Here is a 72089-nt window from a genome sequence, read left to right as displayed (position 1 = left end):
GGAAGACCTCTCTCTCTGTATTTCTCTCTCTCTATCTGCAACTATGCCTCTCAAGTAAATAAATAAATCTTTACAAAGAAAAATGTACTTACAGGAACACAGTGTACATGATGGATATTTCTTAAAGATGTAGCAAATTTTAAATCATGGATGCTATAAACTATCAATTAATATTATATGACAAATAGGAAGGATGCATTATATGCAAATATAAATATATTACTTTAGCAAATTTTTTTATTAGTCCTTCCTTTTAGCTCCTCTGCCTTATCTGCTAAATTAACTGCATGATGGATCACTGGATTTTAAAATTCCTGACATCTTTTACATAATATGAAATAGTTTTCTAGTTTATTCTCAGGTATTTTCAGCATGTGCCCTAATTTCCTCTATTTAATGAACTAGAAGATGATTGCTACACAATTTAAAATAAAAATGTCAAATTATGATAAGTGTCACTTTAGCTTCTTGAGGGTCTCCAAACCACGTCAATTATAATAAGAGTCACTCACAGGAGACTGACAACTGATTGAGTTTAATTGTTTTTAGTAACTGATGTATCATTAAAATACAGCAATTAAAACATAATTTACAGGATATTGAGCATTCTAACTATAAAATAGAATGATTTTTGGAGAGACTTCTGGCATGACAATGAATAGCTCTATAGATCTCCATTCTATTGAAAATTACTTTAAAACAAAATATAAAGCCAACCATGTAATGCTGTGTAAATGGTCTCGAGGACATTCAACAATGAAAAAACATTAGTGAAGACAATTTACTAAGCTTCAGTAAGAACTGAAGATTCAGTGGTATTTTAATGCAAACCTGCTCTCCCACCCATTTCCTATCTCAGTGAATTGGAAACTTCAGACATGTGCAGTCAAGACCATGGGTTCTGTCTCCTGCCAGTTGGCTGGCTAATATTCTGGATGTCACAATGAAAGAGATGAGGATGTGAGGAGTTACACAGGCTTATAACATATTATTAGTTGGAAGGCTGTTATGCCTATTTGGAAGGCACTTAGGCCAATTAACTGCACTTAGCTTTACCAAAGCTAGACAAGATAGTAATACCCACCTTCTGATATAGCTGTTATTTTGACCCTCCCCTGATTGGTTAAGTCTGGGTCAGATTTTCAGAAAGAGGCCAATCGGAGAGAGCCACTTCATGTTTATAAAGGGAAGACACTGGTAAGCTTCTTTGGCATCTCCTCCCTTGGAGCCCGCCCCTTGACTGCTGAGGCAGGAGGTGCTGGCTATCAATAAATCTCACTTTGCTCACTGTCCCTGTTTGCATACAAATTCTTTGACATGAGATGAGAGCTGAGATAACCCTTGTCCTCATTCCCCCACAATACCTTGATGTCATGACTCAGGTTTAACTCAAATCCAACTCTGATCAGCCTCACATCATCGCACCAGATGGATGAGCAAGTGACTGCTTATGCCTCTGTTTTTCACAGAGCTTCACTGTCCCTCATAGCAACCCTCTCTCTCTTAAGAACACCAGTTCCCTGTCAGCCAGTTAAAATCAGTTAGTGCAGCTGCCAGTCTTAAGACTCAGGGGCCAGGCTTGCTGACTAAGGCTGTATTAATTGCTTAGAGCTGAGACTGCTCTAATCTCTACTATGTGGATCTGTCCTTTGTGAGGGACTAGGAAATGACTTGAAATGACTGATGGATCCTGGCAAAAGACACCCAGATGACCAGAACTCATTCTAGTATGGAACACAGAAGACCAATGAGACTTCACTCAGCCTAAATGAGCTCTACTTGAGGCCCCTGACCTAAGTGTTTCAATTGGTTAAAAAAAGGATGGCTTTAGGAGTATTGACTCAAATTAGAGAACCAGCTCAACAATCTGTGGGATATCTTAGTGAGGAGCTTGATCTAGTGGCCAAGGGATTACCGACCTGCCTCTCAGCAGTGGCTACAATCACCCTCCTGACTCCTAAAGCCATGAAACTTACCCTGGCTCAGGACTTAATAGAATATATGCCCCATAATGTAACTGGATTGCTGACCTCAAAAGGAAGCTTCTGGTTAACAGATAACCATCTCGGAGCCAGCACTGTGGTGTAGCAGGTAAAAATCATCATTTTCAGTGCCAGCATCCCATATGGGCACTGGTCCAAGTCTTGGCTGCTCCACTTTCTGTCCAGCTCTCTGCTATGGAAAACAGTATAAGATGGCCCAAGTCCTTGGGCTACTGCACCCACATGAAAGGCCTGGAGGAAACTCCTGGCTCCTGGCCTTGGATTGGCTCAGTTCCAGCTGTTGCAGCCAACTGAGGAGTGAACCAGCAGATGGAAGACCTCTCTCTCTCTCTCTGCATCTCTGTAACACTGCCTTTCAAATAAAATAAACAAATCTTTAAAAAAGCAGATAACTCTTGAAATACCAGACATTATTACTAGAGGGTCCTGCAGTTTGGATCAAGACATGCTCCTCTCTTAATCCTGCCACTTTTCTTTGAGAGGTAATGAAAGTCCCAGGCAAGTTTGTGAACAGGTAGTCTTGCAGACATAGGCAGCCAGAGATCTTAAGGAAACTTCCCTAGAAAATCCAGACTAGGTCCTCTTCTCAGATGGGAGTTCCTTTATGGAACATGGAACCTGCTGACTAGTAAAGGGCTCAGGCCATGATACTAGGGACTTCTAGATTGACCCTCAGAGGACTGATCTCCTGTTATTCCCCAATGACGTCCCCTTTCAGCATGAAGCAGCCAGAACGGTCATCACCCCACACTACTTTCATCAGTTAGGTCCCATTTTTCTGAGGAGGGAAGGAAAGAGATGAGGATGTGAGGAGCTGGATGGGCTAATTGGCAGTTAGGCCGCTTGGAAGGAAGTTAGGTCAGTTATCTATGATTAGTTTTTTTTTTTTTTTTTGACAGGCAGAGTGGACAGTGAGAAAGAGAGACAGAGAGAAAGGTCTTCCTTTGCTGTTGGTTAACCCTCCAATGGCCGCCACAGCTGGCGTGCTGCGGCCGGTGCACCACGCTGATCCAAAGCCAGGAGCCAGGTGCTTCTCCTGGTCTCCCATGGGGTGCAGGGCCCAAGCACTTGGGCCATCCTCCACTGCACTCCTGGGCCACAGCAGAGAGCTGGCCTGGAAGAGGGACAACTGGGACAGAATCTGGCGCTCTGACCAGGACTAGAACCCGGTGTGCCGGCGCTGCAGGTGGAGGATTAGCCTATTGGCCCATGGTGCCAGCCTGTGATTAGTTTTTTAGGATTTATTTATTTATTTGAAAGTCAGTGCTACTCAGAGAGAAAGAGAGAAAAAGAGAGAGAGAAAGAGAGAGAGAGAGAGAGAAAGAGAGAGAGAGGTCTTCCATCCGATGGTTCACTTCCCAGTTGGCTGCAATGGCTGGAGCTGTGTCAATCTGAACTCAGGAGGCAGGAGCTTCTTCTGGGTCTCCCACATGGGTGCAGGGGCTCAAGGACTTGGGCCATCTTCCACTGTTTTCCCAGGCCATAGCAGAGAGCTGGATTGGAAGTAGAACAGCTGGATCTCAAATCAGCATCCATATGGGATGTCGGCACTTCAGGCCGGGGTGTTAAGCCGCTGTGCCACAGGACTGGCCCCCTGCAATTAGTTTTTATCAAAGTTAGGATTGTAATCCCCACCTTCTGATTAGTTGTTATTCTGCTCCTCCTCAATTGCATTTGATTTTCAGAAATCTGGATTTGATTTTCAGAAAGGGGCCAATCAGAGAGAGCCACTTCATGTTTAAAAAGGGCAGACACTGACAAGCTTCTTTGGCAACTTCTCCCTTAGAGGCTCCCTCCTGACTGCTGAGGCAGGAGGTTTCTCACCTTCAACAAATCTCACTTTGCTCATTGTCCCTGTCTGCAGTGGAAAGTCTTCAATGTGAAACAGGAACTGAGATCACCCTGTTCCTCATGCTGCCACAACAGTAATACAGCCCCATTTCTCCTCCTTTCCCTGTTATCTGTCACTAGTCCTATGCTCTGGTGAATACACCTCAAAGGTGGGTCTCAGACCCCTTTTGTGGATGTAGGCACTACACTGGGCATGAACACTTTCATTTCATCATCTGTCACATTCAACACCCACAGCTGGAAAATCAACCATAATAATGATTATGGGCTAGGACTATGGTGAATACTTATTTAAAAACATTTTATTGTAATAAAATACATAAACATTGGACAGTCTAAATGTACATTTTAATAGCATTAATATTTTTTGCATTAATGTTCAGCTATCAATGCTATCCATCTGTAGAGTTTTCTTTTCTTTCTCAGGTGAAACTTTGTGTTCATCAAATGCCATTCCCTTTGGAAATGGAGTAGGATTAGATAAAGTCACCAGAGTAGGTCCCTCATGATTGGATACTGATGACTTATACAGATTTAGAGAGACCAAGAGTCATGTATGTTCCCTGTCTCTTGCTATGTGATGGCCCCTGCTGCCTCTGGACTGTGCCAATGATAAGACCATCATCAAATGCAGTCCTTCACCCTTCAATAAGAACTGTGAGCCAAAACAAACCTACTCTTTTTATAACTTTCCAAGTCTGTGAAATTATATTATTTGTAGCAGAAAAGAAACTAACACATTTGTATACACCACACATTGTTTTTATCTTCATCCTTCTGTGAAAGCTGGGGTTGCTTTCTCCTTTTTCCTTTTTTTTTTAGCTTTTATTTAATGAATATAAATTTCCAAAGTACAGCTTATGGATTACAATGGCTTCCCCCCCCATAACTTCCCTCCCACCTGCAATCCTCCCCCTTCCCTCTCCCTCCCCCCTTCCATTCACATCAAGATTCATTTTCAATTCTCTTTATATACAGATCAGTTTAGCATATATTAAGTGAATATTTCAACAGTTTGCACCCAAATAGAAACACAAAGTGAAAAATACTGTTTGAGTACTGGTTATAGCATTAAATCACAATGTACAGCACATTAAGGACAGAGATCCCACATGAGGAGTAAGTGCACAGTGACTCCTGTTGTTGACTTAACAAATTGACACTCTTGTTTATGGCATCAGCAATCACCCTAGGCTCTTGTCATGAATCACCAAGGCTATGGAAGCCTTTTGAGTTCACCGACTCTGATCATATTTAGACAAGGTCGTAGTCAAAGTGGAAGTTCTCTCCTCCCTTCAGAGAAAGGTACCTCCTTCTTTGATAACCTGTCTTTTTCTTTTTTTTTTTTTATTTTTTGACAGGTGCTGAAATGTTTTGCTAGTATGAGCTGAGCCAACATCAATTTTTTTTTTATTTTTTGACAGGCAGAGTGGACAGTGAGAGAGAGAGACAGAGAGAAAGGTCTTCCTTTGCCATTGGTTCACCCTCCAATGGCTGCTGCGGCCAGCGTGCTGTGGCCGGCGCACCGCGCTGATCCGATGGCAGGAGCCAGGAGCCAGGTGCTTTTCCTGGTCTCCCATGGGGTGCAGGGCCCAAGCACCTGGGCCATCCTCCACTGCACTCCCTGGCCACAGCAGAGAGCTGGCCTGGAAGAGGGGCAACCGGGACAGAATCCGGTGCCCCAACCAGGACTAGAACCCGGTGTGCTGGCGCTGCTAGGTGGAGGATTAGCCTAGTGAGCCGCGGCGCCGGCCGATAACCTGTCTTTTTCACTGGGATCTCATTCGCAGAGATCTTTCATGTAGGGTTTTTTGTTTGTTTGTTTGTTTGTTTGTTTTGTTTTTTTGCCAGAGATCCTTCATGTAGGATATTTTTGCCACAGTGTCTTTGCTTTCCATGCCTGCATTGCTCTCATGGGCTTTCCAGCCACACCCAAATGCCTTAAGGGCTGACTCTGAGGTCAGAGTGGTGAAAATGAAATTTGGACTCTCTCTCTCTCTCTCTCCCCCTTCCAAATAAAGAAATACAATGTTTTAAAAAAATGCAATTTGATGTACATGGTTTCAATTTGATGTACTTGCTTTGTATATTTTTCTTTGATTGATTATACATCAATATTTATAAAATGAATGATTGCCAACCCCAATGTCTCAAAAATTTTTCCCTATATTTTTTCTTAACATTTTAAATTCAAAGTTAAACTTTGAGATCACAACAGAGAATTTGAGGTGATCATTATTTATCTCAAGACAGATAGTCAACTTTAGCATGGTTCCAGTTAGGTGCTATCCTTTCCCCTAGTGAATTTTATAGCATTCCAAATATGTCAAATTGTGTTGGACTAATTGCTAATGTCAGCCCACATTCAAAGTACATTAGTTGCTACCTCACAGGTGAAATAGGGAAAAATTTGGCCACCACTTATCTACCACAAACATCATTGTCATGATACATTTTGTTCAGCACAAATTCCAATTTAATCGTGTAATTTCTTTTTTTTAATTTTTAAAAGATTTTATTCATTTATTTGAAATCAGAGTTACACAAAGAGAGAAGAATAGTTAGAGAGAGAGAGAGGGAGAAAGAGAGAGGTCTTCCATCTGCTAGTTCATTCCCCAATTGGCCGCAATGGCTGGAGCTGCACCGATCTGAAGCCAGGAGCTTCCTCTGGGTCTTCTAAGTGGATATAGGGGCCCAAGGACTTTGGCCATCTTCTAATACTTTCCCAAGCTATAGCAGACAGCGGGGAGCTGCAATGGAAGTGGAGCAGCTGGGACTCAAACTGGCACCTATATGGGATGCTGGCACTGCATGCAGTGGTTTTACCCACTCTGACACAGCGCTGGCCTCTAACCTTGTAATTTCTTCCATCACTCGCAGATTAGTATAATACTTGAATTTTAGTATTGGAAGAATCTTCTCTTCTTTCTTATTGACTTATAACTTAATTTCATTGCACTCACTAGTAAAATTTTAAGCTTTTATGCTTGATGCTTAATTTTTGGTTAAGTATATATACTATCTTGCTGAGGGTTCCAAAGAGTGCTCTATAATATTAGCTTAATCAATACATTGTAATTAATGTTTAGATTTGACTGAGTTTTTACTCATTTCATCAATTCCTAAAGGAGTATTAATTGTCTAATATTAAGTGTTGATGACTTTTAAAAATATTTATTTAAAAATATTTATAGGTAGAGGAGGGAAGAGAGAGAGAGAGAGAGAAAGAGAGAGAGAGAGAGATATCTTTCATTTAGTGGTTCATCATTCCCCAGATAGGCACAATGGCTGAGGCAGGCCAACATATAGCCAGGAACCAGAAGCTTTATCCAGGTATCCCATGTGGGTGTAGAGGCCCAAGCCATTGGACTATTTTCTGTTGCTTTTCCCAGGCCATTATCAGGGAGTTGGATTGAAAATGGAGAAGCTGGGATACAAACTGGTGTCCACATAAGATGCTAGCATCACAAGTGGCAGCTTTACCCACCATCCAAAATGCTGGCCCCGTGGATTACTTTTTCCTTATTTACTTATATGGATTTTGTTTCATGTCATTTAAGGCTTCATTTTTAGGTACAGTAACATCTATAATTGTTTTGTCATCCTGATATATGATACATTTATTAATATAAATTCTCTTTTAACATACTTGATGTATTTCACATTGAAGTTTTTTCTCTTACTAAGATATCCATTTGAGTTTTTATGATCAGAATTTGCATAGTGTATCCTTCTAAAATTTGTATTTATTTGAGAACATAGAGAGAATACACAGAGAGGAAGAGACCCCATCCATTGGTTTATTTCCCAAATACCCACAATGGCTAAGAGTGGGCTGATTCCAAGTGAGGAGCAAGAAATTCAATCCAGGTCTCCTACATGGGTGTCAGGCAAGTTTTCTACAAATATTTCACTAGATAGGCCTTCTAATCCATTCTCTAGTTCCACACCTTCAGAAATTCCTAAGACCCATATGCCTGGTCATTTGATAGTATCCCATAAATCTCCAATGTTGTTAATTTTTCTCATTTCCTCTTTTTTTCCCCTTTGGTCTGACTGAAAAATTGTCAAAGGTTTGTCTTCCAGCTCAGATATTCTTTCTGCTGCATCACAAAATCTACTGGTAAGACTTTTCACTATAATTTTATTTGATCTATTGAATTCTTCATTTTTAATATCTCATTTTGATTTCTTCCAAAAATCCCAATTTCATGGGATAAAATTTTCATTCATGTCATGTGTAATTTTCTTTAATTTGTGGATTTGCTTCTGACTGGTGCTGAGTAATCCTATGATTAATCTTTTGAATTCCATTTCAGGCATTTCATCAATTTTATCTTCAAATTCACATTTTTTTTGACAGGCAGAGTAGACAGAGAGAGACAGAGAGAAAAGTCTTCCTTTTTTCCATTGGTTCACCCCCTAATGGCCACTGCAGCTGGCACACTGTGGCCGGCACACCACACTGATCTGAAGCCAGGAGCCAGGTGCTTCCTCCCAGTCTCCATGTGGGTGCAGGGCCCAAGGACTTGGGCCATTCTCCACTGCACTCCTGGGCCACAGCAGAGAGCTGGACTGGAAGAGGAGCAACTGAGACAGAATCTGGCACCCCAACGGGGACTAGAACCCAGGGTGCCAGCACCACAGGCAGAGGATTAGCCTATTGAACTGTGGCGCTGGCCAAATTCACATTCTAATATTGAAGTGTTGCTGTGTTCCTTTGGGAGAAGAGTCATGTTGTCTTCCTTAATGTTGTTTCTTGAGTTTCTGCATTTACTTTTAGGCATTTGTGGAGATACTTGTTTTGTTTTTTTTTTTTTGTTTGTTTGTTTGTTTTTCATTTTATGGATCTTGTCTTTGAACTATGCTTCTGTGGCTTAGTGGAATATCTGCTATTTTATACCCAGGAAGTGTGTGCTGGGTGTGGCCAGGGAGCCAACAGGCAACATTGAGTGTGACACCCAAGTTGGGCATTAGATCTCTTTTTTTTTTTTTAATTTGGGATTTTTTTAAAAAAGAGTTTATTTGTTTACTTGAAAGTCAGAGTTACAGAGAGGCAAATGCAGAGAGAGAAATAAATCTTTCCATTTGCTGGTTCATTCTCCTGATGGCCACAACAGCTGGAGCTGTGCCAATCTAAAGCCATGAGCTTCTTCCAGGTCTCCCACATTGGTGCAGGGACCCAAGGACTTGGGCCATCCTCTACTGCTTTCCCAGGCCATAACAGAGAGCTGGATCAGGAGTAGAGTAGATGGGACTCTAACTGGCACCCATATAGAATGCTGGCATTGCAGGTGGCAGCTTTACCCACTACACCACAGTGCTGGCCATGATAGATCTCTTGTTATCAGAAGGGGGGCTAGGGTCACCTCTGTTCATTAGATCACACCCTCACTTCCTCTCTTCCCAGAGAGTTAGTGCCCAGGTATTAGCCCTCAGTGGTTGTTTTACTCACCTGTGATTCCACATGGACTATACAAAGGATCTGTGCAGTTCTCAGTGTGAGCCCAAATCCTGCTGCAGTGACCCATCCCAGGCAATCAGGGAGCTCTGAGCATGTGGAGCTGCTCACAATGATTGCCCCAATACCCAGCTACACTCTGTGCCCTCTCATGCAGTCATGTGTTTTCACAGTCTCAGCACTCAGGGCTCCCACAGTCATGAGGTGTCAAAAGTCCACTCTGCACCACTAGCCTGCCCAATCCTCAGAGTGTCTAAGAGTTTCCCAGAGCCTGCTGCCTGTGGATGCTCTGCCTAGGCAGATTGAGCCCAGTAGCCTGGTGCTTGTGATTTCTTGAGAGGTTAAGGGCACTTCACAGTTTGTGACAGCCCCCTGTCAATCCTCCCAGCCAGACTCATAATCAGTGGGGAATGAAGATTTTTTTCCCCCTGGTAAAATCTCTTGATCTCATGTATGCACAGTACCTGCTGGCTGCAACCCTACTCATTTCTCAATCATACTGGGTGTATACAAGAGTCTGCAGGTGGTACTAATGCCAGAATGGCTCCTTTTCCAAGCCCATTGCCAGGAGGGTGCAGCAGAGCTGCTGATGATTACTCTGCTAACAAAATGGAAACTATCTCCACCAGTTGCTGATTGTGCACACAAGTCCTGCGGCAGTTGCTACCTACTTCTGTGCAAAATGGTTCCCACCCTCTCACAGCCATTTGTTAGGTGCCATTTGTGGCAGGGGATAGGGAGAGAGACATGTCCCATTTCTTTTTCTCTGGGTGAGCAAGCTCCCTGTTCCCTTTGGGGCTCTCTGCCTACTCAAAGACAGAGTAGTTCACTAGACTCTCCCTCCAGCTATATCAGTAGTGGCACGGGGGCCACGGCAATGTGATCTCATCTTGCTTTTCAAAGCTGATGTTTACTCCAACTCAGGGCTGCTGTGTCCTTTATTGTGTCCTCTCATTGCTGCAATTCTGTACGTTCCACACAGATACATGGCATCGCTCCTGCTTCTGCAGAATCTCCACTGCAGCTTTTCCTGAAACTTTCCCCTGAGAATGCACTCTCTCCACTTTTTTTTTACAGGCAGAGTGGACAGTGTGGGAGAGAGAGACAGAGAGAAAGGTCTTCCTTTGCCATTGGTTCACCCTCCAATGGCTGCCGCGGCCAGCATGCTGTGGCCGGCACATGGCACTGATCCAAAGGCAGGATCCAGGTGCTTCTCCTGGTCTCCCATGTGGGTGCAGGGCCCAAGCACTTGGGCCATCCTCCACTGCACTCCCTGGCCACAGCAGAGAGCTGGCCTGGAAGAGGAGCAACCGGGACAGAATCCAGTGCCCCAACAGGGACTAGAACCTGATGTGCCAGCGCCGCTAGGCAGAGGATTAGCCTATTGAGCTGCAGCGCTGGCCTCGCTTTTTTTTTTTTTTTTTTACTATTTTCGCCTAGTCTAGAGCAGACCACCCTGTCACTATTCTACCATCTTGGAGTCCCTACAATAATTTTTTTTTAAAGAATCCTTTGAAAGAAAGAGAGTTACAAAATCTCCCAGCTCAGAGTGGGTGGGGGCTGGGCTTCCCTTACCTCCTTTCTCAGTCACTGTTACCTGAGGTATCCCTTGTGTTTTCTCCCTGAAATTTGCAGTGGAAACAGGTTCCAGTCATCAAGTTCTCAGTAGTACTTCCAATTCAGTATCTTCACAGCCTCTTAGTTTCAATTTTCCCATTGAATGCCACCTTCCAGGCATTCTGGTGCTGCACTGAGTTCAGTCCTCCATCTGGTGATGCAGCCTCCACTGTCTCCCAGAAGCTAAGCCACTCTGGCTACTGTCACTCTGTATGGAATTGCTAAAACCTGTGACATGTGCTTTCCCAGGAAGACTCCCACTCTGTCATCTCCTCAACTGTCTCAGTGAGAGAGCCACCTTCAAGTTCTGAAAGCAAAACTGCCTTTGATGAAGTGTCTCCTTAGCAGCCTAGTGGGGCTTCCCCTAGACAGGAAGTTTCCTTAGGTTTAGGATGTTACAGCCTCTGGGCATTATTTCTCTTTCAGATATGCTGTATGCTGCACATCTCTGTTGAAGTTCTCATTACTGGTGGTTTCAGGAAGACTTGGCTGATTAACCTACCTCAAAGGTTTCTTTCCATCCCTACCAAGTAAGGCCATGATTTTGGCAGGCTGAGCATATTTTCTTATTTTTCCCTTGCACTTTGACCCATTTCCCCACTGTTTTCTGCCTTACTGCTGTTTATGAAGCCTTAATTGGTTAGAGATATGAAAGGAGTACATGGAAGGAGTTGTAAAAAGTATCTGGGGGCCGGCGCCGCGGCTCACTAGGCTAATCCTCCGCCTAGCGGCGCCGGCACACCGGGTTCTAGTCCCGGTAGGGGCGCCGGATTCTGTCCCGGTTGCCCCTCTTCCAGGCCAGCTCTCTGCTGTGGCCAGGGAGTGCAGTGGAGGATGGCCCAGGTGCTTGGGCCCTGCACCCCATGGGAGACCAGGAAAAGCACCTGGCTCCTGGCTCCTGCCATTGGATCAGCACGGTGCGCCGGCCGCAGCGCGCTGGCCGCGGCGGCCATTGGAGGGTGAACCAACGGCAAAAGGAAGACCTTTCTCTCTGTCTCTCTCTCTCACTGTCCACTCTGCCTGTCAAAAAAAAAAAAAAAGTATCTGGGGGGCCGGTGCTGTGGTGTATGGATAAATCCACTGCCTGCAGTGCTGGCATCCCATACAGGTGCTCCCAGTTGCTGCACTTCTGATCCATCTCTCTGCTATGGCCTGGGAAAGCTGTACAAGATGGCCCAAGTCCTTGGGCCCCTGACCCATGTGGGAGACCCAGAGGAAGATCTTGGCTCCTGGCTTCAGATTGGCAGAGCTCCGGCCATTGTGGCCAGTTGGGGAGTAAACCAGTGGATGGAAGACCTCTCTCCCTCTCTCTCTCTGCCTTTCCTTCTCTCTTCGTGTTACTGACTTTCAAGTAAAATAAATAAATCTTTTAAAAAATGTATCTGGTGTTTGAACAGACTTTGTCCACATTCAATCTTTTTGAGTAGGATAATCCCTCCCAAAGGAAACCCTTCCATTGGCCCAGCGTCTGTGCAGGCGCAAAGCATGTGGTGGTCCATTTACACTAGTTCATAAATGGAATTTGAATTCATGGCCTGAGGACCTACTTGAAAAGTCATGTAATAAAAGTAGCATATAATTTACCCTGATCCTCCTAAAACCAAGAAGCTGAAGCCTTAATATCTCACTATCTGTTGAGACCCCTTGCAGATTACCAAATACTACTATTATTCAAAATAAAACAGCAGCAGTTCAAATTCTTAAGTCAGGGTCCCCTAGATACCATAGTTATTAGCTTAAGACCAGCATCTGTAAAATTGGTTGCATAAAACAAAACCACTTACCTGTTGACTCAGTGGCCATAAATTATAGCAACTCAGCCAACATCAAATTGCACACTATGAAAAGCTTAAAGCTGTGTGCTAGAAGGCCAAGAGGGTAGGAAAACACCAAGTCACAACAATCATATTACACAATATTGCAGACAACAGGCCACTGCAAATTTCTAAGGATATGGATCTGCATGGCGTGGTCCAAAAAAAAAGCCTCAGTCTCTGAGTATTCCTTTGCTCTTGATACATGACCAATAACAGAATTTCTTCAATGTCCTACAAAACTTCCAATGCCATAAAATCTTAACCAAATATAAAGATCTCTTACATTGGGGAATAACAAGTTTTCAAAATACACATCAAAAGTCTACACTCTAAGACACATTTTTTATTTTTATTTATTTTTAAACTTTTATTTAGTAAATATAATTTCCAAAGTAAAGTTTATAGATTACAACGGCTTCCCCCATAACTTCCCTCCCACCCGCACCCCTCCCTTCTCCTGCTCCCTCTCCCATTCCATTCACATCGAATCATTTTCAATTATCTTTATATACAGAAGATTGATTTAGTGTATATTAAGTAAAAATTTCATCAGTTTGCAGCCACACAGAACATAAAGTGTAAAATATTGTTTGAGTACTAGTTATAGCATTAATTCACATTGGACAACACATTAAGGACAATCCCACATGAGGAGTAAGTACACAGTGACTCCTGTTGTTGACTTAACAATTTGAAACTCTTGTTTATGGCATCAGAAATCTCCCTAGGCTCTAGTCATGAGTTGCCAAGGCTATGGAAGCCTCTTGAGTTTGCTGACTTCGATCTTATTTAGACAAGGTCATAGTCAAAGTGGAAGTTCTCTCCTCCCTTCAGAGAAAGGTAACTCCTTCTTTGATGGCCCATTCTTTCCACTGGAATCTCACTCGCAGAGATCTTTCATTTAAGGTTTTTTTTTTTTTTTTGCCATAGTCTCTTGGCTTTCATGCCTAAAATACTCTCATGGGCTCTTCAGCCAGATCTGAATGCCTTAAGGGCTGATTCTGAGGCCGGAGTGCTGATTAGGACATCTGCTGTTCTATGAGTATGCTGTGTATCCCACTTCCCATGTTGGATCGTCCTCTCCCTTTTTTATTCTAACAGTTAGTATTCACAAATTTTTTAAAAAGATGAACAATTTCTGAGTGTTTTCTCTTAGGATTAGAGCCAAGGCAAGGATGTATATCTTTTCCACCCTTATTTAACATATTCTTGGAAGTTCTAGCCAATGTTACAGGAAAATAAAAATATAAGAATTTGAATAGAAATTAAGAAATGAAGCTGATGTCCAACTTTGGCCTGTTTAGGTAGAAAATTCTAAGAAACTCATTGTTTAATATCTCCTCAGAGTACCAAATAAATCCAGAAAGGTTAAAGGATGCAAGACAAAGATACAAAAATCAACTTTCCTGGGGTTGATGTCTAAAGCAGCACATAACGCATTGTTTTGGATGTCCAAATCCCATATTAGAATGTCTAGGTTAAAGCTGAGCTCTGTTTCAGATTCTAGCTTCCATCTAATGTGCAGCCTTGGAAGAAGTAGATGATAGCTTGATTATTTAGGTCCCTCTCACTACCATAGGAGGCCTGGATTAATTGCCTGACTCCTGAATTTTGCTTGCCTCAGCTTCAGCTATTGTAGGCATTTGGTGGAGCAAACTAGCAGATAGAAGATCTCCTTGTTTCTATATCACTGCCTTTCAGATAAATAAAAAATTAAATCAACTTTCTTACTGAACTAAAGATGCAATATCATGAACAACTGCTCAAATAATGAAACACTTGGTATAAATCTCTCAAAAAAACATAAGACTTATATGTGGAAAACCATACTATATTGATTAAAAAGATTTAATAACCAATACACAGTTCAATGGAACTGAATATAGAGGTCATAATTAATCCATGTACTTACAACCAACCAATTTTTGACAAAAGTGCCCAGACCATGTGTTACAGAAATGATAATCTTTTCAGTAAATGGTGCTGGCAAAATTGGATGTGTATGTGTGGAAGAATGAAATTAGATCCCTGTCACCATATAAAAAATAATTCAAGATGGATCAAAGACCTAAACTTAAGACCTAAAATTATGAAGTTATTGGAAAAAATGTGGAGGAAACACTTCAAGACATTGGTATAGGCAATGACTTCTTGAAAAACCCCCCAAAGTACAGGCAAAAAAAAATCAAAACCAGAAAAAATGGGATTATATCAAACTCAGAATCTTTTGCACCACAATGGAAACAATAAATAAGATGAAGGTACCACCTGCAGAATGAAAAAATATTAGCAATATATTTATTTGACAAAGGGTTAATATCCAAAATACATCAGCAACTCATAAAGCTAAACAAACAAACAAACAAACAAAAAACACAACTAATCCAGTTAGGAAATGGACAAAGGATATCAACAGACAGTTCTCAAAAAGGAAGAAATATAAATAACTAGCCAATATATGAAAATGGTGCTCAATATTTCTAGGCATCAAGAAAATGCAAGTCAAAGCCAAAATGCAAGTAATAGCCATATTAGAATGGCTATTATCTAAAAGGCAGTGAGAGATAAATGATGTTGAAGAAGTGAAGAAAAGGAAACTCTTAAACATTGTAGATGGGTATGTTAACTAATGCAGTAACTGTGGAAAATAATACGGAGAATTCTGTAAAAAACTGGAAATAGATTCACTATATGATTCAGTTATCCCACTACCCACTATATACCCAAAAGACACAAACACACTGTATTAAAGAGATATCTACATAACCATGTTTATAGCGCTGGCCTTAATTTGATTTATTAAAAGCTTGATAAAAGCTGGCTCCGCGGCTCACTAAGCTAATCCTCCACCTTGCGGTGCTGGCACACTGGGTTCTAGTCCCAGTCGGGGCACCGGATTCTGTCCCAGTTGCCCCTCTTCCAGGCCAGCTCTCTGCTGTGGCCAGGGAGTGCAGTGGAGGATGGCCCAAGTGCTTGGGCCCTGCACCCCATGGGAAACCAGGAGAAGCACCTGGCTTCTGGCTTCGGATCAGTGCGGTGCGCCGGCTGCAGCGCGCTAGCCGAAGCGGCCATTGGAGGGTGAACCAATGGCAAAAGGAAGACCTTTCTCTGTGTGTCTCTCTCTCACTGTCCACTCTGCCTGTCAAAAATTTAAAAAAATCAAATTAATAATAATCATATACTATTAGAGTATATATTATTGTTATATATTACTATAGTTTTAATGATTTTGTGACTATTTTAAAATTTATTTTACATGAGTAAACTTGAGCATCTTTTATTCGAATATTATTTATAAACATCAACTATTTTCCTGATAAAATATGATCATTTAAATTTTTATTTGTTGAATTCTTTGTTTAGTGGAGTACTTAGTCTTCAACTATAGTGTAAATTAAAATGTTATCTCAAAAATAATAAAATTTAAAGAAGATATAAATAAATAAATCTCGTTCTTGGAATAGAAGGTCCCCCAGAATGAAGATGACAACTCCTAATTTGCATACACAAGGATCTAGAATTCATGGAACACGAGCATTCTGAAAAGACTACGGGTGTATTCTAAAAATTTTGGTACAAAAATCAACTTATCTTTTAATTCCACCTTCCATGAACTTTTTGTAGTGCCACCATATGTCTAACACAGTAGCTAAGACCCAACGGTGACAATAAACTCTAACCATGATTCTTTCCCCACCCCTCACCCTAACTCTAACTGAATAAATAGTAAATATCATCAGTGATGTAGTAACATTCCATTTCCATCTAGTGGGTTGCACAGAAAGTGCACACAAGTATGGCCATAGTATTCCTGCTAAACATATATGAACTGAATCCATTCTGAAGAAATATCTGAAAAACTGAAATATAGACACATTCTACAACATAAAAGAAGGGTTCCTCTCAAAAATGCCAATGTTGGAGTGGGCTGTAGTCAAGGTGTCCAAGTCCTATATCTAGGTTTTGAATCCAAGCTCTGGTTCCTTTTTCAAGCTCCTGCTTATATATATCCTGACACACAATGGTGATGGCTCAATTAATTTCATTCCTGGCACCAAGGTGGGAGACCTGGATTGTGTTCCCAGATCTTGGGTCTCACTATTGTAGGCACACAGTGATTCAGTGGATGGGATCTTCGGTGCTCTCTCTCTTTTTTAAAAAAAAAATTATTTTTGACAGAGAAGGAGAGGGAGAGGGAGAGAGAGAGATATTCCCAGATGGCCACAATAGTCAGTGCTGAGCCAGGCAGAATACAAGAGTCAGCAGCACCATCTGTGTTTCTCACATGGGTGGAAGGGGGACAAACACTTGGGCCATCTGCCACTGCTTTTCCAAGGCCATTAGCAGGGAGCTGAATCAGAAGTGGAGCAACTGAGACCAAATCAGTGCCCAAAGGAGATACCAGCATTTTAGGCAGTTTTACCCACTATGCTACAATGCTGGACCTTAAATTTTTTTTTTATTTTGGGGCTGGCACTGTGGCACAACAGGTTAACAACCTGGCCTGAAACACTGACATCCCATATGGGCACTGGTTTGAGACCCAGCTGCTCTACTTCTGATCCAGCTCTCTGTTGTGGCCTGGGAAAGCAGTGGAAGATGGCCCAAGTCCTTGGGCCCCTGCACCCATGTGGGAGACCCAGAAGAAAATCCTGGCTCCTGGCTTCAGATTGGCGCAGTTGCCACCATTGTAACCAAATGGGGAGTGAACCATCGGATGGAGGACCTCTCTTTCTCTCTCTCTGCCTCTCCTCTCTATGTAACTCTGACTTTCAAATAAATAAATAAATCTTTAAAAAAAATTCTTATTTTATTTGAGAGGCATAGAAACTGAGCAAGAACAACACATGGGGGACTTCTGTGGTTAGTTTCTGTAGATGAAACCAAATGATGTTGGACATTTCAGGCAGTGTCTGCACACAGTGAAGCTGTCTGGTTAAACTCTTCTTTGCAACTCAAAGACTACATTTACCAGAGGTCCCTCTGGTGAGATATGAACATGCAGAGTGCCAGTTCAGATAGTACTACCCTGATTGTCCAGGGTTGCCTGGATAAGCATGTGACCTTCAGCTCCCAGGGGCTTATACAGTAAGGGATATGGTGATGCAGCACCAAGAGAAACACTATCCATGATACCTAGGGTTAACCAAGAGAGCAAGGGAGCAAGTAAACACTAGTGTACTAGTTTCTGTTTGAATACTTGTTTTCACCCCTTTTTTATTTGTATCTAAGAGAAAAATGGATGGATCACATGGTAACTTTCTTATAAATAAGATTTATTATATTTCTTTGAAAGAGCTGCAGAGAGGAAGACACACACACACACAGACACAGACACAGACACACAGACATACTAGCTCACCCCCCCCCCCAAATGGTTGCAATAGCAGGGGCTGTAACAGGAAGAAGCCAGGAGCCTGGAACCCCATCCAGATCTCCCACAAGGATGGCAGGGGCCAAATTTGGGCCATATTCTGCCGCATTTTTAGGTGCATTAGGATGCAGGCAGTGGAAGTGGAGCAGCGAGGATGCACATATGAGATCCTGGCATTGTAGAAGTTGGCTTAACATACTATGATACAACACTGGTTCCCATATGGCACTTCTATGCTTAACTTTTTGTACAATTGACAGTTTTCTATCATGATCAGGCAATTTTACATTTTTTTTCCATAGACTGGCCTGGAAGTTGGAACATCATGTTGGAATGCCCATATCCCATGTTGTAGAAACTGGGTTTAGGTCCTAGTTCTGGTCCCTATTTATTTTGGTTTCCTGCTGGTGCACACCCTGGGAGGCAACAGATATAGTTCAAGGGGTTGGGTCTCTGTCATTCAAGTGAAAGACCTGTATTGAGTTTCCAGATCCTTATTTTGGCCCATTCCAATCCCAGATATATTGTGAATTTGCAGAATAAATTGGTGGATGGGAGCTCTGTCTGTCTCTACCTCCCCTACTCACAAATAAATAGATAATTTAAAAACTTCTCCAGCAAAATAGATACATTAAAAACCTCCCCAGCAAGTGACAGAGCATATAGATTTTATTCTATAATTTTTACAATTTTCACACTTTAAGTTTATAGACCATTGTGAGTGGATTTTTGGGCTAGCTATAAGATTTGTGTCTGTGTTGATTTTTTCTCATGTGATTTGCATGTGGTTAATTTTTCCTCATAATTATTCAGTTGACATCTGTGGAACAGAATGTTCTGTGTTGAATTGGCTTAGTTCCATTGACAAAATTAGTTAACTAAATTTACATGCTGTATTTTCATTCCATTTATTCTGTTTCATTAATCCACTCATGTATTTCTTCCCCAACATCACACTGTCTTCATTACTACAGCCTTCTGACAAGTGTGAAGATTCACTAGTGTAGTTCTTTAACTGATCTTCAGCCCTGTGTCATCTATTTTAGAACATTCTGCTAGTACCAGAGAATATAGTGTGGACATCATGTTCATAGAAGAGACTGCCATGTATATATGAGATTCATCCTAGGGACTATGGCATGGACATCATATTCATATTAGAGACAGTTGAGAACACGTTATATTAGTCCCAGGAGCTTCTCTGTGTATATTAATTCTAATTAGAGATCACTGTGTATATTTTACATCAGTGAACACATCAGTGAACACATACTGTGTTGGGGAGGAAACAGTGAATATTTTGAATTATATTTTTCTATTGCAAGGCCTTCCTCTGCTGAGTACTTTGAAGAATCCTCCCTCTGCAGGGAGGCTAATGAAGAAAGGCTCTTTACTCACCACTGCAAAATGTGTGCCTAGCACTTCCCTTGCCACCAGGATGGTTATTAATGTTTTATCACATTTTTATTCCTGGTTTGAAAATTACTTTTTCATAATGCATCATTAACTTAATAATCTGCTAAGTTCATTTTTCTAAGATTTAAACTTTTTTCAGATGAAATCGGATGCATTCACCCATAGGCTATGACAGCAGACTTAAACTTTATTCATAAGTGACCATATGGTTCTCTTTTTCATTCTATTTTCATTAATCATCATTATCAAAATTATTCTGGCCTCTCTCTTTTTTTTTTTAAGCAAGTAACAGGAATTACATGTTCTTTCAGTCTTAATTCACTTCTTTCTTTCTTTCTTTCTTTCTTTCTTTCTTTCTTTCTTTCTTTCTTTCTTTCTTTCTTTCTTTCTTTCCTTCCTTCCTTCCTTCCTTCCTTCCTTCCTTCCTTCCTTCTTTCTTTTCTTCAAAAAAGATGTGTTTGTGTGCCCTCTGGTGGCCTCCCAGGTTAAACACAGGACACTCAGCATTCGCTGTTCAACAATAGTAGTACCATCTGGGCTTAAACATTGTACACATTTTGTTTTTAATTTGTCATTATACATATTTCAAAAATTTTTCAAACTGTATAATAATTGTTGATATATCCTTTTGTTCTTTTTCATAAAATTGATTATGGTAATATGTAATTTCCAAAAATAAATCCATTTAATCACCAAAAATGTTATTGAACCAAAGTTATGTGTGACATAATATCTTACAGTCTTTAAGTTTTTGAAACTTGGGTGACATCCACTTTCTCCACTCAAATCACATCGCATGTGTTTTGTTTTTCTTGTTCAGTCTTGCCAGAAGTTTATTTATTAATTTATTGACACTTATAGAAGTCACATTTGGAACTGTCTGTTATAGGGCTGTAGACACATTTTCATTTTCATTGATTTATGGTTTTAAAAATATTTTCCCTTTTTAAAAATTGACTCTTCTGGTGTTTTAAGTTCGATTTTTGCTTGTAGTCTTTAAACCAAGACTTAGAGGTTCCAAGTACTTCTGTGAGAATGCACCCATGCTTTCTCAGTGCTAGCACAGGGTCATCTCTTACATCATGTCCCACTCTGTCATCCAGCAGCACAGGGCACAGCATACCACTCCTTTATTCTTGGGGGATTTCTTCTCTGGGCTTCCATGCAACACCTTGCTTTCATCCAGTAACAACTAGGGATTTTTTGATTTTTGATTTTTTTTGCTCCAACTAGGGATTTTTTGATTCTTCCCTCTTTCTGTTCTATTTCTTAGTGTTGGAGAGCCCAGGGCCTTGTCTTTGGTCTGCTTTGCTTCTGTTCTTTGTTCTTGGCTTCTCCATGCCTCAAGGTTTCACTTACCATCTACAGGCTATGAGCCTCACATTTATTTCTGCAGTCTACTCTTGCCCACTGAGCTACAGACATGAATATAAGTTAGTGTCTCAGGATTATCATGGAGCCGTCCCCCAGGTACCTCACACTGACCATGTTCAAAGTGAAACCCTGATACTTCTCTGCAATTTGTTTCTTTCAAATGCTTCCTTCCTCCTTATTCAGTGACAGCCTCACCCTCCCAGTTGCTCATGCCCCAAACCTTGGAGTCATCCTTGTCTTCTCTGCTTATTTTTCATCTTTGTCAAAAAAAAAATACAGGTAACTCTCCTTTAGAAAAGCAATCCTACTTGATCATGTTGAGTGAAATTTTTGATGTGTAGTAGGATTCTATTGGTTAGTATTTTGTTGAGAAGTCTTGAATTCACATTGATCAGAAATATTGGTCTATATTTTTCTTTTGCTGTTTTTGCTCTGGCCTTCCCTAGCTGTGGTGTCAGGATAATTCTAGCCTTGCAAAATGAGTTTGAACAGTTTCTTTCCCCTTTCAGCTTATTAGGATAGTTTTTAAAAACATTTATTGCCTTATTGGGAAATCAGAGGAGAGAGAGAGAGAGAGAGAATATTCTACTCACTAGTTCACTACCCAGATGGCTGCAACAGCCAGCCGTGGGCCAAGTGAAACCCAGGAACCGGGAGCTTCACTCAGGTTTCTGATATGGGTGGCAGGGTCCAACAACAAATGCCTATTTAGGATGCTGGCATTGCAGGTAGTAACTTAATCCACAGTGCTGGCACCCCAAATAGTTTTATAGGAGAAAGTGTTGTGATGTAACAAGTAAAGCGAAGTCTTAGTACACCCCCATCTCATATCAGAATGCTGGTTCAATTTGTGTGTCTATATTGATAAAGTGGCTTTATTTTAGGCAGTATATCATTGGGTTTTGGTTTCTATCCATCCAACTATTCCATGTCTTCTAATTTAGAAATGTAGTCCATTTACATTCAAGATTAATATTAATAAATGAAGACTTAGTCTTGTCTTAAAATTTTTATTTTGTTTGTTTTGAAAAACCTTTGTTCTGCTCTTTGTCTTTTGATGTCCATTTTGAGGGGCTGGTGGTTTACTGAATTCATACATTTAGATTCATTTCTATTTCTCTTTTGTGTATCTATTCTTCTAGTGGTGTTTACATGTTTTTGTAATAATAGTTCACTTTCTTTCACTTCATTATATAGGACTTTCTTAAGCATCTTTTGTAAGTATGGTCTTTTGGTGATTAATTTTCTTAGTTTTTTGCCTGTCTTGGAAACTCTGATTTTCATTAATTTCTGAATACAGTTTTACTGGATAGAGTATAGTTGGTTGGCAAGATTTTTACTTCAGGATCTGGCACTGTGGCATAGTGGGTAAAGCCTGCAGTGCTGTCATCCCACATTAGTGCTCATTTGAGTCCTGGCTGCACCACTTCTGATCTGGTTCTCTGCTCATACACCAAGGAAACAACAAAGGATGGCCTCAGTACTTTGGCATGTGCACCCTTGTGGGAGACCTGAAAGAGATTCCTGGCTCCTAACTTTAGACTGGCTCAGTTCCAGCTGCTGCATCCATTTGGGGAGTGAACCAGTAGACAGAAGATTTGTTCATGTGAATGACCTGGTCCTGTTGTGCCCAGATCGTTAGATCCCCACAGAGACCCCCCAGAGAGTCGCTCACACCAAACTGCAAAAGCAAGGTTTATTCGGGAGTACAAGCCGCAACAGGGACCCCATCCAACCAACCAGCACAGTGGAGGAAGGAGTGAGGCCCCGGTCTTTGGGAGAGTTTTTAAAGGGAAAAAGGGGCTACATTAGCAGGAAAAAAGAGTTACATACAGCATGGAAGCTTTGGGTACAGGGAGTTACTTTGTTGAGAGATCTCTGCTGTGCTGCCCTTGGTCTACCAAGCTAGCTGTCCCTGGTAAGCTTTGATATCTCCAGAATGCCTGAATGCCTCCTTTTACAAGGACCCGGGTCTGCTATGGGAAACGGAAGCTGGTTTTTTTTTATTATTATTGTTTAAAAATGGAGTCACTTTGGTTCTTTAGTCCCAGCCTCCCTCTCTCTTCTATCTCAATCATCCCCAGTGTTCTTTATGCACTGGACATCATGCAGTCTTAAATGTTTTAACAGCAGTGTTCTTTGTGTTAATTTCACATGCTCTTCCCACCAGTCTTGGCCTGGTTGATGCCACAAGTCTCCCACATGTGAGATTTCATTACTGCCTTCCTCAAAATTAGTAAGAGCCCCCCTGTTATTAGTATCCCCAAGATAGGTTCTCAGTGCATTTCACATTTTTCTTTTTTAAATTTCAACACATGGCCAGTGCCACAGCTCAATAGGCTAATCCTCTGCCTGCAGCACCAGCACACCAGGTTCTAGTCCCGGTTGGGGCACTGGATTCTGTCCCGGTTGCCCCTCTTCCAGGCCAGCTCTCTGCTGTGGCCCAGGAGTGCAGTGGAGAATGGCCCAAGTCCTTGGGCCCTGCACCTGCATGGGAGACCAGGAGGAAGCATCTGGCTCCTGGCTTTGGATCAGCATGGTGTGCCAGTCACAGCACGCTGGCCACAGTGGCCATTGGAGGGTGAACCAATGGTAAAGGAAGACCTTTCTCTCTGTCTCTCTCTCTCTCTCTCTCACTGTCCACTCTGCCTGTCAAAAAAAAAAAAAACACTTCAACACACTTACATTCTTTGCTTAATGTTTGTTTCCTGTGTCAGCATATAAACCACAGGGAAGCAAGACCTGTTTCTGGCTTGTTCACTTCTTCATCATAAACATTCTTTGACTTATACATGGTGTCCAAAACATTTTTGTTTGAGGAATAATTCATTGCTTGACCACTATCTCTCTTTGTTCTTTTTCCTCCTTAATTTTGGGAAGCTCACTTATAATGCATGGTTTCATAACTCAGAATATGTGCCTCCTGTTTAGACATCCTCATCTATGGTTTTATTGTCATTCCCCAGCCTAGCAGAACTCCTTGCCTGGAAAAGAAAGGCTGCGTGTTTAGGTGGGAAGAAGTTTTATTAGAAAACAGATCTTTTATGTTGTTTGATTTGGAAAGGAAAGCTATGTCCCAAGCTCCCCATATTGTGTGGGAATGGAGGAACTGTGTCAAGCTGTTAGGCTGCCTCTCTCACTATCACTGTCAGTGAGGGATGGGGGAAGGTGATAAACATCACCAATGGAAAAGGAAGTGGAGGTGGATACACATGCACTGACTGCTCATTTCTTCCTTTGGAAGTACTGAGAATGTTTCTAATTCTTGCTGTTTCTTTTTCTTAAGACACATAAGTGCACAGTTAGTCAGCTCCCCTACCCCGTGTGTCTCCAAACATTGAGGTGGCTGATATCTGATCACCTATGTGTGCTTTCCTCATGCAACAAGTATTGATTGGGGCCTCCTTTGTTATCATCCTGGACCATGGAACCAGTGTGCAAAATGAATATATTAAAGTCTTCTTTCTTGGAGAACTCCACATGCTGGCAGGAAAGAAAAAATCCATCAGTCTTTTTTTTTAAAGGATTCCTTCTTTTTTAAAAAAAGACTTTATTTATTTATTTAAGAGACAGAGTTACAGAGGAGGAGAGACAGCAAGAGGCCTTCCATCCACTCTGAATCATTCAGTTGTGACTGAATCATTAAGAGAGTTGACATCTTACCAAGTAAAAGTAGGAAGAAGTTTTTATATGTCTTTTTTTTACAAAAAGATTTATTTAGTTATTTGAAAGTCAGAGTTACACAGAGAGAGAAGGAAAGGAAGAGAGAGAGAGTTCACAATGACTAGAGCTGGGCCAATCCAAAATCAGGATCCAGGAGCTTCTTCTGGGTCTCCCATGTGAGAAGCAGGAACCCAAACACTGCGCCATATTTTGCATTTCCAGGCAATCAGCAGGAAGATAGATCAGAAATAGAGCATCTGGGGCTTGAACTGGTGCTCATAAAGGATGCTAGTGCTACAGGCAGAGGCTTAACCTATGCTACAGCATTAGCCCCAAATCCACCAGTTTTTAGAGGTGTCACAGTCTCATGGTCAGCAATGCTTCAGGACCTGGATCAAGTTTAGGGTGTCTATCAGCATAGCATTACCTCTGGTGTTTGCATCCTTATTCCTCACCTCATTCTGAAGATACTCCAGCTATAGCTGAAGCTCCAAAAACCAAAAAACACTGGTGATGGTTCTTAGCAGGCAATCTCCTAAAAGCAAAGATGGTAGGAAAATTTGTTGGTCTAGAAGACAGAACCAACATAAGCCTTGCAACTGCGAGTCATTCAGCATCTGTTCTGTCTGCCCCTCTCAAGAATTTCAAGTGCCTTTTACACATAGTGTTTAAGTCATCAGCTGCTTCCACTGTCACATTTTAGATACCTGAAAAATTGGATAGTTAAGCAATCAACTATCCCACAGCCCAATAGATGGTAGCAGGTGGCAATGGGGGAGGGGATTCTTCTCTGATTCTTCCCTAGATTCTCTCTTTTCACCCCTTCCCTTGTGAATGTTGGGATGAATCTCCTTTTATGGGTGAGTCAGAGGTCAGTGCAGGTTATCTCACTGGAAGGTCAAGGTTGTGGAGAAAGACTTCAGCACAGGGAATCCAAAGAGGAGAATGTGCCCTGCGCTACCTAACCCAGGATCAATGAGCTAAAATTACTAGAATTGTTAACATTTGACAGTTGTGACAATCAACACAGGTATAATTTCTATGTCAATTTATATATATATATATACATATAAAGCTAAAAGGAGGTTTTTTTTTGTTTCTTTTTCAAAAGTGCTGATTATTACAAGTCTCTTCATCACATTTTGTCCAGTTCTTTGCACACTGAACCACCTTGCATTAGGCACACTGCTTGATGAATTTCTAAGAAGCAGAGAGGGAAATATTGCTTGTCAATTAATCCAGCTTCCTTAATTTTACTGAAGAAGAATTTCTCTAGAATATTGACACATTTGCAGTGTTCACTCTCAGGGGGGTTGTACTCTTTATAATTGGTAAAGACTCACTGTAAGTCTGCCATGAATAATTTCTTAGATATGTGGTACCCATTCCTGAGGCATTCACTCATGGTTTTCAGATCCATGGGAAACCTTATAACTTCATAATATCCCAGAGCTTCTGTTCTCTTCACCAGTTCCATGAAGGGCCAAGTGCTTTGATGGCTCTTCACCTGCTGAAGGATGTTCTTCAGCATGCTGTAAAGCTGTTCAGGGTTTTTGGGTTCCTTTCGTTTATCCTTTCCACTTGGTGTCCAGCCTGTCTCTCTAATTCCAGGAATGCTTTCTATAGGAATTTGCCAAACTCTATCTTTAAAACATGAAAGTCCGGAGTAAACTTTCTGAATCTGGGCCTGCTTTCTTTCTATCATCTTTTTTTAAAAAATATTTTTATTTATTTATTTGAAAGGTAGAATTACAGACAGTGAGAGGGAGAAACAGAGAGAAAGGTCTTCCGTCCATTGGTTCACTCTCCAATGGCTGCGACAGTCAGAGCTGCGCCAATCCAAAGCCAGGAGCCAGGTGCTTCTTCCCAGTGTCTCATGTGGGTGCAGGGGCCCAAGCACTTGGGCAATCTTTTACTGCTTTCCCAGGCCACAACAGAGAGCTGTATTGGAAGAGGACTAGAACCAGCACCTATATGGAATGCCGGTGCCGCAGGTAGAGAATTAACCTACTGCACCATAGTGCCAGCCCCATCTATCGGCTTTTTAATGATCTCTTTCTACTTTTTAATGATGACAAAAAATTCTGCATATGGTATCTGAGAATTTAGCTCACATTCCATTAAAGTGGCTCCTTCATAATCCTTAATATAGCCAACATGTTTAGCTTTAGGTATTTTAATTTCTTTGGAGAAACCGTATTTCTTAAAGTACCCAACTGCATACTCATTTGCATATGTGAAGAAGTTCAGGATGTAATGTTTTATATGATATTCTTTCAAATGATTCATCCCATGTATTCCATAATCTTTAACTTATTCATTTGAAGTTACAGCACAGAAAACAATCTCTGTGAATCCTTGGGTTGGGAACATATGGAAACATATACCACCAATAACATGGCCATCTTTAATTAAAGTGAGGGTTTTGTGTTTCCGGTCACAGACAAGTCACATGATATACTCTTTTGGCATTTGGGGAAGCTGATGGAAGAAAACATTCTGCAGGCCTATCAGCCACATCAGGATCCTCTTGTTTGATTTTTGGTTCAGGGAATTGCCCAGCAGGTGAAATTCAATCCTGTCCCTGTGCTCTTCCAGCCTTGCTACCTTATCCCTGGCTGAATGGGCTGACAGAAAACTGGTCTCTGGTCAAAGCATTGCTGCAGGGTCCATGATGGTGGACATCACCTCATGGATTAATTCCATTGGAATATCCCCCATTACTTGGGGTTTCTTGGCCTCCTCCAGAACATAAGAGTCATTCATTTTCCTCTTTTCTCCTGGGTTTGCCTCTAGCCCAGAAGAAGCTTTGCAGGCAGGACTGCTACTCCCTCCATTTGGCTGCTCAAATGAAGATGAGTTTGAATTGTAGGAAACTGTCCTGGCCACAGGAGGTGGGTTGATAACTGTTTGGATTCTGGAAGAGGCTGAGAGAAAATCCTGATCCCAGATGGGAGAGTTTTGTCTATAAATTTCTTCTAACATGGACAGAAATTTTGGGAAATCAGTGAGGATCAGAGTTTGTTTCTCAAGAGGCAGTTTGTCTTTTTCCTGTCTTGCTTGTTCCAGGAGTTGTTTCCTCATAACAGTGAAGACTGAGGAAAGCAATATTCTCCCAAACACGTGGGTAGTTTCATACCGAGGTAGACTGTCACAGAACTGTGGCACATTGTGGTAACACAGCCACCTTGTGCAGTTCTCTTCATATCCAGAAATATCAACATTGGGAAATCACAGTCTTCATTGAGACAGTGCCACAAATGCCAATTGTTGATGTGGTTTAGGAACATTTTTGCCAACTCAACTATTGTTTGTCTTTCTTTTGATGGCAGGTGACTAAATTTATATTGTACAAAGGTATTCACAGCCTGTTCAATACTAGGCTTTTCAAATAAGGGTTTCTTCTCCAAGGAGCCTTCAGCCACAGGCTTTCCTCTTTGTAAAATAAACTGTCTCAGGAGCTTAAATAGGTAGAAATAACCTTGCATGGTATCTGCATCTTCCTCCTTCTGGACACATGTAAAGAGATGCTCCACATCCAACATTATTCCCAGGAGTCTGTTCATTTCTTCCTCTGACACATTCTCCAGGTGAGAAACATGAGCAGCTAGGGCATGGCTACAACCCTGACAGGATTCCATTAGACTGACGATTATTTGCTGCAGATGGGCTCTGAGGGGAGTGGGAGAGGGGTTGGGGTTTTTCCAGCCTGCTGGGGTCCAGCCTTGGCAGGTCCAGGGGATTCTGAAGGAGGGGAGGCATTGGCGAAGAAAGGAAATGAAGGGATGAGGTTTAGGTGGCAAGGGAAGGCATCATTTTGCCGTTCCTTCTTATTGCTTTATCTTATACTCTCTTTACATATACTTTTATTAAGCCTTCTTCCTCCCAAATCTCTCTTCTTTCGGGAAAGAATACACCACAAGTGATCATGTATGCATACCTTTCTCTATTAATCTTGTTTTGTTTAATTTTCCTTTCATGGCCTCATCGTAACCTTTCCACTAACTTTTTCTCTATTCATAGTGGATACGTTAGCTATATGAAACTTGCTTAACTTATCTAAAGGTGCTAGACAAAATGTCTAAGATTTTATGTTAATCGATTTATTTTAAAGGGTTAAAACTGTATAGAGAAAGTTCTAATGATTATATCCTATTTTTCTAAAGGTAAACCACACCTCCAACAACTGTTTTTATAAAACCTACTCCATTGCCTAATGTAAGTGTTCCTTGTTCCTTTTTTCTACATTTCCAAGCAGGGGCATAAGGTCGTAACCTTTGTAAGAATAGTAGTGCTTGTTCATCATTCCATTTGCTGTATTATTAACTACGTACCTCCCAGTCTCATCATATACTCCTGTGTAAGGCAAAGGGGAGGTCAGTGGGAACAAGCACCTGCATGCTCTTTCTGTTCTATTTTCTCATAAAACTCATTACTCATGTTGCTAATAATATTTTACTCTATACAAATTTTAGGGGATTCCCCTCATTACTCCAGTCACCTCCTGTAACTCATTTTTTTTACAAGAAACAACAATTTTGCTTACATTGATATCCGTTATTCTCACACCCAAACCCAATGATTACATCACTATTAAGCCTAATAAAAACAACAGAGAAGATGGCTTCAGTTCATTCAGGGCCTTCCTGCTTTGCTGAGTTCTGCCTCCTGCAGCTGTGACTTTGTCATACAGCATGGGTGACATCGCCTCAGCCCCCAGCCATTACATTTACAGGACGCCTCAGCCTTGCAGGAGGAGTACACTCCAAGTTTCTCCAGTTTCTTCGCCCGCGGAGCGGAATGCAGCTGTGCCTTTTTCAGGGCGATCTGAGCCGTCCACGGCCTTCCGGTTCTTGGGCCGTGCCAGCCGCAGCCACAGCTGTAGCCGGACCTCAGGAGCCTGAGCAGGCGGCGGCAGCACCCGAGGAGCCCTGCGGCGGCGCGGGCGGCGGCGCAGGGGACTGCGGGAACAGCGGCCCGGGCCCGGCCCCGCCAGCCCCTCACAAGCCGCCCTCCAGCACGACGGGAGGCGCCGAGTGGCAGGCACCGCCGCCAGGGTCTCCCTCTCGGGTTCTGGTCGTCGGGAGAGCGAGACCCTCCCCGCACGCCCTCCCGCCCCTTCGCCCACCCTCCTCCCTTCCTCTATCCTCCCGGAGCGCCACCAGCCCGGCTCGCCCTGGCCTTGGCCCGCGCGCTGGTGGCGGTGCTGTTCCCTCAGGAAGGAGGGAAGTAGCGGCTCCAATGCCGAGGCCGCCGTCCCTCGGCTCTCCTTCCCTAGGCTCGAAATTCTTTTAACATGTTGAGCACTCTATAATTCTGAGACATTGAGAGTTTTTATTCCTGAAGAAGACTCCACCTGGTCTGATATAAAATGCTATGAAAGAATCGAGATGGATGTAGGTTGTCAAAGAACAAAGATTGTTTCTTCAAAATAGTGAATCCATGTGTAACTATTTATTTGTGTGTTTGTGTGTGACACATTACAGTCCTTGACTCATAGCCCTTTCATGAACAGTTCCCAAAAGGTGATTCTCTCTTAGTGTAAGGGTGACCTTAAGGGTCTTGATCAACCAGGAAGCCTGGACTGGCCATGTTGTCACGTTTCTGCCAGGCCTCTAGCTCCTCCTGCGCTGCTAGGTCTCCACAGTGCTCCATGTCTAAGCTGCAGTATTGTGACCCCAGGGACTATGGAATGAGGCCTCTGATCACTCACTAGGGTGTGATCACTCACTAGGATCATGCTTTCCTGTGGGCGAGATGGGGGAGCATGAAAGGTGGAGACAGGAGAGAAGACATGGCTGGCTTCACTAGTTGCAGCTTGGCAAGGGATCAAGATGAATGGAAACGGTTTCTTATCCCCAAAGGGTTCCTCAGAGACTTGGTGCCTGAACAGTTGCTGCAATCTGCCCCAGACTCTTCCAACAAAGAAGCCATCATACAAACTCCTTCTCCATGTTAAGTTTCCTCATAGTGCGTCCAAGGAGACTAGTGAAAATGCCAGCTGTGTAGTCTGGGGCAGCTCAGTTGTCATGAGGACATTGGGATCCAGGGCTGTTTCTGTCTGGTATTGCATTACCACTCAATCAGTCAATTCTCAGGTCCCACTGATCTTATTGAAAGGTTAAGAAAGGGCTTGAAGGACTGGCACTGTGGCATAGTAGGTTAAACTGATGCCTGCAATGTTGGCATCCCAAGTGGGTGCCAGTTTGAATGTTAGTTGCCCCACTGCTGGTCCAGCTCCCTGCTAATACACCTGGGAAAGCAGCAGAAGATGGCCCAAATCCTTGGGCCCCTGCCACCCACGTGGAAGTTCTGGGTGAAGCTGGTGCAGCCATTTGGGAAGTGAACCAGTAGAAGGAAGATCCCTTTCTGTCTCCCTGTCACCAACCCCCCTCTGTAATTCTGCAATCTAAATAAATAATATTTAAAAAAGAGGAAGAGGCTTGGGTTTTATGACATCTAACAGAATCATTGGCTGGATGTAGGGTTTCTCTGAATGTGGTGGAATGAGAAGGCCATGCCAAGATGGCCACAGGCAAGTGAGCATCATTAACTCAAGAATGATTTCAAAACCCACCTGGCAACAGAGCCTGCCTCACAATAGGCTGTGATTGGTTAGGGCATAAACCGCCCCTTGACCAGATTGTCTACCTTGGCTATATAAGCTACTTTACCAACTGAAATAAAGGAGTCTACAGGATGATCGCCTCTGGCCCACTTTCACCCAGCTCTCAGGGTCTGTGTGGTGACTCTGTGCCTCTTACCCCCACTGCGCTCCACCTCTCAGAACAAATCCACAGCAACATTTGGCCCCCAATGTGACTGAGAGAGACAGCGTGTTGGACTTGGTGAGGTCCCCCCTTGATTTCGGCAAGTAGGCCCCTCTGTGTTTTGTGTGCTGTTTGGTTCTGTGAGGGTGAGCACAGAACCCCCTCCTGTACCCCTTTCCTTATCGTTGTCCTTGGTCTAAGTGACCCCAGATTAGGCACACACTGCCCAGAAGCATAACGTCACTTCTCTGCTCCTCCTTTTACTTTCGGTTCATCCGGCAAATTTACGTAAGGGACTGATTATCCCAGAATTGGAAACCAAGTCATCTTCCCTCACTTGAGAGAGGTGATGCTCTGGAGACACTGTGTGGGCATACGGCCTTGACCTAATGAATCAAGGAAGTCTTCCACTTAGCACAGGCCATACTTATGATCTGATACACCACTGTCTGTTCGTCTAACGTAGGGAACCCCTTGCATAATGCCATCAGCCACTGAGGTGCTAGGAATTAGTTTTGTTATAGCAGCAGTGCTGTGGGTGTCTTTCTTTTGGCTAGAATCGGTGTGGTTGCCGCTATTAAGTGCTCAAACATGGGAAACATATCACCCTCTCAGAAACCCACACAGATTACCAAACATAATGAATCTGTGAGTGATAAGAGCCTGTCACTCCAGGCCTCTGCCTCACAGGCAAGAGTTGATGACTTAGGGAGAGAGAGCTCCCATAGTGAAAATGACATGACAGCAGACAACACAACAATGCCTAGTCAGCAACTCTCCAAATATCCATGGAATGAACTTAGATGACCTTGAGGCAATAACCCATGTGAGGTCATCCCATCTGCACCTAGTGAGGACCCTCACACTTGTGGCAGTCCCCGGGTACCCCAGGCTCTCAGGGCAGCCGCTAGACCCTTTCCCATCCACATGTTTTCCATTAATGTAGGCGTGGAGGCAGAATTCAGGCCTTGGATTCCAATACCTACAGATGACCTTACTATGCTAAAAAAGGCTTCTCAAGAGTAAGATCCTGCCTCTCCCTGCTTTGAACAGGTGCTCACACAATGGGCAGTGAATCTTCAAACTCATTTTGAGTGGATTACACTGCTCAAAGCATATTTGTCAAGACCACAGTTCAGTTCTTACTGTGGAAAGCCTCCTATGAGGAAGAGAATGAAACCGTGGTGAGGAATAATGCTGCCTATGGAATAGCAGTAACCTTTGATATGCTTAGAGGCCGTGGCACCTACAAATATTCTCATGAACAGGCCTGCATTGGAGTAGTTACCTATTTTGATCAGGTCAGAGATTTGGCACTTAGAGCCTTAAAAAATATAAATCCTTCTAAATATAGTCAGCTCTTTAGAAACCTAGTTCAAGGCCCAGGTGAATGGTTCCTCAATTTCCTTGCCAGAGTCTTGGAGGCAGTAGAGAAAATATTACTGCTTGGCCTGATCAAGACAATCTGGTCAAACAATTAGCTTGGGGAAGTGCTACCAAAGAGGCAAAAGCTCCAATTGCCCCAGTCCGTAATGAAGACCTTTCTAAATGGATAGTAGCTACAAAGGAGGTAAACCCTGCTGATACATCAATACAGGCCTTAAATGTGGCCATTAACAAACTGAACACAAGGAAGTCTAATGACCCTCCAGTTTGTTGGGGATGTCAGGAAACAGGACACCTATGGCAAAACTGCCCAAACACTGACAGATGGGGCAAGCCCAAAATGCTGTGTCCCAGATGTAAAAAAAGGCTTTCATTGGGCAAATGATTGCAAAACCAAGCCTTTAAACTCCCAGTGGGGTGGCCCTCAGCCCAACAAGTAAGAGGGAGTCCCACCATCATTAACTGGTCAATGCCTATCTTCAATTTGAGGCCAAAATGAACCCTATACTTAGATTACATTGCTTTTGTGGGTTTAATTGATATGGGGGTGGATGCCACTATCTTAAAAGCTAGGGACATAAGAAAAATGCAACATTGGAAGACAGCACCTGGGCCTGACCTCCAAGGCATTGGAGGATTAAAATCAGCTGATCAGGTCATCAAGCCAGTAATGTGGTGAGATGACACAGTGTGGTGAGATGGTTCCATACAGGAACCATCTTTCTACTAATTGCTGAGGTTTCCATGAGCTTTCAGGGGAGACATGTGCTCTCACAAATGCAAGTGGTCCTTACTACAGATCACAAATCTCCACAAGCCAACAGCTTTAATGGAGAGCCTACAAGTAAGATTCACCCCCAATTCTAGGGGCCACTGCTCACCTCATACAAAAACCAGGCCCAATCCCCATTAAATGTGAAAGAACAGGAAACATCTGGGTAGAGAGAGCAGTGGCCAATATTACAACCCAAATCTGTAGGTATTGGAATTGGTACAGGAACAATTGGAAAAGGGACACATAGAGCCCTCCACTAGCCCTCACAACACACCCATTTTTGTGATAGCAAAGAAACAGGGAAAATTTAGGCTACTATAGGATTTGAGAGCCATCAACAAAATCATAAAAAAGATGGGAACATTCCAGGCTGGCATTCCCCATCCAGGGGCCATTCCTAACAGATTCCACATAGTTACCATTGATATCAAAGATTGCTTTTTCCATTCCCATTGCAGAGGAGGATAAGGCCTGCTTTGCCTTTACAGTATGGGAGCCCAATTTCTAGCTCCTCACAAAAAGATTTCAGTAGACAGTACTCCCACAAGGCATGAAAAATTGCCCTGCCATTTGTCAAAAATATGTTTCTCATGCAACCAGCACACCTAAAGGTCAGTTCTTGGTCATACATTATCAGGATAATATCTTACTTGCTCAGGAGAATGTGATTATGTGATGACTCTGAAGGCTTAAGTCAGACAGTAAGAAATTTACAATTCCTGGGTTTGTCTATTGCCACAGAAAAGGTACAATATTTTCCTCCTTTCAAATTCCTGGGTTATCAAATCTCCTCCCATATATTTCCAATGGGTCCAAATCTAAAAATAAAGCATAAATATTCACTTAATGAACTTCAGCAACTATGCGGCAAACTCAATTGGTTGAAGCCCTTCCTTCCCTTAACACCTGCAGAGCTTAAATCACTATTTGACTTACTAAGGGAAACAGCCCTCCCTCAAAAATCACATTGACATCAGCAGCCAAATCCACTATAGAAAAGATCAACACCCAGTTGTCAAATTTAAAAACCCTTAGATATGAACCTTGGGTGCCTCTATTTGCCATAATCATATCTACCCTCAAGGCCCCATTAGATACTGGGTTACCTGGCATTATTTTCCAAGGCAATGAAAAGGTTGATCATCTTATCTCCTGCAATACGTCTTCCATCGGATACCTACAACAAGCCCATATTCTACACCAAAAATTTCATATGTCAGCAAGCAACATAAAATTGCTTTTTCCAGAGCTAACAATGATCCAATGCAAACACCTAGTGCGCTCTTGCAAGAATTGTATCCCCCTCACCCCGTTAGGCCCACTGCAACAAGCAGGGTGAACTCTCAAGGCCTTGCTCCTAATAAGCTCTGGCAAGTGGACATCACCCACATTAACTCCTTTGTTAAACTTAAGTTTGTCCATGTGGTGGTAGATACCTATTCAAAGGCTGTATTTGCAACAGCCCGATCTGGAGAAAAGGCTAGTAATGTGATAAAGGCTCTCAAGTCAGCCATGTGGGTCTTCAGTATCCCTTGGACCATAAAGACATAATGGGTCACCATATACATCACAGGAATTTAATTCCTTCCTGAGGTCCTGGAACATACAGGTATCCCATACAACCCACAGGGACAGGCAATCATTGAAACAACTCATAGGACTATTAAATATCTCTTACAAAGACAGAAAAACAATCTCATGCCCCCAGACACACCGTTTGCTTTGACAGAGGTTCTTTTCACTATCAATTTTCTTACTTTTGGTTCCCAAAGTGTCAGCCCAGCTTATAAACACTGGAGATCCTTTCTGTGGGGAGCAACTGTGAGCAACTCGGACTAGACTAAGTTACTGGAATTAAAACTTATTCTATGCATCTGCTTTCCCACAATATGGCGCTGAGAAGGGAAACAGCTTCTACACAGCTGCCTCCAGTTCAACCAATAAACTGTGGGACCTGCTCCTGATTGGAGGAGAGCAGCGTACTCGGCGTGTGGGCAGCCGAGTTGGGATTGGCGGAGGAGGACTATAAAGGAGGAGAGAGACGGCATGCACCAGGAACATCTATGGGGAACATCTAAGGGGAACACCTGTGCAGCCCCCAGAGAGCCGGCCGGCGGTGTGCCGCTCCCCTGCGGAAGTGGGGAATGCGGCCAGGGGGAACTGCCCTTCCACGGAGGTGGAAGGGATAGTAGCCAACCCGGGAAGAACCAGCAGCAAACCCGGGGAGGGCCGAGCAGACAGAAAGAACAGCGCAGGGTCCTGTGTCGTTCCTCCACGAAGACGGGGAGCGACATAATGGGGCCGTGACTCGGATATGAAGCCTAGGCAGGGTCTAGTGTCGTTCCTCCACGAAGACGGGGAGCGACATAATGGTGCCGTGACTCGGATAGGAAACTTAGGACGGAAAGCAAACTTAGGAGGGAAGAAACGGGAAGAAATGGGAAAATACCGGAGAGAGAGACTAGCAAAGAGCCTAGGTGCCGGAAGAAGCTATTGAAAGCCTAGGCATAGACTCGGATATGGACTGTGGGAAAGAAGTTAGGATTGACAGCGAAAGTGAAAGCTTTCATAGACTCGGATGCGGACTATGGCGGGGAAGCTAGGAGATTGAAAGCGAAAGTGAAACCTGGAGGAGGCTTGGACTCGGATACGGACTGTGGGAAAGAAGTTAGGATTTAAAGTGAAAGCAAGAAGAAACTTAGACTTAGATACGGACTGCAGGTTGAAAGTGAAAGTGAAACCTATAAGAAACTTAGACTTGGATACGGACTGTGGGGAGAAGCCAGGAGAAATGAGTGTTAGGGAGGATGAAGCCGCGAGTGCAGGCCGAGGCGGAGATATAAGCCACCTTGGAGTTCTTCAAGTCACCCTGGGGAGCAAGAGGCGAAGATCTGGAACCAGAGACGTGGGCCGCCAGGTTGGAATTCGCCAGGTTAGTCCGGGGAACTTGGACTGAATGCCGGTGGTGGCGGAAACATTCGCGGAAGCCGCCGCGTGCAGAGAGAGCACGGGGCGTGAATAGATAGGGAACGCTGGCGCGAGGCCGTGGTGCGGGCGCGAAGTGCGTGGAGACCGCGGAGCGTGCGCGCAGAGCCGGGAACCCGCCGGCGGGGCGAGGCGCCGGGAAGCCGCGCAGAGCCGTGAAGCCGCCGCGGGGCGGGCGCCGGCGGGGCGAGGCGCCGGGAAGCCGCGCAAAGCCGGGAAGCTGCGCAGATGAGAGAGGCGCGGGCTGAAGCGGCTCAGCCGGGAAGCCGCCGAGAAGCAGCCTCGGGGCGGGCGCAGCCGGGAAGCCGCGGGGATAAGAATGAGAGCGGGAAGCTGCAGGGATAAGAGAAACAGAAGTTTAGAAGTAAAGTGAGAAAAATAGGAATGCTGGAAGATAGAAGTAAAATGGGAGAAATAGGAATGCCCGGAGATAGAGAAATAGAGAAATAAAAAGGCCTCCCTACAACACTGCAATGTGAGAGCTTGGATTCGGTCTGCCTAATCAAGTGAGGCGATGAGCACCTGCGGGCAGCTAGCAGCTTATGCGCCGCAGGTCACCGAAGACAGGCACGAATTAACATCAGTAAAGCTTCCCCACAATGCAACAATTAGGAGGCTTGGATTCGGTCTGCCTGATTTAAGGCGGTAAGCGCCAGCAAAGCTCGACCAGAGCATGTGCTGCAGGGCACCGAACACAGGCACGCATCAGCGCCTAAAAACCTCCTCACAACATGGCGAAGAGAGGACCCGGATTCGGTTTGCCTGATGGATAGGACTTGTAAGAGCCTGTGGCAACTCTAGCAAGTAGAGCAGAGTGTGTGCCGCGGGACACCGAAGACAGGCGCGTATCAACGCCAAAAATAAAAAGAAAGGGGGATCTGTGGGGAGCAACTGTGAGCAACTCGGACTAGACTAAGTTACTGGAATTAAAACTTATTCTATGCATCTGCTTTCCCACAATATGGCGCTGAGAAGGGAAACAGCTTCTACACAGCTGCCTCCAGTTCAACCAATAAACTGTGGGACCTGCTCCTGATTGGAGGAGAGCAGCGTACTCGGCGTGTGGGCAGCCGAGTTGGGATTGGCGGAGGAGGACTATAAAGGAGGAGAGAGACGGCATGCACCAGGAACATCTATGGGGAACATCTAAGGGGAACACCTGTGCAGCCCCCAGAGAGCCGGCCGGCGGTGTGCCGCTCCCCTGCGGAAGTGGGGAATGCGGCCAGGGGGAACTGCCCTTCCACGGAGGTGGAAGGGATAGTAGCCAACCCGGGAAGAACCAGCAGCAAACCCGGGGAGGGCCGAGCAGACAGAAAGAACAGCGCAGGGTCCTGTGTCGTTCCTCCACGAAGACGGGGAGCGACATAATGGGGCCGTGACTCGGATATGAAGCCTAGGCAGGGTCTAGTGTCGTTCCTCCACGAAGACGGGGAGCGACACTTTCCATCCCAGATCCCAGCCCCTATGTTTAGGTGGAAAGATCCCCTGATAAGAGAATGGAAGAGACCACACTCTCTGCTAACCAAGGGCCTAGGATATGCTTGTGTCTTTCCAGAGAATGTGGGACAGCACATTTGGGTAGCAGCCAGAAACATCAAGCCTGCAACTGACAGTCAACCAGAACCAGCTGAACAAGACTGAGAGTCTGTCTTGTTAGTGGATGCACCTGCTACCAATTGTCAAGCTGCCGCTCTATCATCCTACCCTGAGGAACTGCCCATAGCCACATTCTCTACTGCTTTATACTCTACTAACTCTGGTCAGCCACTCAAATGGCCCACAGCCTATGTGCAGTCACTCTGTTCCTGATTACCATTGTTCCTCATTCCTACCCCCATCTGAGCAAGCACTCCTGTGGTCTCCCATTTTGAGGGCTGGTTAGTCAATTATGGGTAAGATCCCCTGGGGGACAACCTAAGACAGGCACAGCCACATACAGAGACCACATGGAAACAGAGTCAACAATGATATGACAAAGGATCATGCCTCCTGTTGCTCAAAAATAAATGAAAAGGGGGAAATGTGGTGGAATGATAAGGCCATGCCAAGATGGCCACAGGCAAGTGAGCATCAGTTACTCAAGAATGATTTCAAAACCCACCTGGCAATGGAGCCTGCCTCTCAACAGGCTGTGATTGGTTAGGGCATAAACCACCCCTTGACTGGATTGTCTGCCTCAGTTATATAAGCTACTGTACTAACTGAAATAAATGAGTCTGTGGGCTGCTCGCCTCTGGCCAGCTTTCACCTGACTCCCGGAGTCTGTGTGGTAACTCTGTGCCTCTTACCCCCACTGCACTCCTCCTCTCAGAAATAATCCACAGCAACATCTGAAGTAGACTTTTAATTTTAGTAGCATCTTTGGTTTCTCGTATTTTGTGAGTGTTGACAGATACGAGCTATGTGACAAAGAAAAACTGGAAGATTTGGGGCAAGATAATCTCCCATCTCAGAATTCTATTACTGTGATGCTCTCTAAATCCCCTCCAAGCCTGAATGCTCAGTGGGTCTTGGACTTGCTACACACAATGATCCTGAGGTTATTCATTTTTTATCTGAAAGGCAGAGTTACACACACACACACACACACACACAGAGAGAGAGAGAGAGAGAGAGAAGCAATCTTTACCTGCTGGTTTACTCTCCAAATGGTCTCAATGGCTGGAGCTGGGCCAGTCAAAAGCCAGAAGCCAGGAGCTTCTTCTGGGTCTCCCTCATGGGTGCAGTACTTGGGCCATCCTCCATTGCTTTCTCATGTACATTAACAGGGACCTGGATCAGAAGTGGAGCATCTGGGACTTGAACTGGCACCCATATGGGATGCTGGTGTCACTGGCAGAAGCTTTACTGACACAGCCTAACCTTTTTAAAAAATATTTTTATTTTATTTTAAAGGCAGAGACAGAAATTTTTATCTGCTGGGTTATCCACAAATACCCACAAAATCCAGGGCTGGACCAGGCTAAGTCCAGAAGCATGGAACTCCACCTGGGTATGCTATGTGGGTGGTAGGAATGGAGTCATCATTTGCTGCCTCCCAACATGCACATTAGCAGGATGTTGAAGTGGAGTTGGATTAGCCAGGACTTTTGAACCATAAATGCAAGTGGAGATCATTATACTTAGTAAAATAAGCAAGTCCTCAAAAGACAAATATCATAGATTTTTCCTGATTTCTGGTAATTAATATACAGAGTACAAAACAATATAATGTATATGAGTAATGTTGACATTTTAGGATTTGATTTTTAAAAAAGATTTATTTGAAAGGCAGAGATACAGAGAGGAGAGAGGGAGAGGGGGAGAGAAAGAGAGGGAGAGAGTGAGTAAGAGAGAGAACCTTCCATCCACTGGTTCACTCCCCAAATGGTTGCAACAGCAGGAGTTGGAACAGGCCAAAGCTAGGAGTCTGGAGCTTCTTCTGGGTCTCCCACATGGGTGGCAGGGGCCCAAGAACTCAGCCATCCACTGCCCTCCCAAGCACATCAGCAAGGAGCTAGATCAGTAGTAGAGCAGCCAGGATTTGAACTGGTACCCATATGGGATGCTGGCACTGCAAGCAGCAGCTTAGCCTTCTATGCCACAATCCTGGTCCTCATAGATTTGATTATTATTTATAGTCCTATATTCCTTGTCTATACTCCTGAGGAACAGTGGTTATTCTGCTTACTACTTGTTGAGCCTTTTTTTTTCTTTTTTTTAAACTAGTGTCAATTGGTAAAGTCAACAACAGGAGTCACTGTGCACTTACTCCTCATGTGGGATCTCTGTCCTTAATGTGCTGTGCATTGAGATTTAATGCTATAATGAGTACTCAAACAGTATATTTCACTTTGTGTTGAGCCTTTTATTTAGTGGATGATTAAGCTTGTGATTATAAAGTAAATTGAAAGTTTGTCATAGCAAACCTTAAAATATGAAAGGAATATGAAGGGGAAGTGTGGATGGAAGTATCATTACGCTCTTAAAACCATATATATGAAAAACATGAAATTTGTTGCCTGTCCTTCAAGTTAATTTTTAAAAAGAGTTATCTATTCATACACCACTGATTCTCTTGAATTGCTGTTGCCATACATTTTCCATATGGCACCAATTATTTCACCATTCTTCCACTTGAGTTGTACCATCAATGTGGAGTTTTCTCTGTATTTTCAGAATTCATGTTGCATTACGAGCTCTTTTGAAATTGTTGCCTTATACATCCTAGCACCTCAAACTACATCCTGTTCAGATATGTTGTAATAAGTTAATATGAGTTTATTTTAAGGCAAAAATATCAAAATTTATGCACTGTTTTTGTAGTATGCATTTCCCACCAATGTTCTGAAGACCCCTTTTATTATTATGGTTTCTCTCTGCATAGTGGACTTAGAGTGTATTGAGAACTTTGCCTTTTTCATGTCAAGATATAGCATATTTCAAGCACTTGGTTGGAATTCAGCATTGATGTATGAGTGACAGATGGGAACTCCTTGCAATTGATATCTCAGAAATAATCATCAAAGTTAAAAAAAAGCTTAATTCATACAATTTGTGTGTGTGTGATTTTCAAAACTGTTTTTGAGAAACAGAGAGAGAGTGCTCCCATAAATGGTTCATTCCCCAAATATTTGCAGTGGCTGCAGCTGAGTCAAACGTTTGAGAATCACTTTTATTTCACTTTCCCTGATATGAAGATATTCTTGATAGACTTGAAAATGCAAACTTATGCTTTTCACAGGGATTTCCAATCTACTATAGATTCTTAATGTTTGGTTTATGGTGTTTTTGCCTTGAAGAAAGTTTTGATTTATGTGACTCAGATTTTATTTTATTTCTTTTATGTCTTCTAGATTTTATGACTTCCTTTGTAAAGGTTTATTTATGGGCCATATTTTGGCAAGCAGACCAAGCTACTACCCACAAAGCCAGCATCTAGTATGTTCCCAGTCACAGAGGGAGGGTAGTTACTGGAGTGAATTCAGTGGGTTCCTTTCCTTAGCCCAGTAAAGAAAAAAAGCCTGGAAACAATGGCAAGTGAGTGGAAACTTTATTGCTTATTTGTTTTGCAAGTGAAAGTGAGCAGCTCATCTGAGAGATGAGATGGAGTGCCAGAGTGGGACACTGGCTTTTCCACAAGTGCACTGGGTTTTTAAGAATTTACTATTTTCTTATTGGGTCATCTTATGGGCTTTCCCATTGGATAGAGGTTTCACATACTGTATGCTCATTGGCTTGGGGCCCATAGTAATAGTGGGATTTTTGTTGGTGACAGTCTGAATGGGAATTTCTAAATGCTAACTTCCTCTTTTGGTGGCTTCAGCCCTCTCTCTGCTAGTTCTGAGTGAAAAATTGCAACTAGTTTGAAGACATTGCCAAAATCACAGGCTGTAGCACAGGATGCTACAATGGGGAGAGGTATGAGCAAGTCTCAGAGAAAACCACACTGTCACAGCCTACAGCCTGCATGCTAAAGACATTCTGCTAAAGCCTGAGAGGCCCACAGATGCCCAGCCCAACTGAACAGGCTCACCATTTGGGCACTGGTTCATGTTCTGGCTGCTTCAATTTTCTTTCCTTCATTTTGTTTTTATTAAAACATGTTTGCTTAATTTACAGCAAGCAGAAAATAGGCTGGGTCTTCTTTTGATCCAAACATTGATGTTTTAAAGGTTGTACACAATATTTTTAAAAAGGACATATAAAAATACAATATTAGAAGTTTCCATAAGAAAGAAAATACAACTTTTAACCCCACAACTTTTCCTTTTTCGGAACTGCAAAATTACTGCTAGTAGTTTTATTTTTAAAACTACAGTTTTAAGAAATAGAGAGAGAGAGACAAAGACAGAGAGACAGAGAAGTCTTCCATCTGATGGTTCACTCTCCAGTTGGCTGCGATGACTGGAGCTGTGCTGATTTGAGGCCAGGAGCTTCCTCCAGGTCTCCCACATGGGTGCAGAGGCCCAAGCATTTTGTGCCATCTTCTACTGCTTTCCCAGGCCATAGCAGAAAGCTGGATTGGAAGTGGAGCAGCCGGGTCTCAAACCAGCACCCATATGGGATGCCAGTGCTTCAGGCCAGGGCATTACCCCACTGTGCCACAGCACTGGCTCCTAAAACTACAGTGTTAAGTAGACTCCTTCCCCCTGAGCTGGATCATCTTGTGGGAAGTACTGAAGCAGGAGCTCTTAACTCAAGGTGGCCCACGGCAATCTGTGGAGAAAAGCACTGCCGAGCCACAATCAGGGCTGGGGACCTACAGGAAGGCTTCTCTGCGTGGTTACCAACCAATTAAACCAGTTATTTGACATTGAATCTGATCCATTCCAGATGCTGAAGGAGCAGAGACCAAAAAAAAAGAAGCCGGCAGAGGGGGGGCTGGGGGTGGGGTGCATTGGAGTCCCCGCAGCCAATAATGCAGCTCAGGCAGAGGCCCAGACCAACTCCAAAGCAGCAGGCAAACAGCCATGGAAAGAGTCCCAGAAAGACCAATAAACTCACTGCCAGATTGGCCTGGTTGACAAGAAAGAGAAGGTGCAGCCACCTGCGGCATTCAAGAAAGAAGGAATAAGACATGTTGGAAGAAGACTGATCAACAACTTCAGGGTGAAGGAAAAATCATTGATAGAGGACCAAAAAGGTGACCACCTCTTGAATGGTGGTGAAGAAGGGTGAAGAAGCAGGTTTTCTTTTCTTTTAAACACTGAAAAACTGCTATTTATTTAAAAGGAAACTTTTTAATACAATAAAGAAATGGCAATAGCTGGTACATACATTAAATCAAAATATTTTCGTTAAGCACCAAGTAGCATCATTCTCATTCTTTTCATTAAGAGCACCTTTATTATTAAAAGACTAATACTTTTAAGTTTTTAATCAAATTTAAAGCTGCCAATCAGAGCTTCTAATTAGCTTGAGATGACTGGGTAAACCTTCTTATAGTGTGAGCAAAAATGACTTATAAAAACTTTGTTTAACTATAACTGAAGGGATTCACTGGCTTCAGGCTGAGAATCAGTGCTGGGGGCTAAACACTACCCACAACAGAAAAATGAGTAATGAGTACCACGTGTCAATGATAAATGACATATGGTTTCTTCCTAGTCAAAGGACTAATACCTAACTCTAATAGGTCTTGAAGGATTGACCCACAGGGACTGATTCAAATTCTTAACCTTCCAGGGTGAACAAGTCAAGGACAAGGAAAGAGGTGAAAGTCCTGCACCCTGGGCGGCAGGGGAAATGGCAGCAAACCAGGTGGGGAACATCAAGGAGTGTTTAAAGGCCAGGGAGAACAAAACAGCTGAGACTCAGACCCACAAAAGTACTAACTGCTCAGAAGGCAGTGCAACACATGTTTTGGGAGGAAGGACGTAATCCACTAACAGATTATATGCATCATAGAAAGGAAAATGTCATTCAACAAGAGAGGGAAGTTGTCTCTCCTAGCACAGAGACTCCGCAGCTGTTTGGGGAAGCTCTGAGGCTGAGGATCACCCTGGGATCCAGTCCACATTCCAAAGCCCTACCCCCTTGCAATTAAATCCACAAACCAAAACTTTATTAATGGAACTGTCAGCTCCAAAAAAGTGAAACACAAACACAAGCAAAGAAAACAAACTGAAGGGCCATTAGAGTAAGCTTTAATCCCTGCTACTATCCCTGCCCTGCAAGAACAGGATCTGCCCTGTTACTTCCATTGATTCACTTCTGCAAAGCTTGTCAAAACCCAGCATCTTACTGTTCCTGCTACATCCTCTCCTAATGAAAGCAAATACTATGCAAAAACACAAACACACCACAAATAGAAGCCAGCATCAACTTAATGACCCCCTGGAATATTACAAACCTAACCTATGATATTTTAATCATCTTCTGACTTATTCACAGAATATCCACTTCTGTAATGTTTTGGGAGCATTGCAGACTTGGTTGCATTAGATTCCTCTTCTTGAAGTAGTTCAAAGTTTGAATGCAATTTAGATAATTTTCTAAATTATCTGAGGGGAAATTATCCTAAAAGGCCCAGGAAAAATCCCTTTTCCTCTATTCTCAGACTCCAGTAATTCTTTTTCTCAGATCATAAAACCTAACCTAACAACTGGAAAGAGGATAAAAAGTCATACAAAAAATACAAAAAAAAAAAAAAGGAAAAGGGAACCAACATCATCGTAAGGGTCTGTCAGTGTCATCACACTATCTCAACATGGCACAAGACAAAAAAAAAATGGTACTTTGTTTAGCAAAGTTATAGTCATTTTGTAAAGTATGCAAGAAATTAACAATTTATAAAAGGGGAAAGTTTTAATTGGGAGCATAAAACTAAAATGTCATTCTCTGGCAAAGAGTGCTTCCCAACATCAGGTCTACAGGTGGAAGTTGAGGCACAACTGTTGGCTCAAGGCTGCCTCAGGTCTGCTTCAGAGGGGCATGGATATTAGCAGATGAGAGGTGAGTTTTCTGTTGATACATTTATAATTGACTGACCTCAGGTAGTGGTGGTCTTAGAAGAGGTCAGGAGGCCATGGATGTGGAATGGGCCTAGGAGATGGATTTGGTTCTCATGGCAAATGTGAATTTGATAGACACAGTAAAAGCAATAGATCTTTATCACATTACAGTGGTCTAAAGCAGGTAGACAAATGTGGAGGTTGTGGGTCTCACAAATGGGAAACTGTCAAAGATGAATTAACTGACTGATTCATCAAAATGTGACTGAGGAAACACTTGAAGGTGAAGAACATCCAGTGGCCAACATGGAAAATGGGGAAATGTGAATGGAAGAGGTAAAAGAGAGTACAAAAGAGATTACTTTGGATGAGTGGAAGACAATTCATAAAGACAGGATAAAACTAGAATTTAATATCTGAAAATCAAATCAAGGTGCTGATTGGCAATGAAAGGATTTGTTTTTCATAAATCAAGGTGTGAAGAGGCTCTTGCTGAAGATTCTATTATGGCCTATCATTTTTGGAAACCAGCAAATGATATAACATCTTAGCTAGAGATCAACTTTGGAGACTTAGGGCACCTAGAACATGGTGGCAGAAGAGGGCAGAGGTAGACATGGGCATGATGGATGTCATGATGGATGACCTAGTCCAGCAGGACTAAGTCAAGTGTTTCTGCTTCTGATATGAATGATCCAGAGGCATTTCTAGCTATGGCTTAATGGGATGTCCTAACAACCTTAGTTCCTTTGTGGACTTTCCTGTGCAATGCTTTTGCATGCTTAATGATCCCAAAGGACTAAGAAATTAAAAAAAAAGCCTAAAGATTGAATTTTATCTGTTTTGTAAATGAGCTTCTCTCACTACCCAGAAGTAACAAATACGGTAGTCACTTTTGTACTTAGGAATGTATTAGTAGCAAGGATGTTTTAATAATTTTCATAGATTATGAATTATTCATGGACACTTTTGCATGGCTGCTTGCAAATGTGCATTTCCAAACTTGAAGTGCAGGTGTTAATAGTGTGTAACAGTTTAATAAAAAATTGACTTTGTTGTTTATACATCCAGAAAAATCTTAAAAAGTTAACGAAATGTGCATAGCATGATTTTATAGCAAAACATGAACATTAACTGCAAACAGTAAATAAAAGAAAGCTAGAAATACTATGCAATATATAGCAGTCCTAGAATCAATCCCTCAAACACAATCCACAAGCAGTATCTAAAAACCATTGTCTTGTTCTTCACAGGCAAAACCTAGGTTTCCAAAACCAAAATTGGAAAGAGTACTCCTCTGAAAGAAATTCCCCCCCCCCAATATTACCTAGATTTACAAGTAAACAATCTGAGATTTTAAAAAGATGTTAGCTTCTTACTCTGAAATCACTTTGGATATGTCAAGTCACTTTTAGTTCCTCAAAGAAATCTTTCAGAGAAATTACAGAAATTATAAATGGTTAAGGATTTTATTTCCTCATTTTTAGTCAGCTACATTGATAACTAAAGCTGAGAGATGACTCTTGCTTAGAACTGATCCTTTTCCTGAAATATTTTAAACTTCATGACACAACCTCACCTAAAATGGGAGTGTTGTCTCTCAGCTTGCCACACATTAAATAAAACTGAAGTGTGAAAAGCAAGCCTCCCTCATAAATAGGTAGGCACATTTTGATATAAATACACACTCTAAGTGCTATAAGCATCACAATTTAGTTTACACAATGCACACTCACACAAACAAAACTTACTTTGAAACAACTTACTTCTAATGGCACTAAGATAATTAGTCAGCAATTCTCGTTAAACTTCAGAGTAATTATGTGAGAACATTCTTTCCCCCTTCAAATTGTTTCTGCCATCAATGATCTGCTCAACTTCTAAGGTGAGATTTTTGTATATTCCAAATCTGTACAGAAGCCAGAATAAAAGCAGTGAAGGCTCTGTGTTTCAGCCAAAATCTCAATCACCTTGAAAATGTTGTTTAACCCAGCCAGAGTGGGGGGGGGCACTCCTACAAGTACTTGGGGTTAACAAAAGAACTATTCTAAACTGTGTCATACATAAACTTTTTAAAAGATTTATTTATTTATTTGAAAGTCAGAGTTACACAGAGAGAGAAGGAGAGGTAGAGAGAGAGGTCTTCACTCCCCAATTGGCTACAGTGGCCAGAGCTGCACCAATCTGAAGCTAGGAGCTTCTTCTGGGTCTCCCTAGCAGGTGCAGGGGCCCAAGGATGTGGGCTATCTTCTACTGCTTTCCCAGGCCATAGCAGAGAGCTGGCTTGGAAGTGGAGCAGCCAGGTCTGGAACTGGCACACATATGGGATGCCAGCACTTCAGGCAGTGGCTTAACCCATTACACCACAGTGCCAGCTCCATAAATAAAATATTAACATGGGACTAGACATCTTAACAAGACCTAAAAGTTCACCATGAACCTACTGTGTTTGAACAGTCAGTGTTATACTGTGGGTGATTCATTTTTGTATTAATCTATCTTATTTTTTTTAACTTTAATGAATATGAACTTCCAAAGTACGGCTTATGGATTACAATGGCTTCCCCCCCATAACGTCCCTCCCACCCGCAACCCTCCCCTTTCCCACTCCCTCTCCCCTTCCATTCACATGAGGATTCATTTTCGTTTCTCTTTATATACAGAAGATCAGTTTAGCATACATTAAGTAAAGATTTCAACAGTTTGCTCCCACACAGAAATATAAAGTGAAAGATAATAGATGATTTTTTAAATGATGATGAAATCAGATCAGACCTATTGTCATGTTTAATCCCATAAATAAAGGGGAGAGTGATCCAACATGGGAAGTGAGATACTCAGCAGACTCATAGAATGGCGGATGTGCTAAACAGCACTCTGGCCTCAGAATCAGCCCTAAAGGCATTCTGATCGGGCTGAAAAGCCCATGAGAGTATTTCAGGCATGGAAAGCCAAGACACTCTGGCAAAACAAACAAACAAAAAACACCTAAATGAAAGATCTCTGTGAGTGAGATCCCAGTGGAAAGAACAGGTCTTCAAAGAAGGAGGTACCTTTCTCTGAAGGGAGGAGAGAACCTCCACTTTGACCATGACCTTGTCTAAACAAGATAAGAGTCGGAGAACTCAAGGGGCTTCCATAGCCTTGGAAACTCATGACTGGTGCATAGGGAGATTACTGATGCCATAAACAGGAGTATCAATTTGTAAAGTCAACAACAGGAGTCACTGTGCACTTACTCCTCATGTAGGATCTCTGTCCTTAATGTGCTGTACATTGAGACTTAATGCTATAACGAGTACTCAAACAGTATATTTCACTTTGTGTTTCTATGGGGGTGCAAACTGTTGAAATATTTACTTAATGTATAGTAAACTGATCTTCTGTAAAAAAAAAAAGAAGAAAATAATCTTTCTTATCAGCAAGCTACAGCTCTATGTTTCCAGTTCTATGAAATATGGAGATGAATTTTCATTTTTAGTAAGACAATGTTGCAAATTCAAGTCAATCAATATCTTTTCAATGAATACTTCAAGCATAAAGAGAATCTTTGAGAAAATTGCAGATCCCACAAATTTGTTTTTATTTTTTTTTTAATTTTTTGACAGGCAGAGTGGACAGTGAGAGAGAGAGACAGAGAGAAAGGTCTTCCATTGCCGTTGGTTCACCCTCCAATGGCCTCCATGGCCAGCGCACTGCGGCCGGCGCACCGCGCCGATCCGATGGCAGGAGCCAGGTACTTATCCTGGTCTCCCATGGGGTGCAGGGCCCAAGGACTTGGGCCATACTCCACTGCACTCCCTGGCCACAGCAGAGAGCTGGCCTGGAAGAGGGGCAACTGGGACAGAATCCGGCACCCCAACCAGGACTAGAACCCGGTGTGCCGGCGCTGCAAGATGGAGGATTAGCCTCATGAGCCGTGGCACCGGCCGACCCCACAAATTTGTACCTGCCCATGACATTAAGTAAATTGGACTCTTCAGAGTGGCTTCTAAATAACATGTCATTTTAATTATAACTGGATACATGGAAGGCTAACAAGTATTTCTAAAGTATCACTACAACATTGTACTTCTGATAATTTAAGTAAACCACACTATGAGTAAAATAATGATAAATGCCTAAAGATTATCATGGTTTATGATATCAGTGGCCATTGGACTTAGGACTAGTCTAAGATCTTGATCTAAATTTTGACCTGGACCTAGACTGTGATCTTGACTGAACTTTGGATTTAGGTAGTCCTTTTCTCCCTGGTTCCTTTTCATCACTTGAGCCAGACTTATAATGTGTTTTGGAACCTGTTTTAGAGGTGCCTTTAATTTTTTTGTGAGATGCAGATCTAGAATGTGATTTAGTCTCCAATTATTTATTGGGCTGGGATATCACGATCTTTGTTGTTTGAATCTAACAATGTTGGAACGGCTTCTGCTACCGTGAAGTCTTCTAATCAGTCTACTGTTTCTAGGGCTATAAGATTTATACTTGTAATTAAAAGACTGACTTCTTGCTCTCCCTTCATAACATTAGATTCTAGAACATCAATATTTGTCAAATCATCATGACATGAAGAACTATACACATTCCTCCCTTCCTTGGCTTCCTTCTGATTTGGTGTCTTCTGATTGCCCTGTGCAAATTGTATTTTTGATGCCCACAAATCTATTTTCTGTCCAAGTTATGTAAAGCATTTTTGGAATCATGAGCATCCTCAAATTGAATGTAAGCAAATCCTCTTGGATGGTGAATGTAGAAATCAAGTGGAACATACACATGAACTTTAGGATCATAACAACAAAATTTTCACCATAAGTCTTCAGACCTGGTGTTGTCCACTACGTTCCTGGCAGAGATGTGTTTGCAGGGCGCAGGTAGTGGCGTGAATCTTGCTCAGGGTACTAATAGGCTCAGCAAACCACTTGCAGCCAAGTCTAACACAGACACACAACTTTTTTTTTTAACATTTATTTATTTATTTGAGCTGGTGCTATGGCTCAGTTGGCTAATCCTCCACCTGTGGTGCCGGCACCCTGGGTTCTAGTCTCAGATGGGGCACCGGATTCTGTCCCGGTTGCTCCTCTTCCAGCCCAGCTCTCTGCTGTGGCCGGGGAAGGCAGTGGAGGATGGCCCAAGTGCTTGGGTCCTGCACCCACATGGGAGACCAGGAGGAAACACCTGGCTCCTGGCTTCATATCAGTGCATTGCACCAGCCGTAGTGGCTACTTGGGGGGTGAACCAACGGAAGGAAGACCTTTCTCTCTGTCTCTGTGTCTCTCACTGTCTAACTCTGCCTGTAAAAAAAATGATAATCGGATTGATATACCTTCTTAAAAAAAGATTTATTTGTTTATTTGAAACTCAAAGTTACAGAGAGGGAGAGATGGGGGAGAGAGAGTGAGAGAGGAGAGGGAGAGGGAGAGAGAGAGGGAGAGAAAAAGCAAGAGAGAGAGAGAGAGGGTGATGGAGGGAGGGAGAGAGAGAGAGAGAGATCTTCCATCCACTGGTTCACTCTCCAGATTTCGTCAAAGGCCAGTGCTGGGCCATGCCAAAACCAAAGCCAGAAGATTTATCCAAGTGAAGCAGCCAGAACAAGAGGTAATGCCCATGTGGGGTGCTGCCAATAAAAGTGGGTGACTTTACCCACTATGCCACAATGTTGACCCTGAGTCTGCTCTATTTCTGATCCAGCTCCCTGCTAATGCACCTAGAAAAGAAGCAGAAGGTTGTCAAAGTACTTGGGCCCCACCACCCATGCAAGTGATCTGGATGACACTCATGGCTCCTGACTTCTGCTGGGCCTAGTTCTGGTCATAGCCATTTGGGGTGTGAATCAGCAGATGGAAGACTTCTCCTCTGTGTCTTTTCCTCTCACTCTATACTCTTTCAAATAAACAAAAATAAATCTTAAAAAAGCGAAAGGGGCTTATTTAGTCTACACAGACATGTTAATGATTTTTCAAGTAGGAAACAATAGGTTTTAAAATATCGGCAAACACAGACTATGATTCATGTGACACGATGAAATACTTTTGCCCTACCCTGATATAAACACACATACTGGCCCCTGGTTTTGGCCTGGCCAAGTCCCAGCTGTTACAGCCATCTGGTGAGTGAACCAGTGGGTGAGACAAATCTCTCCCTCTCATTCTGCCACTGTGTCTTTCAAATAAACTTTTTAAAAAAGATTTGAACTTAGGGACTTTGAGATATTAATCAAAATGCTGAGTCAGATACTCCTCTCAATGTGTCTTCCGTGGGCCAGCTCCCCATGTGTGACTTTTTTTTTTACTCTCTTTCTATAGATGACTCACAAATTTATGTCTGTAGCCTCTGAATTAGAAACAATCTAGTGGACATTTCCACTTGGATGGAATTTAGCATGCTTATATCATATACTGGAAAGATCAGATTGCTGTTTCTTATAATTCTTGGTAGAAAAGGTTGGAAATTGAAAGCATGGGACACTTAAATTCAGGTTCTCTATACCTAAGGTTGGTGCCTTTCTTCAGTGACTTAGGTTTGATTCACCAGCACCTCCTACAGACCCTGGTAACTGACCTGAGAGAATTTTCATTGATTCAGCTTTATTTGCATGTCATTGTTCTTTTAAGGTCAACAAGTCCTTTGGAAGGTGATTACCTTTATCCCACAAGTTCAAAGTACTGTAATTTATATTCATGATGAGAATATTTCCTAAAAGTGAGCAGGGATTCTTCTCAGAGAGTAATCATCACTGAAAGTCTGAATCTATGTAAATCCCCTTAGAGTCTTTAATCCATTGGAATTAATAATCACAGAGAACTCAAGGTAGCACATTAGATTTAAAGCAGTTCAATTCAAGCAAGTAAAGGAAACTTGGACTGAAAAGAGAAATCTTTGCACCAACAGGTCAGGTTTTAAGATTGAAATTGACAATCTCTATAGGACATGCATTTATTTTTGAAGAAGCATTTCTTTCCATCACTAAGATTTCTGAGTTACAGGGAGGACCAGTTTTTCCAATTACCTTAATAAATGAGAAGAAGAAGGGAAAAGGGGAGCCACATATTTCTGTCTGCCAGATACTATAGGAGGTACTTTCCATAAGCGGTATACTTTGATCTTGGTTGCCTATTTCTAGTCCTGCCTCAATCCCTTCTCTAAACACAGAGGAGCATGTCAGCCTTTGCTCAAAGTCTCCTCCCCCCAACCCCATGGTTCCCATGTTCCCCATGATACAGTACTGATTAGTAATACAAGCTACTAACCTGGCTCACAGGCCTTCCAGTTTGCTCTAACTTCCCTCTTCTGTCTTCCCATGTCCCCATCCTTTCTCTTTGTATCCCAGCTCACCTGAACGACCTACAGTTTCCCCAATTTCCAGGCCCTGTCAATCCTCAGGGCCCTTGTACTGCCTCCTTCTGTTCTCATGGTCCTTTTTCACCTCTTCTTCTGGCTGTTATTCCACTCACCAATGAGTACTCACTGCTCTTTGGCTTTTTCAGAATGTCTTTTGCAGGGCAGTTTGTGAATTAGTGAAACAAGAGCATGCTGTAGTCATTCACAACCAGTAACTCTTGGTAAATTATCAGAAGTTTGTTGCTTAGCCAGTCAAATTTGGCTGCAGGTCTAGGTCATTCTCTTGGGCAGATCCTCTAAAAGCTCTGCTGATGGAGTTCATGGAGTCTCTTCCATCCTGTAATTGTACTATCCAGAGCACTTGACTTCCTTGGCTATTGTGGCAGTAGAAGAGAATATAAATGGGTGACATTCTGGCCATGAGATGTATTGGTTTCAAAGTGCCCCTGATACCCATACTCTCAGACTTCTACTAGCACTGTTACATGGCCCTGATTTCAGAGGTGTAAGGTCTGATGCAAGTACAAAGCCAGAAAGAAAGAAGTGGACATAGAAGAGTGCCTGCAATCTCTACCACAGGTGTGATGCCAGCAACCGCTTCTGTTTAGAGGGATTACTGTGCAGTGTTAGAAGGATGGTGTAGGTGGCTCTCACCCACTAGAGTGTGCATTTTGTGAGGGTGAAGTCTTTTATAGTGTTCATTTTTATGTCTCTGGAATGTGGCAGTGTCACCCACATGACAAATAGTCAAGAAAGTCAGTTAAACAAATCTATTCATCCACATTTCTAAGTGATCCAAGTTTCCTTTTTTTTCTTATTTGACAGAGTTAGACAGTGTGTGAGAGAGACAGAAAGGTCTTCCTTCTGTTGGTTCACCCCCCAAATGGCTGCTACAGCCAGAGCTATGCCGATCTGAAGCCAGGAGCCAAGTGCCTCCCTCTGGTCTCCCATGTGGGTGCAGGGGCCCAAGCACCTGGGCCATCTTCCACTGCCTTCTCAGGCCACAGCAGAGAGCTGGACTGGAAGAGGAGCAACTGGTACTAGAACCTGGTGCCCATATGAGATGCTGGTGTCACAGGCAGAGGATTAACCAAATGAGCCATGGCACGGCCCTGATCCAAGTTTCTAAAAGGTTTATTATTTATTGAAAGGCAGAGTTACAAAGAGAGAGAGAGAGAGATCTTTCTTTCATCCACTGATTCACTCCCCCATATGGCAGCAAATGCTAGGCCAAAGCCAGGCTCCTGAAATTTCACCCCGATCTCCAATGTGAGTAGCAGGAACTCAGTACTTGAGTCATCTTCCACTGCCTTCTCAGGTGTATTAGTAGGAAGTTGAATCAGAAGCAGAGCACCTGGACTTGAACCAGCACTCTGATATGGGATGCCAGTATTGCAAGTGACAACTTAACCTGATCCGCCACAATGCTGGCCCCTAATCTACATTTTATGTATGGGGAAACTAAAGGGTAGAGAAGTCAATTAATTCACATGGCTAGAAGGTAAGTAAAGCACAATTCAGATCCACATTTGTCAGATATCCTAATCTACAATTTTAGGAGAGGTTTTATAAGTTAAGATTCTTAGATCTTGGGGCCAGTACTGTAGCAAATCAGGTAAACCTGCCATCTACAGTGCCAGAAACCCTCTATGGCACTGGCTTGAGTCCTGGCTACTCCACTTCCAATGCAGCTCTCTGCTATGGCTTGGGAAAGCAGTGGAAGGTGGCCCAAGTCCTTAGGCCCCTGCACCTGCATGGGAGACCCTGAAGAAACTCCTGGCTCTTGGCTTTGTATCAGCACAATTCTGGCTATTGTGATCATCTGGGGAGTGAACCAATGGATGGAAGACTTCTCTCTTTCTGGTAAGGATGGGAGCTCTTTCTTTCTCTTTATTCCTCTCTGTGTGTCTCTGCTCTCAGATAAGTAAATAAAAAGTTAAAATAGATAAATAAATAAAACCTCTACTTTCACACATTTACATGCTAATTTCATGCCCTATAATGTTCCAAATGCAAGAAACTTCAGATAAATGTTCTACCTTCCTCATACTCCCATAATTTGTTCTATCTTATCATGTTTTGCGGCAGACTTGCAGTAGCATTCCTTCTATAGTGCTGTTTTATGTTGTTAAAATGTTATTAAAAGGGGCTGGCATTGTGTCACAACAGGTTAAGCCACAGCCTAATGCCAGCAACCCATACAATACCAGTTTGAGTCCTGGCTGCTCTGCTACTGATCCAGCTCCCTGTTAATGTGTCCAGGAATGCAGGGGATGATGACCCAAGTGCTAGGGCCTCTGCCACCTGTATGGAGTTCTTGGCTCCTTGGCTTCAGCAAGGACCAGCCTGGCAGCTGTAGTCATTTTGGGAGTGAACCAGTAGCTAAAAGCATTTCTCCCTCTCCCTCTCTGTCTTCCTTTCTCACTCCCCACCATCTCCACTGTAAGTCTTCCTTTTAAATAAAGAAGTCTTTAAAGAATCAGAGACCAACATTGGATTTATTTTTCCTTCAAAGTATGTTATTAAAGGACAACTACTTCCTTGAAGTCCAGTAAGAATACAGTTCAATAAAATCCCTACACCTACTAACTTTATTTTCTTTACTGATTGATTTTTTAACAGGCAGAGTTAGACAGTGAGAGAGAGAGAGAGACAGAGAGAAGGGTCTTCCTTCCATTGGTTCACCCCCCCCAAATGGCCACCAAGGGCCGGCGTGCTGCGCTGATCCAAAGCTAGGATCCAGGTGCTTCCTCCTGGTCTCCCATGCAGGTGAAGGGCCCAAGCACCTGGAACAGCTGGATCTCGAACAAGTGCCCATATGGGATGCTGGCGCTTCTAGCCAGGACATTAACCCACTGTGCCACAGTGCCAGCCCCTACTGATTGATTTTTTAAGGGAAAGAGTTTATTGGGGGAAACCCAACATACCAGTGGGAAGGGGAAAAGAAGGAAAAGAGGGAGAAGAAGAACATAAGAGAGACAGAGATCAGGAGATGGAGAGAAAGAGAGAGGTCCTTTTAAAACTTTGCCAGGGGGCAGGCAGGGAAGTAGGAGCAGCAAATCCCATTAGGATGGGAGTGGAGCTTGACACCAATGGTTGAGGCATGTGGCCACCTGGCTTCCAGCAATGGCAGTGGGGACTAGAGCCTAGGATGGTGTCAGGGTGTAGTTCACACCATAGATAAGATTGTACCATTTTACTAACATCCCCCCTTTTAGTTTTTTATGAAGCAGGAATTGTATGGGAATACATTACTCTTCACTGTCATGGAGCAATGTCTCAAGCCACTGTCTCCTGGGCAGGGAGCCAAGTATATCCCTGTAGCAGCAACAGCATTTGGTTGACCTCCTGGTTGCTGAATGCCTTGGTTCATTCCATTATCAACTCCTGTAAACACTTAAACAGACACTGTAGTATAAAAGACAGGGTGAGAATAGCAACCAATGATCCTGAGAGTGGCATTAACCAGGTAATGAGAGGATTTCATAGAGGAGAGGAAATGATGGTGGGGGGGGTCTCTGGACCCTTGTGAGGACTGCGTGATAAATGTGGTTTAAAGCTGATCCCAACCAACATCAGGAGAAAGGCCACTCAACTTTTTCAGGTAGAGGGGTTTGTCTGTAGAGAAATTCTGAACAACAATACAACATTAAGTAGGGGAAAGGACCATCAATACACACAGGTGGGGAGTAGAACCCTTGATATTAGAGTAGAGGCTATGATTACAAAGGAATGAGGCCCTAAGTGGGCTAGATACAAAGGACAGAGTCATCATTAGAGGACCTAAGAAAGGTGCTGTGTAAGCCAAATAGAAATTGACAGTCTGGCCGTTGTGGCCAATTGGGGAGTGAACCATCGGATGGGGGATCAATCTCTCTCTCTCTCTCTCTCTCTCTGCCTCTTGTCTCTGTGTAACTCTGACTTTCAAGTAAATAAAATAAATCTTTTAAAAAAAGGAAAGAACTGACAGAAGGGGCCTGATAATAATCTGGTGAGCTTTAAGGCCTTGTAAGTTATGAGGCCCAGACCTATCTATCTCTTTACATGGGGTACAGCCTAAGGGAGGTGTGAACCTCCTTGGGGAAGGCAGCCTGTTGACTTCCATTACCTAGCTGGCTTGGGAGGAGAGGTGGTCAGGTTAAGGCACGTGGCATCTTCTGCCTGCAACATTACTGACTCTGTGTGGCTGTACCCTCAGCAGTGGTGGTCACTTTGGAAACTTGGCCAAGTGAAGGGCTTTTCAGCTTGTAGCTTGCAAGATCTGTGGCTCTGAACTGGGCATCCTTCGACTCCAGGGCAGTTCCATTTCCAGTGATCCAACTCTTGGCTGGCAGAGCTTCCAGGGCTCTTCATAAGTGGATTTCTGCTGAATCCCAGGATTACCACATTGAAAGCCACTGTAGTGGACTGGCCTGCTGGGTCTCTTTGAGGGCAGATCGCTGTACAGAGCAACCTTTAATAGGCCTGCCACCTATCTTTACATTGCTTCTGATGCCTAGCTTTCTTTTCCTCCTGGTTTTTCTTAAAGCAGACCAGAGGATGCAAGTCAAGGAGGTGCTCAAGTCCCATCTCTAATTTACTGATTGATTTTTATCATCACATGTCCCACTTACTGAGATTACAGTAGTTGCAATTTGCCTGTGTGTTCATTTTCTCTCCCACTAGGATGGAAATTCCTGGGAATGTGGATTTTGTTTATTCAGCACTATATATCAGTTTCTATCAAAGTACCCACTATGTAATAAATTTCAAAAATACTTATGGAATAAATGAAGACATTGATATTTAATAAGGCTAATCCATTAATATTGGGAATTCCTTCAGAGATGTGCAATACAAGAGTTAATCTGACACTACTGATTCAGTGAGCTGTAAATGTGATGAACTCACAAATTTGAATCCCTTTTCATTTGGAAATGACTCTGGAGTTCATCAATGATCAACTAAATATAGGAAGTCATTGGTTTATAGCAAAGATCTATTTTAATTTGTTTATTCAGAAATAGAGCATAAAGTGGAAGTGGAACTTGCCACATTTTCTGGTGATGTTTGTTTATCTTCTTTTTATTGATTTTTAAAATTTATTTTAAGGAATACAAGTTTCATCAATACAACTTTAGGGATGTTTCATTATTTAAAATGCTTAAAAATTCTCTGCTGGATCCAGCATTGTAAACTAGTGGGTAGAACGGCCATCTGTGATGCTGGTATTCTGTATGGGATCTGGTTCCAGTACTGGCTATTCTACTTCCTATCAAGGCCCCTGCTAATGCACCTGGGAAAACAGCAGATGTTCCAAGTACTTGGGCCCCTGCATGCATGTGGGACACCTGGATCCTGGCTTTGGACAGGCCCAGATGCAGCCATTATGACCATTTGGAGTGTGAACCCTGGCTGGTAGATATCTCTCCCTCTCTGTACCTTTGCTTTTCAAATAAATAAACAAATCTCTTTTTAAAAATTCTCTGCTAATGTACTAAAATTTCCCTCCTTTCATATCTTTTGACTTCCAGTCCCACTTCCTAGAAGTGACCTAAGTATTCTTGAAATTTTGTTCAAGGTACTTGTGGGTAGTGGGCCACAGATTGACTCATTCCCTGCATATGGATATACAAACTGCAGCTCTGTTTACTCTGATAGGCTGTCTTTTTTCTTGTTAGTGCTCCCTCACTAGGCACTTTGACTCAATGCCTTTCCAGGGACTGCTCCATCCTTTAGCACTCCTTCTCAATACAGCCCCATGAGGAACTTAACCTGGCTCTTAGTTGTTCCTGTGGGATGGGTATGGCCATATTTTGTGCCTTTGGTCAGCCTACCGGTGTCTGCTTTTAAAGCCTGATGCCAGTATACCTGAGGCTGTGCTCCCCTGGCTGGGTCTAGCCTGGCTCAGCTGCAGTTCCCTGTGACAGGGCTGGATGATCCTTTGCCTCATCTTTCCCCACACCCCATCCTTGGAAGATGCCCTGAGAAACTGAGCACTCAAGAGACATAGGGACCTAAACACCCCCTTGCCATCCTGTGGCTAGGGAGAACTTGCCCACCAAACTGGGCTGTTTGTCTCAGCACACCTCGTATGTGCAGTGTGCCACAGGACATGAGAGACAGTGTCTTCAAGTCAGTCAGAAAAGGAGCAAGAGCCTCCTGGGAGGCAGAGTTTTCATCATACACATCCAACCCTCTGCCAACTCAACAGCTCTCTCTTCCTCCCACGGTCCCTCAACCCTGAGGTGAGGCTTTCATTTCCTTCCTGTCTGCTATGGACTTCTACTATGGCTAATCTTCCCCTGTCTCAACTTTGCTGCTAGGTCTTAATCTAAGTGCTGAGTACAAGTTCAGAGACAGAAGCAGTTTTATTGGTAAAGGAAGATAAATTGGGAAATACATTCAAAATGACTTACTGTTACAGATTTTATCTATAAAATTTACTGTATAGATTTTATGTAGCTTAACTAATCAATAGTGATGTTGTATTCCATATAATATTCTTTTATTTTTGATGCAATATTTGTTACAGTTGTTACCACAGCCATACACACATCTCTATCTTATTATTTTCTAGGACCACATAGTTTTGCATTGAAAAAATATTTTGCCAGTCTCTTAGTCATGGGCATTTAGGTCATTTCCAGTCATTTTCTTTGCAAGCAATGCTGTAGTAGGCATTACTAAGTACAATTTGAGCATTATTTTTTATTTTTGTGTGAGTATATACTTTAGCTACATCTCTAGAAGTGGGACTGCTGGAAAACTGTTATGAGAATTGAAGATTGACTATAAAAGTGTTTATCTATTTCATTTTGACATGAAGTCACAGGATGCCCTTTCAGCATTAGTTTGGATAACTATGTCAATGATGACCAGAACACAAGAATCCATTTTGAAGATAGAGAGGAGGAAATTGGAAGGAGGTGAGTCACTTACTGGGCACCAGTGCAATGTGGGCATGGGCTCAAGGGCTTGGGAATCACATAAACTGTGTGGGAATTCTATCTCTGCCATTTGCTGGCTGTATGGCCAGTTTCCTCATTCATGTGAACAGCTGTAAAGGTAAATAAAACACTTGTACAGTATTTAGTAATGAAAAATGTACATTTTTAGCACCATTATTATGTATCTAGTACTGTGCCAGATGCTTAACAAATAGTGGAACTGATGAGCACATAAGAGGAGGTATTAAACTTTATTTCTGTCTAGTTGGGAAAATACAACATGCCCATCAGAAATCTTCAAATAACATCCATCCTTCACAAACTGTAAATGTTCTATAAGTCCAGACACACTTTGTAGAATATTTATGAGAATAATTGATGTGAATAATTTCAAAAATCACTTCCAAAAAATACATGTGTATTTAGATGTTTGGTGCTTTGAAGAGCTCTCTTTAATTTCACATGGCTTTATTGAAAGCAACAATATGTTCTATGATGGGTTGAGATGTCAACCTTATGTTTTAAAAGTTTAATTGCATGTCTTACGGTTTCTCTAGAGTCAACATACTAAAATATTTTAAGTAAAGGTTACTGCTATTTACGTTAAAATAGTGTCATTGTACAGTTGAAGGAGATTTGATTCTTCTGATGGATTTCAAAAATAAATTTTAGACTTGGTTTTAGAACTTTTCTATTTCATAAACTGCCAGGGTCCTGTGAGTGCCTCTGTTTGAAGATGTTTTGGTGTCTACCGTACCTTGTTATGATATGTTTTAAAAGGATATAGTTTGAAGCACTAACAAGAATAGACATCAATTAGGAAAAAGCCCCTATCAGAGCAACACAAATTCTGCTAAGCTTGAGCAAAAATAAATATCAAATTGATGGTAAATCTTGGGTTTAAGAATGGTGAAATCACTGATCATTTGTTAAAAAAAAAAGTGTATGGGGACAATACCTCAAAGGAATCAGCAATTTACAAAAGAATTAATTGTTTTAAGAAGGAAAAAGACAATGTTGAATGTGAACCCTACAATGTCAGATCATCTATATCAATTTGTGGAAAAACCTCACCTTGATTATGACTTAATCAAAGGGTACTGATGATCAACATTAGAAAAAATGGCCAGCCAGGGCCAAGGCTCACTTGGCTAATCCTCCATCTGTGGTGCCAGCACCCCAGGTTCTAGTCCCGATTGGTGCACCGGGTACTAGTCCTGGTTGCTCCTCTTCCAGTCCAGCTCTCAGCTATGGCCCAGGAGGGCAACAAAGGATGGCCCAAGTGCTTGGGTCCCTGCACCCACATGGGAGACCAGGAGGAAGTACCTGGTTTCTGGCTTCAGATCGGCACAGCGCCAGCCGTAGTGGCCATTAGGGGAGTGAACCGATGGAAGGAAGACCTCTCTCACTGTCTATAACTCCCTCTCTGTTTCTCTCTCTCTCACTGTCTAACTCTGCCTGGCAAAAAATAAAAAAAATAAAAAAAGAAACAATGGCCAACACTGCAGATATCTGATTCATGTTTCACAATTCTGGCTCAAAAGCTCAAATAGAAGATTCCTCAGAAACCTGAATATAGCCTTACCACATGACCCAGCCATCCCACTCCTTGGAATTTACCCAAAGGAAATTTAATTGGCAAATAAAAGAGCTGTCTGCACCTCAATGTTTATTGCAGCTCAATACACAATAGACATGGAATCAATCTAAATGCTCATCAACAGAAGACTGGATAAAGAAATTACAGGATATGTACTCTATAGAATACTATACAACAGTAAAAAAAATGAAATCTGGTCATTTGCAACAAAATGGAGGAATCTGGAAAACATCATGCTGAGTGAAATAAACCAGTCCCAAAGGGACAAATATCATATGTTCTCCCTGATCAGTGACAACTGAGCACCTAAAAGGAAACCTGTTGAAGTGAAATGGACACTATGAGAAACAATGACTTGATCAGTCCTTGTCCTGTCAAGAAACAACTTACTATTTTATTCCTTTTAGTATTTTTTGTTCTACTTAATATCATTGGTTGAACTCCTTAATTAATACACAATTATTCTTAGGTATTTAAATTTAACTGAAAAGTGATCCCTGTTAAATATAAGAGTGGGAATAAGAGAGGGAGGAGATGTACAGTTCAGCACATGCTCACTCGGACTTGTCCCTAATGGTAGAGCTAGAAATGTGCCAGGGGATTCCAAATCAATCTCATCAAGGTGGCATGTACCAATGCCATCTTACTTGTCAAAGTGATCAGTTTAAGTTCATAATTGATCATAAAGATAGGATTAAGTGTCAAAGGGATCACATAAACAAGACTAATGTCTACTAATAATAGCTGATAAAATTAAACAGGAGAAAATGATCCAACATGGGAAGTGAGATACATAGCAGACTCATAGAATGGCAAATGCCCTAAACAACACTCTGGACTCTGAATCAGCCCTTAAGGCATTCAGATCCGGCTAAAAAGCCCATTAGAATTTCTCAGGCCAAGACACTGGAAAGCCAAGACACTGTGGAAAAAATGACCTAAATGAAAGATCTCTGTGAGTGAGATTCCTGTGGAAAGAACAGGCCATCAAAGAAAGAGATGCCTTTCTCTGAAGGGAGGGAAGGAACTTCCACTTTGATTATGGCCTTGTCTACATAAAGTTGGAGTTTGTGAACTCAAGAGGCTTCCATAGCCTTGGCAGCTCATGACAAGAGCCTCAAGTAATTACTGATGTCATAAATAAGAGTGTCAATTGTTAAATCAACAACAGGAGTCACTGTACACTTACCTTGTAGGATCTCTGTCCTTAATGTGTTGTACTATGTGAATTAATGGTAAAACTAGTACTTAAACAGTACTTTATACTTTGTGTATCTATGTGGATGCAAACTGTTGCAATCTTTACCTAGTATATACTAAGTTGATCTTCGGTATATACAGATAATTGAAAATGAATCTTGATTAAGGATGGGATGGGAGAGGGAGTGGGAGATAGGATGGTTGTGGGTGGGAGGGAGGTTATGGGGGAAAAGCCGCTATAATTCAAAGGATGTACTTTGGAAATTTATATTTATTAAAAGTTGAAAAAAAACAAAAAGACAAAAGTTTTACTTTTGAAATTTATATTTATTCGATAAAAGTTTAAAAAAAAGCTCAAATGGAGCAAACACTCTTTGATGAGTTCTAAACTTGATGCACCTAGATCAACTTCAGACAACAGTAGAATTTTCTATGGAAATTTTCAGTAGTCCCTGAAGTATTTCTTGGAAGAATTTTTAAGAGGAGATGAAATATAGACTTAGCAAAATGATCCGGAAGACAAAACCCAATGAAAAAATGGCTAACCAGAGTGGGAAATGGTTTAGACAAAACAGATTTATCAAGAGTAAATGTCATGAAAATGGTTTTTCAGATGCTCAAGGAGTTTTGCTTGTTGTATTTCTGGAGAATGATCATTGAGCATGCTTACATCACTTACTTGGAAAGAGCTTCAAGAAAGTCGGCCAAAGCTTTAGCAGGAAAACATGTAGGCAATCTTCACTAGGCAGTCCTTCATCATGACAATGTTTCTTCATTTCTTTCATCAAACAAGAACAATTTTGTAACTATTTCTACAGGAAGTAGTTATGCATCTATATTACACACCTCATTTGGCCTATTCTGACTTATTTTTGTTCTATAATCTTTTTTGTAAAAGATTCACTTTATTTATTTGAATGATTTACAGAGAAAGGCAGACACATACACACACAGAGAGAGAGAAGGAGAGGGAGAGAGAGAGAGACAGAGAGAGAGAGTGAGGTCTTTCATCCATTGGGTCACTCCCCAAATAATTGCAATGACCGGGGATGAGTAGGCCAAAGCCAGGAACCAGGAGCTTCTTCTGTGTCTCCAAAATGGGGTCAGGGTCTTAAGCACTCTGATACTTTCTCAGGCACATTAGCAGGGAGCTGGATCAGAAGCAGAGCAAGGAGCTAGGACTTGAAATGGCACCCATATGGGATACTGGCACTGCAGGCCAGGGCTTTAACCCACTGCACCACAGCACCAGCCCCTGTACTAGAATCTTAAAAATCTTTAAAGAACATTCAGTTTTCTTTAGTTAATAATGTAAAACCCTGCATTGACATGGTCAAATTACTAGGAGACACAATTGTTTGCAAATGAACTAAATGCCAAGTATCATTGTTTTAAAAATGTGTGGAACTTCATGGAGCTTATGTAAACAAATAACATTTATATTTGTATGTGATTTTTGAAGTTGCCTCATATGTTTTCTTACTTTTTTTATCATAAGGTATCTTATCTATTACATCTTGGCCACCTTCCTTGATACTTTCTTATTTTTTTGAATTTATTTGACAGGTAGAGTTATAGAAAGAGAGAGAGAGAGAGAGAGAGGTCTTCCTTCCATTGGTTCACTCCCCAAATGGCCACCATGGCTGGCGCCGTGCCAATCTGTAGCCAGGAGCCAGGTGCTTCTTCCTGTTCTCCCGTTCTCCCATGCAGTTGCAGGGGCCCTAGCACATGGGCCATCCTCCATTGCCCTCCTGGGCCACAACAGAGAGCTGGACAGGAAGAGGAGCAACCAGGACTAGAACTCAGCACCCATATGGGATGCTGGCACTGCAGGTGGAGGATTAACCAAGTGAGCTATGGCACCAACCCCCCTTGATACTTTCAAATGTGACTGCATCATATAGGAAATAGCAAGGACCTTATGACTTTAAGAATGAGAAGTGACCGGTGCCATGGCTCACTAGCCTAATCCTCCACCTGTGGTGCTGGCACTCCAGGTTCTAGTCCCAGTTGGGGCACCAGTTCTGTCCAAGTTGCTCCTCTTCTGGTCCAGCTCTCTGCTGTGGCCTGGGAAGGCAGTGGAGGATGGCCCAAGAGCTTGGGCCCTGCACCTGCATGGGAGACCAGGAGGAAGCACCTGGCTCCTGGCTTCGGATCAGCACAGTGCACCAACCATAGTGGCCATTTGGGAGTGAACCAACGGAAGGAAGACCTTTCTCTCTGTCTCTCTGTCTCTCTCTCTGTCTAACTCTGCCTGTCAAAAAAAAAAAAAGAATGAGAAGTGCTTAATAAATTAACCATCTTTTCTCCTTTGCAGAACTTCTGGGGAACTCCCTCTGATCATGAATGTCGCTCCCCGTTTTCGTGGAGGAGCGACACTGAACCCTGCCTAGGCTTCATATCCGAGTCACGGCACCATTATGTCGCTCCCCCTCTTCATGGAGGAGCAACACAGGACCCTGCGCTGTTCTTTCATCTGCTCGGCCCTCCCCGGGTTTGCTGCTGGTTCTTCCCGGGTTGGCTACTATCCCTTCCACCTCCGTGGAAGGGCAGTTCCCCCTAGCCACATTCCCCACTTCCGCAGGGGAGCGGCACACCGCCGGCCGGCTTTCTGGGGGACTGCACAGATGTTCCTTCAGCTAGATGTTCCCCTTAGATGTTCCCCGGTGCATGCCGTCTCTCTCCTCCTTTATAGTCCTCCTCCGCCAATCCTAACTCGGCTGCCCACACGCCGAGCACGCTGCTCTCCTCCAATCAGGAGCAAGTCCTACAGTTTATTAGTTGAACTGGAGGCAGCTGTGCGGAAGCTGTTTACTTCTCTCCCAGCACCATATTGTGGGAGAGCAGATGCATAGAACAAGTCTTAATTCCAGTAACTCAGTCCAGTCCGGATTGCCCCCAACAATGAATGCCAGAGAGATAGATTTAGACTAGAAGTTATAGGCTGTTTCATGGTTTTCACAGAGGGTTGACTCTAAATAACTTAGAAAAATAAAATGATAATCTACAGTTATTTGTAGTCCATTGAATTCCTTTATTCACCCACGATAATTTTAGCATCAAAGTGTTCCCCGAGATCTTTGGGCTGATCATTTCACAGATTTCATACTACTATAAATCATAACAGTAAATTGCTTCACACTATAACCTATAATTAGTAAAGTCTAAAATTGGTAAATTTTAAAGAAGATTTGTTTTGTTTGAAAGGCAGAGATGATGGCCAGGGCTGGTCACACTGAAGCCAGGAGACAGGAGCTTCTTCTGGGTCTCCCACATGGGTCCAAGCACTTGGGTCATCTTCCATTGCTTCCCTGGGAGCATTAGCAAGGAGCTGGGTCAGAAATGGCACAGTCAAGACTTCAACCAGCACCTATATGGGATGCTAGTGTCACTGGCAGTGACTTTACCTGATAAAGCACAATGCCATCCCCTAATCAGTAGATATTGAATTCCATGGTATAGGGCATTTAATATGTTCATGTTGAATAGGCCAAGAAAGCTATTGGCCTGAGATAAAGGTGAGTGGGAAGGTTTTGAGATCTTTCTAGGGATAGCTGGGAGCATCCACAAGAACCAGAAAGCTTTAACTGGGGACTAGTCAAGATATGGCATGCAGTGACTGAACATCTAATGCTTAGTAAATATAAGACATCCTTACTGTGGAGATGCTATACATATTTGTGGTTTAATAATTGGAAAGAAGCAATCTGCCAAGTTCTCTTTTTCTCTGATTAATGTACACACTGGATTCTGTCTACTTATTAATTAGAATAATCCAATGGTCTGTCACACCATTGAAAAAGGAAGCATTCAGGGCTGGAATTGTGGTATAATGGATTAGGCTGCCACCTGAAATACCAGCATCCCAAATGGATACCTGTGTGGGTCCCAGCTGCTCCATTTCTGATCCAACTCCTTGTTAATATGCCTGGGAAGCAGCAGGAGATGGCCTAAGTCCTTAGGCCTCTACACTCACGTGGGAAATCAAGAAGTTCCTTGCACCTAGCCCAGCCCTAGCCATTAAAGCTATTCAGGGAGTGAGCCAATGGATGGAAGATCTCTGTCTCTTCCTCTCCTGTGTAACTCTGACTTTCCAATAAATAAATAAATAAATAAATAAATAAATCTTTAAAAAGAAGATCATCTACATATTGTAGCAATTGAGTCTCTGTGGAAGGTTGGAACTCCCCTAGAACTTTCCTAACACCTGGCCAAATAGATTTGAGGCTTCAGTAAAGCTTCATGGTAAATATTGGAATCTGGAATCCCTCCTTCTGTTACTCCTGGTTCTATAACATCCATTTACAGTTTTAGGAATTCCCTTCTGTATTTCACTCCTAGTTATTTGTTGAAATTTGGGATTTCCCCATCTTTTGCAAGGAGTATTCTGATCTAATCTCTCTTTTTAACTGTCTCTTCTACAGTGCAAATCATGAATTTTGCCTTTTATTTTTACTCTTTTGAAAAATTTCTGTGCTTCTCTTTATCTTTTGCATTTCTTTGGCCTATCAAGCCAGCTCTTAATTACAAAATTAAGAATAGTAGAGCTTGGTATATTTAATCTTCATCTGAGCCAAACTTGGACCAAAAGACTGAGAGTTCATAATTGGATCTTTAAGTCAAATAAAACATCAACACTTAATCGTTGTTTTGCTTTTCTTTGTTCCTGGTCTGAGAGGTGTTTCCCCAGGACTCCAAAATTCTCCCCAGTAGACTATCCAGGGAAATGTCAGAGGGAGCCTCCTCAGTTCTCCTTTCCCTAGACCTGGAATTTTTATTTCCCAGTTTGATCTCTGTGTCTGAGTTTTCCTGTGTGCCCAATGTCCCATAATGGAGATTCCTTGGACATGTATATTCAGTCTCCCATAAGGGAGCTTTCTTGCACACCACCCCAAATTTTTCTTGAGCTCAAACCTCTGTAGTGGAGGTTTCCTTCACATCTTGGGATCCAACTGGCCCATGTCCAGCTGTTTTCCTTGAAGGAGAATGAAACTGTAGAACGGGACTCCACACTTGCCTCATACTTGGGATATGTGTCAGTGACATATGCTTGACCTCCAAAAATGCCCAACTATCAATGCAATACTTATACTTTAATTTTTCCTACTCAGCTCACATGTGAGGTTGTTTGGTTGCTGCAGTACCTGCTTTTTGTTTTCTGTGGCACCTCTGCTGTCCTCCAAATAACAAGTCTCAGGCTTCTGGAGTGAGATGGGGCACCCAGATAGAGTAGGCCACATGCAATTGGATGGGATGTGTCTCCCCTTCTATTAGAGCCCCCACTCCATGCAGGCACAGAGATCCCAGATGAGCCCTCAAGTTGTGAGAAACAGCCTCACCTTTCCACTCAAGACACAGGAAGTGCATTGAGAGGGGAGACTATGAATGGTCTTGCAAGATGGGGTGCCTGGTGGGACAGCACACTCAGCGTGTTTTACAGCAAGCTATTTGTTTCCTAGCATGCAGGTTCTTACTCCGGTTCCTCCTTGGCTGAGTAACTACAGGATTACAATCTTCCCAGCATTTGCTTCAGCTGTTTTGGCTACTAACCTCCTGTTTGCCTAAGAACTTTCAGGTGCATATCTTAGTTTGAAAATGCACCAAATATTTACTTGTCACACACTGAACCAAGTGTGCAATTATTTGTTATTTCTTACCCTTTGTTGGTTGACATTTCTTTTCAGAAAACTGAATTGTGTCTTTCTCACTAAACCTCAAACTCCATGACAGAAGGCATCCTGACTTTGATGCCTTCTATTTCTATCAGACCTACAATTGTGATATAACATAGATGCTCAGCAGACACTTACATATATCACCTCCCCAGTCCTCTCGGAAGGCTAGAAAGCATTTACCATTCTCACCCCACTTTGTAAATAAGGAAGCTGAGGTACATCATTCAAGTAATTTGCTAGTCATTAGTGGGTCAGAATTGGAGCCTAATTACTTGAATGATTGGATTCTTCTGCCACATACAAATGTTTGGTCAAGGAAATGATGCTCCACAGGACCAGGATCAGAGCAGCTTTGGTTATATGACACATGAGTCAGCCAAACAGACATGTTCAAGGCTTCAGTGAGCCAGAATGTCTCATAATTGTGTGTCTAAACTAGGGGAAATGAGGAGAGGTGAGAAGGCAGACAGGGGAGGCTGTGCTAAGTGGAAGGAGGTTGTCTGGTCAGAGGCAATTTAAGAACAAATGGGGCTTTATTGAGGCTGTCCAGTGGGGCTTGGGGGTCTGCAAGTCCCTCAGATGTAGGTAGAATTCCTTCACAAGTGGACTGCCATCTGTCACTGGAAAGCTTGTTTCCAGACCAGCTGGCATCTCCCCCACTAATAGCTTCTCATGATGCATGTGTGACCTTGCAGCTTTAAATCACACTTTCAGTGTGGTTGCAATCTTTCACCCCGAGCTAGCAGAAGAGGGGTGTGAGCTTCTAAGGAGAACACAGCCTGTCTCCAGGAGACCCACACAATCTCTGTGAGCCCCAAGCTAATCAACCTTCATATGTGAAACCCCTGACCAATGGACACTTCCCAGAATGATCCAATTGGAAAAAAAAGTAATGCCTTAAAACCCTGGGCACTTCCTGAAAGCCAGTGTCCTGCTCAGGCACTCTGCCTCGTCTTCTCTTGGATCAGATGCTTTTGTCAAATAAATGTTTCTGCCTTGTAGTAAATTGTTGCCTAGCTTTTTATTTCGATACTAACCTGTGGAAAACAATTCTCAAAATTCGCTCCTGCAACCACCCTCCCCTCTGTGACTGTTAACACTTATCTGATTCTTTTTCTCTGGATGAGCAATTAAGATCTAGGTGGGATCTCTCCGCAGCAGTAGACGGCCTATGGCCTAGGTGCATGGAGGACTTCTAAGGGCTCCGAAGCCACATATGCAGCTGTGAACTTGCAAATTGTAGTAGTGGGGCCTCTGGTGCCATTGAGAGGAGCTAGAGAGGGTAACAGATTCCAAGAGGTTCATTTCAGCTGTACCATGCTCTCTTTTAAAATTTTTTTAAACCAGATATTTTAAAAGATATATGTGTATATATTTGAAAGGTAAAATTGCAGAGAGAGAGAGAGAGTTTTTCCATCTGCTGGTTCACTTCTCAAGTGACTGCAATCACTGAACATGGACCAGGAAAAAGCCAGGAGCATGGAATTCCATCTGTATCTCCCCTATAAGTCACAAGGGTCTGAGCACTTGGGCCATCCTTTGGTGCTTTTCCATGTGCATTAGTAGGGGACCAGGTTGGAAGTGGAGCATCTGGGATTTGAACTGGTGCTCATATGAAGTGTCAGCATCACAGGCAAAGGCTTAACCTGCTACACTACAATGCTAATCTCTAAACTGGATCTTTAAAAGATTTCATTTTAGACAAGGTCTTAACAAATTATTCACAGCTATGACTTTTAAATTAAAAACCAATTAGTATGAAAGTATAAAAAATGAAAAGTAAAAGCAGCCTTGTTTCTATGTCTCCATCTCTGTATGGATTCATCTTTTTCTCACCTAAATGGAAACAGACTTATATATCCTGAATATTTTTTTAAAAAAAATGCATTGGGGGGTGGCTCAGATTTGCTAAGCCCTGCATGTGGGCAACAACGTGTCCCCTGCTATCCTTAGCTTTGTCCCATGCTTGTGACAGCCTCGTTAGTGGACTGATACACAGCAGTGAAGAGACGCCTGTGTTTGGCAGAGCCAATGTGAGACCAAGAGACAATCCTTCCCTGCTGCCTGGATAATCAAAAGTTTTAGCCAGACTTCTGAGCACACACTGAGAGAGAGGAACCAGACTGAAAGCACAGACTATAGCACTGAAATGGATTAATAAGGAATTCAGTGATTTGGCCCATGACCTTCTGGCACGATGTTCTGCAGGTCCAGTTTGGGATGATGTGCTTCACTAGCAAGTCACAATTATGGGACAGCTCATATCATGACAGTGTATTTTTTTTGGCAATTCATTTTCCTACAGACTACCCCCTTCAAATCACTTAATGTTGCATTTACAACAAGAATTTATTATCCAAATGTTAACAGTAATGGCAGCATTTGTCTCGATATTCTAAGATCACAGTGGTCTAATGCTTAATAATTTCTAAAGTTCTTTTATCCATTTGTTCACTGCTATGTGATCCAAATCCAGACAAACCCCTAGTGCTAGAGATTGCACAAATCTATAAAACAGAGATAAATACAACAGAATACCTTGGGAATGGACTCAGAAGTATGCCATCTGATGCTACCTTAAATTCAGAATAATCTGCATATAGCTGAAGTAAACTTTAAATTACTGTTTCTTTTTTGATTTTCTCATCTGGTGGCTTCCCTATCAGATCTCATCTTCTAAAAAATTTTTTTAACTCCCTTCATTCATTGACATGTTCATCTGAGAATACTTTGTTCTTCCAGCTTTGGACAATAGCTGCTTTTGAAACTGTAAGGTAGGGGCTGGCACTGTGGCATAGTAGGTAAAGCCATCGCCTGCAGTGCTGGCATCCCATATGGGTGCTGGTTCAACTCCCGGCCACTCCACTTTTGATCCAGCTCTCTGGTATAGCCTGGGAAAGCAGTCCAGCTATTGCAGCCAATTGGGGAGTGAACCAGTGGATGGAAGATTTCTTTCTTTGTGTCTCTCTTTATCTTTGTGTAATTCTGACTTTCAAATAAATAAATAAATCTTTAAAAAAATAAACTGCAAGGTAGTTGCAACTGAACAGATTCCCAAGATTCAGAATTTATTTTAAAAAGTGAAGAATGTGTATTATGTGGCAAATGTCTTCACTCTAACTTGGTTATGAGTCTAAAATCATTCTTCACTACTCTAACATGCTGAAGAAATCTGAGAGGGTGGAGACAGATGCTCAGTTGTCACATCAAAGGGAGCAGCATTATTATAGCAGCATCCATTCTTATTCAAGCCTTCCACTGTTAGAAATACGAGGTTAAATGATGTACTTTATGCTCATCACTGATGCAGCTGGAGAACTGATATTGAATTTATAGCATCAGCAGAACAAAAAATGTGGTGTATTTTATGCATACAAGTAAAGGAATGACCTGTTTTTGTTCTACAGGGAATAGAAATTGGAAGTCAAACACCCTTTGTATTCCAAAATAGGGTCTCCAACAATTTGTGATTTTCATTTAAATTGTTAGGAGGCTTGGAACTATTAGTTAATCTATCTTCCAATACATTGTTTAAGACAGCACTGAATGAATGATGCAAGTTGTCAATGGATGAGTATCAACTAACAAGTCTGCTAGTAATTAATTTATTTTCTTCAATAACATTACATAGACCAAAACAAAAACCACATGTCTATTTGGGGAGAGTGATTTTGGGGGTAACATGGTAGCTTGATCACATAATTTTGCTGTATGCCACAAACTTCATTAAAAATATGCAAGAATTTTTTAAACGATTAAATTTGAAAAATGGAGTCAGAGGAAGCAAAAGTGTGGAAAACTGTGGAAGCAGAAGGTGAATGTATAGTCAGTAGACCCAGAAAAGTTGGACCCTACACTGGCCAAGGAGATAACTGAAAATAACATGCTCTGCCTCAAGATGTTCAGAAGCTCAACAGTTCTTCATTGGAACTATGTGCCTTGGGGAAGGGATACAGGGGAATGGGAGATGAAGGCAACCAAGTCTCCAGCCTAACAATGCAAGGGTTTGTGCCGAGAAGTGGATTGATGAACACACACATGTTGAAGATTTCCCCAAGGAACTGCATTCATCAGTCAGGACTTCACCCTCCATGTAGAGGCTAGAAGAACACACCCTGGGGAATCTGATCTGTATAAGCACAGAGCATAAAGATATGAACACTGTACAGTGGTCTTTACTGTATAGTGAAAGCCAAGTCAGTGAGCTCCATCCTCAATTTTCACTTCCAATCTAGTATACACCCTTTAATCATGAGCAACAAGCCAGCTATGATACGATAGCTTCTAAATGAGAAAGCTAAAATCAAACAGAAAAGAAACTTGTGGGAAGCATGCAGGTGCAAAAAAATCTGACATTAATAGCCTCAGGGAAAATGTTTGCACTGTGAAAGAACAGCAGTATGCCATAAAAATCTCTGGG

The 72089-nt window shown here is 42.5% G+C and overlaps 4 pseudogenes; 2 read left to right on the top strand and 2 right to left on the bottom strand.

The window, feature by feature from the left end:
- Positions 1 to 25711: 25711 nt before the first annotated feature.
- LOC100348125 (histone acetyltransferase KAT2B-like) lies at positions 25712 to 30231 on the bottom strand (annotated as a pseudogene).
- A 179-nt stretch (positions 30232 to 30410) lies between these two features.
- Positions 30411 to 45649, top strand: LOC127486734 (SERPINE1 mRNA-binding protein 1-like; annotated as a pseudogene).
- A 3424-nt stretch (positions 45650 to 49073) lies between these two features.
- On the bottom strand, positions 49074 to 52011 carry LOC138848300 (serine/arginine-rich splicing factor 10 pseudogene; annotated as a pseudogene).
- Positions 52012 to 62595: 10584 nt separating this feature from the next.
- On the top strand, positions 62596 to 70239 carry LOC138848299 (ubiquitin-conjugating enzyme E2 D3 pseudogene; annotated as a pseudogene).
- The last annotated feature ends 1850 nt before the right edge of the window (positions 70240 to 72089 follow it).

This window comes from Oryctolagus cuniculus, unplaced genomic scaffold (assembly GCF_964237555.1).
Source record: "Oryctolagus cuniculus unplaced genomic scaffold, mOryCun1.1 SCAFFOLD_52, whole genome shotgun sequence".
In the NCBI taxonomy this organism is placed as follows: domain Eukaryota; kingdom Metazoa; phylum Chordata; class Mammalia; order Lagomorpha; family Leporidae; genus Oryctolagus; species Oryctolagus cuniculus.
The sequence above is the reverse complement of the archived record's forward strand: the minus strand, read 5'-3'. Positions and strand labels throughout refer to the sequence as shown.